Source organism: Dasypus novemcinctus, chromosome 21, assembly GCF_030445035.2.
Source record: "Dasypus novemcinctus isolate mDasNov1 chromosome 21, mDasNov1.1.hap2, whole genome shotgun sequence".
Classification (NCBI taxonomy): domain Eukaryota; kingdom Metazoa; phylum Chordata; class Mammalia; order Cingulata; family Dasypodidae; genus Dasypus; species Dasypus novemcinctus.
In genome coordinates, this window is record NC_080693.1 from 62,764,185 (window position 1) to 62,829,247 (window position 65,063).

At 47.5% G+C, this 65,063-nt stretch overlaps 3 protein-coding genes and 1 pseudogene across 4 annotated transcripts; 2 read left to right on the forward strand and 2 right to left on the reverse strand.

The window, feature by feature from the left end:
* Positions 1-9,783: 9,783 nt before the first annotated feature.
* On the forward strand, positions 9,784-10,297 carry LOC101412841 (eukaryotic translation elongation factor 1 epsilon-1 pseudogene; annotated as a pseudogene).
* Positions 10,298-33,711: 23,414 nt separating this feature from the next.
* SOST (sclerostin) lies at positions 33,712-37,031 on the reverse strand. The gene is made up of 2 exons (XM_004468011.3): positions 36,792-37,031; positions 33,712-34,133 (listed from the first exon to the last, which is right to left on the reverse strand). Exons 1-2 carry the CDS (start codon positions 37,009-37,011, stop codon positions 33,712-33,714), a joined length of 642 nt encoding a protein of 213 aa, XP_004468068.1. The 5' UTR covers positions 37,012-37,031.
* Positions 37,032-41,808: 4,777 nt separating this feature from the next.
* On the reverse strand, positions 41,809-54,490 carry DUSP3 (dual specificity phosphatase 3). Of its 2 annotated transcripts, XM_058284324.1 has the most exons (6): positions 54,385-54,490; positions 54,147-54,200; positions 52,907-53,046; positions 49,383-49,609; positions 46,806-46,896; positions 41,809-46,387 (listed from the first exon to the last, which is right to left on the reverse strand). In XM_058284324.1, exons 2-6 carry the CDS (start codon positions 54,198-54,200, stop codon positions 46,357-46,359), a joined length of 543 nt encoding a protein of 180 aa, XP_058140307.1. In that variant the 5' UTR covers positions 54,385-54,490; the 3' UTR covers positions 41,809-46,356. The 2 variants fall into 2 exon arrangements, with proteins under 2 accessions (XP_058140307.1, XP_012384265.1); XM_012528811.3 differs by having other exon boundaries at positions 41,809-46,896.
* Positions 54,491-54,558: 68 nt separating this feature from the next.
* CFAP97D1 (CFAP97 domain containing 1) lies at positions 54,559-57,795 on the forward strand. Its single transcript, XM_058284325.1, has 6 exons — positions 54,559-54,765; positions 55,313-55,383; positions 55,675-55,793; positions 56,682-56,805; positions 57,311-57,367; positions 57,668-57,795. Exons 1-5 carry the CDS (start codon positions 54,642-54,644, stop codon positions 57,365-57,367), a joined length of 495 nt encoding a protein of 164 aa, XP_058140308.1. The 5' UTR covers positions 54,559-54,641; the 3' UTR covers positions 57,668-57,795.
* Positions 57,796-65,063: the final 7,268 nt, after the last annotated feature.

Below are 65,063 nucleotides of genomic sequence, written 5' to 3' on the forward strand. Positions count from 1 at the left end.
GGCTCAGAGAGGTTAAGTGACCTTCACAAGATCACCCAGTAGAGAAGACTCCAGAATGAAGAGAAGCCTGAGCAAGGCTGTTCCTTCCAGAAAGTGCTGCTGGAAAAGCACAGGCATGAATGCCCAACACAGCTGGCTAGTGGCCCTCTCTGCCAGCGAGGGGACAGTCAGGCCAGCACCCTCGGATTGCAGTCTTCTGAGGAAAGAGCTTCAACCTCTGGGAAGCCAGGGTTGCTTATCAATCCAGGAGCGCCACCTCCCTCTTTCCAAGTGGAGATGGTTCTCTACTGGGAAGGGCTTTGGCTCTTCTAAGTCATCTGCAATGGGCGGCCACACATGTCACCTGTAAAACAGAGGCAGAAATAACTGACTGAGATACAATAACCACCTAGAGGCAGTAGCCAGGACCCCCGACCCACACCTTGCTTCCGAGCCCCCAGGAGAGAGGCATGAGGGTGGGCAATAGGGCACCCAGACTCCCTGGAGATAGCAAACTGGCCTGGGTTTCAGACCTCAGAGCATAGAAGAAACTCCCAGAAAATAAATTAAAATGCCCATGCCTGATCCTGCCCTGAGCGCTTTAGACATACTGGAGAGAGGCCCAGGTATCTGGGTTTTGTAAGCTCCTCCTGGGGTTCTGCTGCACCCACCAGCACTGGGGGACCCTGCCATAGACCATCCTCTCTAGTGCCCTCATTGTGCAGAAGAGGAAGCAAAGCCAGAGAAGGGCCGGGGCTGGCGCCCTCCCCGCCATCGGCACTTTCAGTCCAGGGCCAAGGCTGTTTCTCTCCTGCAGGGGAAGGAAGGAAGGGTCCAGTGTGGGCATTTAGCCTCTGCCTCTGACCCCAGCTTCAGCTTTTTCAGCCTCCACGAGGAATCCTGTCTTCCTCTCTCATGTACCGGGAATAGCACAAAGGAACAGCAGGGGGGTCAGACTCAGCTTCGTGTGAACCCCAGCTCTGCTGCTCACCAGTGGTGGGACCCTCTAGCTTTGAGAAATAATCAGCAAACATTGAAATGTATATATATATGTGTGTATATACATAGATATGAACTTTTTATACAGGCTTTAAAATAATAGAGGAAATAGGACCCTGAAAGATACAAACAGGTGATTAGCCAAATAAATTATTTTTCAAAATTGTCTGCATGCTGATCATCCACCACCATCCCCTATATCCCCTGCATCCTGTGATCTTGGGCAAGTTACTTGTCCGTTCCAAACCTCAGTTTCCTCTTCTGTAAAATGAGGCTAATAAAATTTATTTCACAGGGTTGTCATGAGAATGTTGTGAGACTGCGTGAGGTACGTGCTCAGTGGCTGGTAAACATTCAATAGCTTCGATTTCCCTCCTTCCCGAGCTTTCGGACCACACAGAGACCTCCCCTGCTCCTCTTAGCTTCGGCTTTAAGAAGTCTGTGGTCACAGAGAGGATTTCACACTGGAAGTAAGTGTGTTTCAAATTGATACCTAGCTGTCTATTTTCTGGTGTAAACTATATGTCCAATCTAACTTTAGCCTGGGGGAGCTTTATTATTTGTTTCCCTTTCATGAAAGCTATAATAGAAGAAGAGAAAACCCTGCCTCGTGCATTCTGATGCCTAAATACACAATTTACAATCTTCTGGGATATTATTTAAGTTAATTTTAGTTCTGGAGTCTCTTCATTCCCATGGGGTGCTTATTTAAGCTCCGGGTGGGCTCTGGAAAAGCCTGGAATGCATCAAAGGGTGGGACGGAGATGCTTCCCCTTCCCTAAACAGCAGGGCCTGGGGTTTTGCAGGTTCTAGGGCCTGGACGCCTCCCTGACACCAGCTGAGAGATCCTGGCGTGGGGGCTGAGTTCACACCAAGCTCTAACGCTCACGTCCTGTAGCTTTGACAATTGGGCCTTCTGATGGATTTTCCATCCTCTGCTCATACCAAGGCCAGCAGAACATCCTGGACTATTCTCTAGCCGGGACTGCAGCTTCTTCCCTTTTTCTCGATGGTCTCAGGGCCCAGCTGCCCATGCCTGTACCCCTATGTGTAAGCAAAGGTCTGTGACTTTCATCAGGTCTTCAGAGGGGTTAGGGACCTCTAAAGACCTCCAGTCTTTACCTCCCTCCTATCCATTTCCTACCCCTCCAGCCCTGGTCTTGTGCCCGGGCTTTCCCTGGCACCCAGTGATAGGTCCCCAAGGAGGGCACCAGCCTTGCTGAACATCCTCTAAGGAGGATTTTAGCTCCTGGTCCTGCAGTGAGCAAGGGCAGAATGGGGCACCATGATGGGTGAGAGTGGGTGGAACAGTGTCCCCCAAATTCATGTTCACCTGGAACCTTAGACTGTGAACTTATTTGGAAATAGGGTCTTCACAGAAGTAATTAGTTAAATTAGGATGACATCATATTAGACTTGAGTGAGCCCGAAATCCAATGACTGGTGTGGGTGATTTGGAGACACAGAAACACAGGCACACAGGGAAGAAGGCCATGTGATGATGGAGGCAGAGATTGGAGTGATGCAGCTACAAGCCAAGCACACCAGGAGCACGGAGGAATGCCTGGAGCCACCAGAAGCTGGAAGAGGCTAGAAAGAATTCTTCTCGAGAGACTTCCAAGGGAGCATGATTCTACTGACACCTTGATTTCAGACTTCTAGCCTTCAGAACTGTGCAAGAAGACATTTTTGTTGTTTTAAGCCCCCCAGCTTGCAGTAATTTGTTAGGCAGCCCCAGGAAACTATTACAATGAGGTTCTCTCTCCTCATTTGGTTGCAAATTATAAAAAACTTTTACCCTTTCTTAATTGGGTCAGTTGTCTTTTTATCGTTGTGTTGTAGCATCTCTTTTTATATTATGGATATTTAACCCTTTCTGGACATGTGATTTCCAAATTTTTTCTCACATTGACTTGGCTGCCTTTTCACCCTTTTGACAAAGTCCTTTGAAGTGCAAAAGTGTTTAAGTTTGAGGAGGTCCCATGTATCTATGTTTCTTTTATTGCTCGTGCTTTGGGTATAAGGTTTAAGAAATTACTGCCTACCACAAGAGCTTGAAGATGTTTTCCTATATTTTCTTCTAGGAGTTTTATGGTTGTTGCCTTTGTATTTAGGTATTTGATCCATTTTGAGTTAATTTTTGTATAAGGTGTGAAATAAGGGTTCTCTTTCTTCCTTTTGGATATGGATATCTAGTTCTCTCTGCACCATTTGTTGAATAGACTGTTCTGGCCAAGCTGGGAGGGTTTGACAGCCTTGTCAAAAATTACTTGACCGTAGATGTGAGGGTCTATTTCTGAGTTCTTAATTTCATTCCATTGGCCAATTGGTCTGTATTTATGCCAGTACCATGCTGTTTTTACCACTGTAGCTGAGTAATATGTTTTAAAGTCAGGAAGTAAGAGTCCTCCAACTTTGCTCTTCTTTTTAAAGACATTTTTGGCTAATCGGGGTCCCTAACCCTTCCAAATAAATTTGATAATTGGGTTTTCCATTTCTGCAAAAAAAAAAAAAAAAGCTGTTGTGAGTGCACTGAATCTGTAAATAAATTTGGGTAGAATTGACATCTTAATGATATTTAGTTTTCCAGTTTATGAACACGGAATATTCTTCCATTTCTTTAAGTCTTCTTCAGTTTCTTTTAGCAATGTTTTGTAGTTTTCTGAATACAGGTCCTTTATGTCCTTGGTTAAGTTTATTTGTAAATATTTGATTCTTTTAGTCACTAGTATAAGAGGAATTTTTAAAAATTTCCTCCTCAGATTGCTCATCAATATTGTATAGAAACATTTTATCTTGTATCCCACCACTTTGCTGAACTCGTTTATTAGTTCTATAATAGTAGCTTTGTTGTGGATTTTTCAGAATTTTCTAGATATAGGGTCATATCAGCAAATAGTGAAAGTTTCCCTTCTTCCTTTCCTATCTAGGTGCCTTTTATTACTTTATCTAGCCTAAATGCTCTAGCTAGAACTTCTAGCACAATATTGAATAATAGAGGTGACAGTGGGCATTCTTTTTTTACTTCTGATCTCAGCGGGAAAGCTTTCAGTCTTTCACCATTGAGAACAGTGCTAGCTGAAGGTTTTTCATATATGCACTTTACTATATTGAGAAAGCTTTCTTCTAGTCGTATCTTTCAGAGAGTTTTTTGTCAAGAAAGGATACTGTATTTTGTCAGATGCCTTTTCTGCATCATCGAGAGGATCATATGATTTCTTCTTCTTCAATTTATTAATATGGCTTGTTACACTAATTGATCATCTTATGTTGAACCACCCTTGCTTACTTGAGATAAAGCCCACTTGATGGTGGTGTATAATTCTTTTAACGTGCTTTTGGATTCAGTTTGCATGTATTTTGTTAAAAGATTTTTGCATCTATATTCATTAGAGATATTGGTCTGTAATTTTTTTTTCATAGTATTTTTATCTGATTTTGGTATTAGGATGATGTTGGCTTCATAGAATGAGTTTCGTAGCTTTTTTCTTGTTCAATTTTTTTTTGAATAGCTTGAACAAGATTGGTATTAGATCATCTTTGAGTGATTGGTAGAATTCACCTGTGAAGCCATCTGATCCTGGGCTTTTCATTTTGGGAGGTTTTTGATGACTGTTTCAATCTCTTTACTTGTGATTGGTTTGTTGAGGTCTTATGTTTATTCTAGGATTAGTGTAGGTTGTTCATTTCTAGGAATTTGTCCATCTTGTCTAATTCTAATTTTGTTTTTGTTTTTTTTGCATACAGCTTTTCATAGTGTCCTCTTATGATCTCCCTTATTGCTGCAGGATAGTGATAATGTACCCCCTCTCGTTTCTGATTTTATTTATTTGCATCTCGTCTTTTTTCCTTTAACAGTCTAGCTAAGGGTTCGTTGATTTTGTTGATCTTCTCAAAGAGCCATCTTTTGGTTTTGTTAATTCTATTTCTTTTTGTTCTTGATTTCATTATTTTCCTCTGATCTTTACTATTTCTTTCCTTTGGTTTGGTTTGGGATTAGTTTGCTGTTCTTTTTCTAGTTCTTCCAGGTATGCAGTTAAATCTTCAATTTCAGGTCTTTCTTCTTTTTTAATTTAAGTATTGAGGACTACAAATTTCCCTCTCAGCACTGCCTTTGCAGTGTACCACAATATTTTGTATTTTTTTAGATTTTTTTAGGCAGTACCAAGGATTGAACCAGGGACCTTGTACATGGGAAGCAGGCATTCAACCACTGAACTGCACCCACTTCCCCTCCCATAAGTTTTGATATGTTGTGTTTTCATTTTCATTTGTCTCAATATATTTAATTAATTCTCTTGCAATTTCTTCTTGAGCCAGTGCTTAATCTCCATATATCTATGAATTTTCCCTTTTTCTGTCCATTATTGATTTCCAGCTTCATTCTGTTATGATCAGAAAAGTGTTTTGTATTTTAATCTTTTTAAATTTATTGAGACCAGTCTTGTGACCCAACATATGATGTATCCTGGAGAAGTATACGTGAGAACTTGAAAAAAACTGTATATCTTACTTTTGGGGGTATAATGCTCTATAAATGTCTATTAGATGTCTTCATTTATCATATTATTCAAGCTTTCTGTTTCTTTATTTATCTTCTGTCTAGATGTTCTATCCAATACTGAGAATGGTATATTGAAGTCTCCAACTATTATTGTAGAGACATCTATTTCTCCCTTCAGTTTTGCCACTGTGTGCCTCATGTATCTTGGAGTTCCCAGGTTAGGTGCATATATACTTACTATAGTTATTTCTTCTTGGTGAGTTGCCCCTTTTATTAACATATAATGACCTTCTTCATCTCTTAAACAGTTTTGTACTTAAAATCTCTTTTGTTCAATATTAGTGTTGCTACTCCAGCTCTTTTTTGATAACTATTTGTGTGGAATATCTTCTTCCAACTTTTTACTTTCAATCAGGTTGTGTCCTTACATCTGAGGTGAGTCTCTTATAGACAGCATACAGATGGCTCATATTTGTTTTATCCATTTTATCAATCTGTGTCTTTTGATGGGGGAATTCATGTCATTAACATACAATGTTATTACTGTAAAGGCATTACTTTCTTTGTCCCTTTCATCCTTTGGCTTTCTGTTGTCATGTCTGACTATTGCCTGCTTTTTACCCTTTAATTTACCCTTCCTAATAATCTTCATTTTTACATTCTTTTCCAAGTCTCTTGCCTTGTTTTTTCCCTTTCTATCTGCTGCACTCTCTTTAGTATCTCTTGTAAGTCTGGTTTTTGGTAACATACTCTCTTAGTTTTTGTTTGTCTATGAAGGCTTCAAACTCACTCTCATTTTTTTTTTTTTTTTTGGTACTGGGAGCCAGGAATTGAATCCAGGACCTTGTATGTGGGAAGCCAATGCTCAAGAACTGAGCCACATCAGCTTCCCTGAGTTGGTTTTGCTTGTTTGTTTTTCAGAAGGCACCAGGAATAAAATCTAGGAGTTGCCATGTGGGAGGCAGGGACTCAACTATTTGAGCCACATCCACTCCCTTACCCTCATTTTTGAAGGACAGACAGTATTGACTGATACAGAATTATTGACTGGCAATTCTTGTCTTTTAGTACCTTAAATATATCATGCCATTTTCTTCTCACCTCCATGGTTTCTGATGTGAGGTTGGCACTTAATCTTATTGAGGTTCTCTTGTATGTGATGCATTGCTTTTCTCTTGCTGCTTTCAGAATCCTTTCTTTATCTCTGATATTTGTCATTCTGCATAGTAGGTATCTTGGAGTAGGTCTGTTCAGATTTATTCTGTTTGGGGTGCATTATCCTTCTTGGATATTGATATTTATGTCTTTCATAAGGATTGGGAAGTTTTTGGTCATTATTTCCGCAAATATTCTTTCTGTCTTTTCCATTCTCTTCTCCTTCTGGGAGACTGATAATGTAAATGTTTGTACATTTCACATTATCACTCAATTCCCTGAGACCCTGTTTCATTTTTCCCATTCTTTTTTCTTTCTGTTCCTCTGTCTTTTCCAATTCAAATGTTCTGTCCTTGAAATCATTAGTTCTATCTTCAAGCAATTCAAGTCTGTTTTTATGTGCCTCTAATGTATTTTGAATCTCATCCTTTGTGTCTTTCATTCCCATAAGCTCTGTTACTTTTCTTTGTGGCTTTCAAAATGTTCTTTATGCTCTCCCAGAGTCTTCTTAATATCCTTTATTTCTTTAGTCATATTTTCCTTCAATTCTTCACATTGATTTAGAGATTTGTGGGATTATCATTGATTAGTTGTCTTAAATTCTGTATCTCATCAAGATATTTGTGGGGTTTTTTTTTTTTCCTTTGGCTGGGTCATCTCTTCCTGTTTCCTAGTATGGCTTGTAATTTTTTGCTGATGTTTAGACATCTGAATATGTTGGTGAACTTATTCTGACAGTCAATTTCTCTCTCTTGCCTGGTGTTTTTTTCCACATTTCTTCTTTGATTTTTGGTTCAAGTTATTCTGAGTCTTTAAAATTGCCCAGCTTGGGAAACGGACTTTGGCCCAGTGGTTAGGGCATCCGTCTACCACATGGGAGGTCCGCGGTTCAAGCCCTGGGCCTCCTTGACCCATGTGGAGCTGGCCCATGCGCAGTGCTGATGCGCGCAAGGAGTGTCGTGCCACACAGGGGTGTCCCCCGCGTAGGGGAGCCCCACGCGCAAGGAGTGCACCCATAGGGAGAGCCGCCCAGCGCGAAGGAGGGAGCAGCCTGCCGAGGAATGGCGCCGCCCACACTTCCTGTGCCGCTGACGACAACAGAAGCGGACAAAGAAACAAGACGCAGCAAAAAGACACAGAAAACAGAAGACCGGGGGAGGGGAGGGGAATTAAATAAATAAAAATAAAAATCTTTAAAAAAATAAAATAAAATAAAATAAAATTGCCCAGCTTGAGTTATCAAAATCAGACCAGGGGCTCACTAAAGGGGTGCAGATTTTCTACCAGAGTTTGGGGTTAAAGAGAGACTTAAAGCAGTTTTCCTCCTTGCAATTTCCTGGCTGGCCAGCAGATTGTGTGTGTCAGCAAACCTTTCCATGGAGGTGTTTCTTTTAACCTCCACTTGCCTGTATTTTTGGTCTGTCCAGAGCAGAGATTCAAAGTGGGCTCTGCTAGCCGAACTCATTGAAGAGAAACTATTCTCTGCCTTCTGATGCACTTATCCTCCTCCCCTGCAACAGCTGACAGAAAGGAAGATGTCAATTCCCCTACCAGTTGGCTGAAGTAAGCCAGGGGGGTTATCTAGGCTTAATGTCTTGAAAGCGGGGATGGTGCCCTTCCCAGCTGCCACAACAGGTTAGTAACTCACGTTTATTGTTTCAAATTCCTCATCTCTCTGTCCCTCGCCCTCTTGGGAATTGTGCAGCACTATCTTGGTCTGCTAACCCCCAAAGCAGGTCCCTCAGACAGCTTTTGGCCCTTTCTCCATTGTTTTTGTGAGAGAGTTGAGCCCCGCCTGCCTACTCTAACACCATCTTCCCGGAACTTCTCTAGTTGCAAATTATAAACACCTCTGCTGGAGTTCCATCTCAGGGTTCTCAAACATTGGTGTGCAGAAGAACCAGATGTGTTTTTCAGAACGGCCCAAGAGATTAGGATGCTGGTGGGCAGAGACCACACTTGGAGAAACCCTGCTTGATAAACTTGCTGGAAAGCTGTTCCAAGTTGCTGGGTGCCTTTGAACTGTTCAAGGTAAAAAAAAAAAAAAAATTGTAGATGCCCTTTAAGAAGACTGATTGTCAAGTCGAAGACCCCGTTCCCAAGGAGGGCAGATTTCTGAGCAGGTTAAAGTAATGGCAGCTAACACTTATGTAGCACTTACTGTGTGCCAGACACTGCTGTGGGTGCTTGTGAATGTTCACCAATCTAAACTCCCAGCACCCCCACACACCCCAGGGTGGGTGCTCTTCAGTCCCTTGATTTTCAGATGAGGAAACAGGCACCGAGAGGGTGGGCAGCATGGGCCAGGCCCCATGGCTCTTCTGGGGGCTGGACCCCAGCCATGTAGACCAGAGTCCGTGCTCTTCCCCACACACCAGCACAGGTTCGGAGTCGGTGTCTCTGGTTCAGAACAGACCACGTGGGACCCTGCAGGAGGGCGAGGGCACACTGAACCTGGGAAGGTGAAGAGGAGGACCCAGAGGCTGAAAGAACTCAGGCGTAGCCAGAGATGATGAAATGTGGGGGGCAGCATCATGGCCCCGCAAGACGTCCATGTCCTAATCCCCAGAACCTGTGCATATATATCCTGGCATGGCAAAAGGGACTATGCAGCTGTGATTAAGGTCAGGATCTTGAGAGGGGAAGATTATTTTGGGTTATAATCACAAAGGCCTATATAAGAGGGAGGCAGAAGAGGGAGAGAGTCAAAGGGAGGCAATGTGAGAAAGACTTGACTGACCATGGCTGGCATTGAAGATGGGAAGGGGCCACCAGCCAAGCACAGCAGGTGGCCTGTCAAGCTGGAAAAGGCGAGAAGCTGTATTTTCCTCCAGAAAGGAACGCAGCCCTGCTGGCACCTTGATTTTCACCTAGGAGATCCATTTCAGATTTCTGATCTCCAGAACTGTAAGATCATCAATTTTTGCAGAAATGTGTTACAGCAGCAGTAGGGAACTAACAGCAGGAAGAATAGGAGCTGTGAAAAGAGATTTTCCACTTTACTTCGAACAGTGGCTGAAAATAGATGGAAGAACAGGGAGGAGGTGCTGACCCAGCCCCAGAAGGGAAAGAAGGAGAAACGGCCTTCCTCTAAGAACAAAGAGTGGGGCTTTTAAATGACCCTTAAGATTTTATGTCATGGGAAGATGGTGGTGGCCACTGAGTTGACGCTGCTCGAGAATTTGCTAGGGTTGAGTAAAGGGAATAACTATAGCACCCAGGGCAAGCGCCGGATTCCATTTCTTCAAACCAACAGTGGTCCCAATGTAATAGGATTGACTGCTATAGCAGCTTGCTTAGTCAAGCAAGCCAACAAAGAATATTTGCTTGGCAATACCATAGAAGAAAAAAACAATGGTATGACAGTGGCTAGAATACAGGGTATCTCACTCAAGTAGATGGCTACTCCAATAAAGGTGACATCTACACTCTGCTAAAGGATCTTAATTCATATCTTCAAGTTACAGGTTTTAACTTTACCTTAGCAGATATCCTACTATACTGTGGACTTCACCACTTTATAGTTGACCTGACAGTTCAAGAAAAGGAGAAATATCTTAATGTGTCTTTCTGGTTTTGTCACATTCAGCATTATCCATCAGGCAATATCTGTCTAGTGTTATCTTCATCAAGAACAGACTATATGACAATTCTCATTAGAAGCTATCCGTGCCATACAGAAGAATGATTTAAAATGTTTTAAATGGCAAATGTATTCTGGATCACAAGATTAACATAAATTGATGAGCAGACTGTTCTTTATTTGTTGAAGAAGAGGCTATTGTTTCTAAGGTATAAACGTGTCTGAATGTTTTCTTTGTTCTTTAGTTGAAATCTTGCAAGTAAAAAAAAACTCAACTGTTGAAGAAATTTGAGTTGAAATCAAGGTGTAAATTACCTTGTTTTACAGATGAAATTTATTTTAGTAAAAGTTACAATCACTGACTTAATATTAAAGAAAAAAATGAGTGTGTCACAATGCTTTGCAAAAGAGAGTAGAAATAAATCAGTCTCTGTGCTGTGACTTCATATAGAATATTTGTGAGGAAATAAGGTTATGGTGAGTCTTTTGTATTTTTTAAAAATACGTCAAAAGACTGATGAAAGCCTGGGACTCAAATATCATTTAAAAAGTTGACATCATTCCCCCGGTACAGTCTTTTAAAATTTACACAAAATATCTAGGAAGACTTGATAATACCAATGAATAACAAAGAATCGCTAACATTCATTGAGCACTTCTTTGCCAGCACTATACCAGGTTCTTTAAGTGCATCATTTCATCTAAGTTTCACAACCTTTGAAGCAAGTCCTACCTTGATTTCTGTTCTGCAAACCCTAAGCATCAGATGCAACTGCCACTGTTGGGTGCCCATCACCTTTCACCCTTCTTCCTCCTTACGAGGGCATCCTTTAGACCAGGCCTGCTTAACCTTTTTTTGTTCCACAGGCCCCTTTGCCAGTCAGGTGAAAACCACAGACCCCCTTACTAAGCCCACACTGTACTGTGTATTATTTAATGAATTTAATAAATACAGCACACCTACTGTACATGCTAACAGGTCTCCACAAGAGTAATTGTTTTTTTCTCAATGCAAGCTCATGGACCCCTTGAAATCTTTCTACAGATCCCTTGGGGGTCCACAGACCCCTGGTTAAGAACCCCTGCTTTAGACTCTGGTCAAGAATTGCCCATCCTGTGCAGTGAATTTTGACCAGTCTAAGTCTCTCCTCTCTGACTAGGAGTAGTTTAAAAAAAGTCAGTGCCAAAGTCCCACCTCAGAACCTTAAACACAGACCTCTGGGTGGGTGCAGATATATTTTAAATATTCCCAGGTGAGTCCAACGTGCAGCCAGGTCCAGACCACTTGCCTACGTCAATCAGGATCATTGCTTTGCTCTTGGTCAGAGGTTAATATGTGAAGTATTCTGGCCAAAGAGACCTGAAGTTTCCTGCTTCAGGATATTGTCATCTGCACGTGACATCTTGGCACCATGGATAGGAAGGAACCTGGGATCTGAAGATACTGCTGAGCTGCCGATTTAGTGCATCTGGAACCACCCTATTTCCAGGCTTCTTATTACATGAGGAATGAATGTCCTCATGGTTTAAGACAGAGGGTAGCAAACTATGAGGTTATTTACAAAACCAGGCCTACCACCTGGTTTTGTAAATAAAGTTTTATGGGGAGTCAGCCACCCCCATTCATCATCATATGGCCTGCACATTGTTTAGCACGGCAACTGCAGGCCTGAGAGCATAGGGCCTGCACAGCAGAAAGCATTTTCCTTTCTGGCCCTTTACAGAAAAAGTTTGCTGACCCCTGGTTTAAAAAGTATTCGTCTGGGTCTTTCTGTTACTTGCAGCTGAAGGTATCTGTCAGTTTGGGAATTTGGCTTCCCCAAGATGACATTGTAAGGGAGGGCAAGCTCTGTGCTCTTTAAGTTATTTTTCATGAGATTTACCATGGAGTGATCTTTCAGGAATTACAGTGACATCATCCAACCCCACCTCCCACATGGATGCCGAGTGGCAGTGTGGAAATGCACAGGTCTGGGCTGCGGACAGGCCTACATTTATGTCCTGGTTCTATCAGAAGAACCAGTTGTCTTTGAGAAAATTACTTAATCCTCTAGTTATCAACTTTCTTGTTTAAGATGAGGACAATTATGTGTCCATGAAGGGTGAGTAGGCTTGTGGAGAGAATCCAGGCCAAGGACTCAGAGTAAGCAAAGGAACTGAGGAGAGAAAACGCCAAGTTCACGTGAGGAACAGCAAGAAGCTGTCTGACCTAAGACAAGGGTGTGTGGAGAGGGGTCACAAAGGATGTGGAGCACACAGTGGTAAAGGCTGCTTGGTGTTGGGTCCATGCCTGCCTGGTTCAAGAGTGTGGAGTTTATTTGTTTGACAGCTGGGAGCCATAGAAGGTTTTTGAGCAAGAGAATGACAAGATTAGTAACTAGGGTTCTGGAAGAAAAACCAGGCAGAGACAAAGGCTGGTCAGAGGTCTTCCCTGAGTCCCAGGCCCCCTTCGTCATGCAGTCTCTACTTTGACATGTAATGCTGGCCACCAAAGGTACTTCCTTTTGAAAAATAAAGAGCAGCTATAAAACAACCTGTGTGTCTTGGTAGGGTTGGAGTCATCTCACGGTGGCTCAAGCCAAGGAGCTGCAGAAAACACTCTCCAGAGGAAAAGGCCAGTTGCTTCTTCTTGGGACATACTCTTCAGACCTCAAAGCCCATGTGAGAACCTGAGAGCACACCCAACCCCAGCCTTCTCCCTTTTTTTTTTTAAAGATTTATTTTTTGTTTATTTCTCTCCCCTTCCCCCCTCCCCCGAGTTGTCTGCTGTCTGTGACTGTTCGCTGTGTGTTAATCTGTGTTTCTTTTTGTTGCTTCATCTTGTTGTGTCAGCTCTCCATGTGTGTGGCAGCATTCCTGGGCAGGCTGCACTTTCTTTCCTGCTGGGCGGCTCTCCTTACGGGGCGCACTCCTTGCGTGTGGGGCTCCCTTACTCGGGGGACACCCCTGCGTGGCACAGCACTCCTTGTGCACATCAGCACGGCACATGGGCCAGCTCTACACTGGTCAAGGAGGCCTGGGATTTGAACCCTGGACATCCCATGTGGAAGGCAAACACCCTATCCATTGGGCCAAGTCCGCTTCCCAAGCCTTCTCTTTTTAGACACAAGGGGTGTGGCAGCAGAGTCAAGGTTCAGCTTCCCATTGGGTGTTTGGGAGCCAGGTGACATTCAAGAGCCCCTTTTCTTAAACCTCCTGTGCTCTCCAACCTGCTTCTTTCCAGCAACGCGAAACATTGGGGAATTGTATTTTGACCTATTTTGAGCACCCACTGCAAACTAGGCCCAGCTCTGTGTGTCCTCTCCCACTGGATCTGTTTTAGCCTTCCCTGAAACCTATCTGGGGTGATGACTTAATAATCTCTAGGCCAAGTGAATGGAACCATGACGTTCAGATGGATTTTGCAAGACAAAAACCCAAATCTATTTTGTGGCTGCCGATGCACATTCTGACCTCACCACATCCACGCTCATTCCAACCGCAAACACAAAAGGTGCTATAAATTTTGTTCCATGTAGAATTGGATCTTTTTTGGCACCATTCATTTCTGCTTTCTGGATCAGACAGCCAGTGAAAACAGCCAGACCAGGTCTGCCATTGATCCCAAGAGGCCCATAGTGGTGTCCTTGACTTATTGACCACGTGAGGTCTTAATCGTTTGCAGCAGAGTTTCTTTTCATGAACTGTTTTTCTCATTGACTTTGCTGACCAAAAAAAAAAAAAAAAAAGTCGAGGGAGGGGTTAGTGAAAACGTTTAATTGCACTCAGAGAAGCAGATCTTCTTTTATGAAATAATGATTCTTAGAGAAAAAAACTTAAAAATATGGAAGTACAAAGAAAAAAAAAAACAGATTACCTGTCATTTCCTGACCTAGAAATAACCATTGTTACCATTTTGTGTATTAGTTCCCATTCTTTTCTATGCACACAGGTGCGTTTGAACATAACTGGGGTTACCTGGAGATGCCTTTCCCCCGGAATACCCAAGGTGTGGTCCCCAACTAGTAGCAGAGGCATCAGCTGGGATCTTGTTAGAAATGCAGCATCTCAGGCCCTGCCACAAACCTACAGAATCTGCATTTTAACACAAGTCGCCAGGGAATTCATATGCAGAGCAAAGGTGGACCAGCACTGGTTTATCGTGAGTGGTTTGCCCTCTGCATTAGTCATTAGATCCGAAGCATTTCCTCAGATCGAAGAATGAAAATTCTCCTGAAATATGATTGCTAATTGCATAACATTCTGTCTTTGAGCCACAATTTATGGACCCGTTCTCTGTTTCCCCATGTTACAAGTAATGCTTCTGTGAACATTCTTGACTCTGCTTTGCTCCAGACCCCTGAGTATTTCCTTGGGAGCCATTCCTAGAAATAAAACCAGAGGGTCGGAGCCCGTGATGTTCGAGAGGACGCTTTTCATGCTGTTTGGCTGCGCAGAGCCTTCTGAATACACTTCCTGCCTTTGATGAATTTCCTACCACGTGAGCCACACTGGCCCCTGGTAGAAACCCAAAAACTCACTTTCTCAGGGTCTCTTGAAGCTAAGAGGCCAACCTGCGAGCTGAGCTCCGCGAGTGAGCTGCACGACACGGAGGGATTCTGAGGGGCCGCCGGAAGAGGGGTCCCCAGCAGAGCGCTGGCTGGGGAGAGTGTGATGGAGCAAGGAAAAGCCACCAGCGCTCAGGGGCGCCCCGCGGCGAGCTGGCTGGTGCCTGTGTCCAGGGGCTTTCCTGGAGAACCCCGCTCCCACCTGCCCAGTCTCTGGTGTGCGGGGAGAGTGTCAATTCCGTCAGAGCCCTCAGAAATTCTTTTTCTGCTTAAACTCGCTAAGGAGGAGTTGTTTGCCACTAAAAACCTGGCTGACCTACGAAGGTACTTAAGACCTTTGATATTCATAGCTGTAAACTTTGTAGAAGCTTTTTTTGCATATATGACCAAACTGAAATTTAATAGAACATTGATGCAAGGACAGAATTTTACTAAAAAGGAAAATAAAACCTTAGGAACCTCTTCGAACACTTCCACAGAAGCACAGCCCTCACCTTAGTGCTTGCCCAGCCTCTTATCATATGCAGGCTGGCGAGCATCATATATCAAGTCAGAATCATTTTCTGAGAATGAGTTCCGGATTATGTCAGATGTTGTAGCTTATGTATTTTATTTATTTTTATTCAGATATAACTTACATCCCATAAAATTTACCTTTTTAATGTGTTCAGAGGTTTTATTTTATTTTTTTTAGATTTTACTTATTATTTATTTCTTTCTCTCCCCTTCCCTGGCCACCCCCCCTCCCCCCAAGTTGTCTGCTCCCTGCGTCCATTCGCTGCGTATTCTTCTGTGTCCCCATGTATTCTTGTCAGCGGCACCCAGAATCTGTGTCTCATTTATGTTGTGTCATCTTGCTGCATCCGCTCTCCGTGTGTGCGGACACCCCCGCATGGCATGGCACTCCTTGAGTGCATCAGCACTGCACGTGGGCCAGCTCATCACAGGGTCAGGAGGCCCTGGGTTTGAACCTTGGACCTCCAATGTGGTAGGTGGATGCCCTATCCATTGGGCCAAATCTGCTTCCCTCAGTGGTTTTTATTGCTACCATCACCACCATCTAGTTCCAGAAATTTTTCATTACCCCAAAAAGAAACCCTATACACATTCTCCTCTATGTCCCCTTCCCATAACTCCTGGCAATCACTACTCTATTTTCTGTCTATAGATTTGCCTATTCTGGACATTTTAAATAAATGGTATTATATAATATGTATCCTTTTGTATCTGGCTTATGTCCCTTAGCATGTTTTCAAGGTTCACCCATGTTGTAGCATGTATCAAAATGCCATTCCTTTTTATGATTCAATAATATTCCATGGATAGACCACATCTAATTTATCTCTTCATCAATTAATGGATCGTGGGTTGTTTTGTAGGTTTTTTTGGCTATTCTAAATAATGCTGCTATGAACATGAACATGTTTTATGAACATATTTTCAATTCTTTTGGGTCTATACCTGGGAGTGGACTTCCTGGTTCGTATGGTAATTTCTATACTTAACCTTTTGAGGAACTGCCAAACTGTTTTCCACAGTGGCTACCCCATTTTACATTCCCACAAGCAATGTATGAAGGTTCCAATTTCTCCACATCCTTGACAACACTTGATATTTTTCTTTTTTTTAAAATTTTATTTATAGTCATCCTCGTTGGTGTGAGGTGATAGTTCATGGTGGTTTTGATTTGTATTTCCCTAATGACTAATGATGATGTGCATTTTTTCACAAACTTATTGGTCATTCATTTAACTTCTTTGGAGAAATGTCTTTTCAAATCCTTTGCCCATTTTTTAAAACTTGGGTTATTTGTCTTTTTATTGTTGAATTTTAAGAGTTCTTTACATATTCTGGATACAAGTTCCTTATCAGATATATGATTTGTGAACATTTTCTTTGTGGGTTTCTCTTCTCTTTCTTGATAGTGTCTTTTGATGCAAGGGAGGTTTTAATTTTGAAGTCCAGTTTATCTATTTTTTCTTGTGTTGCTTATGCTTTTGGTACCTAAGAAACTGTTGTCTAATCTAACGTCATGAAGGTTTATATTCTAAGAATTTGATTGTTTTAGTTCTTACACTTAGGCCATTGATCCATTTTGAGTTAATTTTTGTATATGATGTGAGGTGTGTCCAAATTCATTCTTTTGCATGTGGTTATCCAGTTGTCCCAGAACCATTTGTTGAAAAGCCTATTCTTTCCCCCACTGAATGGTCTTGGCATCTTTGTTGAAGTCAATTGACCATAGATGTATGGGTTTATAGAAGCTTTTAAGAAAATAATTTTAAGGGAAAGTACACATTTCAGATGCACAAAGAAAATTCTGTCCTGAGTCCCAAATAAGTCACAAGAGCACATTCCTGAAAGTGATGTTCCAGAACTATGTGGTACTTTCTAGAACTTCACTTACAGGATTGCATTCTTGTCTGCTGCCCCAGACCAGCAGCAGCAGGCTCACCTGGGAGTTTGTTAGAAACAGAATCTTGGGTTCCACCCCCAAACCTCCTGGGGCCCAGGAATCCCTATTTTAACAACTCTGCAGGTGATTCTTTGCTCACCTGAAATTTGAGAAGCACTGCCCTAGAGCAAGGGGCAGCAAACTTTTTCTGTAAAGAGTCAGACAGTAAATAACTTCGGGCTTTGCAGGTCAAGAAATAAAGTCAAGGCTATTATGTAGGAACTTTTGTAACAGAATGTGTTAGTTTGAAATTATTTATGAATCCAAAAAGAGAAAGATGATGTTTCTAACTAATCTATTTCTCTGGGTGTGATACCCTGTGACTGTATTAAATTCAAAGTATTTAAGTTTACTTAATAAAATCAGTTTAGGACTTTTGATTCCAACACATTAGTAAGTCATGACTCAGGTTGAGTTCCTCCCCCACCACCCGCTTTGTGGGCTGATATAAACGGACACTCACTCAAGATGACACACAAGAAAAGGAGAGAATTTTGTCCTGTGACGAAACAGCTAAGGCCCCAAGGAGAGATGAGTCATTCACCTGATAGTTTGCAGCTGATACAGAAGCGCTGAGAGACAAGCCCTAACCCGAGAGAGCGGACTGGAAGCCCCGAGGCAAAGGAGAGACCAGGCAGAGACCAGCCACCATCTTGTTTCAACCCGTGGCAACTGACTTTGGTAAGAAAGCAACCTTGAGTTGGGCTCTTTAGGGACTTGTAACTGTAAGCATTTACCCCCCAAATAAATAACCTATATAAAAGCCAACAGATTTCTGGTACTTTGCATCAGCACAGACTAATACACAGAGTAAACAAATTTCCATGAAATTTTTAGTGACAAATTTGAGATATAATAATAAAAATTAGATACAGTTGTTTGAAATACAGGCCTACTAATTAGAAAAATGCAATTTTTAAGAAAATAGTAGTTCACTTAATTGGGTTCTCTATCACCAAATCAATCCCAAATGTTCACCTTAAAAACCATGCTTAGCTCACTGGTTGTAATTAAACAGGCAGCTGGCAGACCTGGTCAGCAGACTGTGCTTTGCCAACCTGTCCTAGCACAAAGCAACTTGTAGCTTCAGTGAGCAGCATGGCTAGTAGAGAACTGTTACTTTTGCCTCCATCCAGTTTTTCTTGGGGACATTACCTTTCTCCTGTTGCCTTCAGTCTTGATGGGACTGTTGGTTGTGGGGTGCTGGCACCCCACTCAGCTAGAGTAGTCAGAATTCCTCACCCAGGAATTTGAATCTTGAGGGATTCAAATCAGTGGTGAAGAACACTGGTTGCCTTCTGCTGGCCCTGAATTAATTCCTGCCATGAGGCTCTCACTGTGATGTCTAGGCCTTGTGGGATTTCCGAGAATTGCACCCCATCTGCCCCTGCTCTTAGATCGGCAGAAAGTCTTTGCCATCTTCCTTTATCGATTCAGTCAAGCAACATCTACTAATGACCCTTAGATCCTGTGCAAATGTATCTGAAGTAGCCCCGAGGGCTTAGAGCTCTGGACATGCTCCCTCCAGTACCATCATCACTGCTCCACAGCTTAGCGGAGTTTCCGTTTTGCCTGCCATTAAACATTTATTTATTGCATATTAATATGTGCTAGAAACGGGATCCTCCCTTAGCCTAGTGGGGTCATGGGATGGTAAAGTAGTACCAATCTTCTGGAAAGCAATCAGGCGATATATGTCAGGAGCCACAGAAATGTCCTCCTTCTGGGAAAATAAATAATCCTAAATAGAGAAAAATCTATTTATGCAAAGATGTTTCCAGCTTCACTCTGCCCCTGAATGTCTCGAAAAGTGGACAGCTCAATCCACCCCCAGCGAGAACCAAATCGCACCTGTCATCAGGATGCTGAAGATTCCCACTCTTTCCCTTGGGGTGCCTTCCAGAAAGCAACTTCCACGATGCCCCACAATCTCCGTTTTCCTTAGGCTCCCTCTTCTCCTTCCTTTTCTAACCTTCTTCTCTTAGAAAACCAGCTTCATCCATCCCCTTTGGCCAGGGGCCAGCAGATCTGGCCTGCCCCTTGGACCCTGGTGAGCAAGGGGGGCAAAACCACTTGCCCTGCATCCTCTCCTTCTCTGAGTGGAAGACCCTCAAGATAGGCTCTCTGGCTAGAGTGGATGGTGTCTCAAAGCATCACTCTGATGATTTGTGATGTTAAAAGACTCTCTGTCCAGTAGGGATGAGGAGAGGTAGGGGAAGGGAGCTGAGAGAGGCAGAGAAGTCCATCCCACCACAGTTAAGTCTATGAAAACATGGCAGACCATCGGATGTCCAAACGTTCTCTTGCACCAGGAAGGGACTGACACAGGGTAGGGTCCAGGGAATGACGCAGAATGACTAGGTGAGGGACCCTGAGCAATAAGGCATGGAATCTGAGGGTGGATACCAAACTGCCAGAGAAGGTTGGCCAAGAGCCAGTTCTAGAAAAGCATTTTTTTTTAAGTCAGGTGTAGAGATGTGGGGGAGTCTAGAGAGCCATTTGTTCCAAGTCTAACATTCTCAATGGACCACGGATTTAGACTTCTGGTGTTATTTTCTTTTTTTTTTTCATTAAAGTTTTTTTTTTTCCTCTCCCTCCCCCCCCCCCCCAGTTGTCTGCTCCCTGTGTCCATTCACTGTGTGTTCTTCTGCGTCCGCTTGTATTCTTGTCAGTGGCACTGGGAATCTGTGTCTCTTTTTTGTTGCGTCATCTTGCTGCATCAGCTCTCCGTGTGTGTGGCGCCATTGCTGGACTGGCTGCACATTTGTTGCACGGGGCGGCTTTCCTTACGGGGTGTACTCCTTGCACTTGGGGCTCCCCTAAGCGGGGAACACCCCTGCATGGCACAGCACTCCTTGCGCACATCAGCACTGTGCCTGGGCCAGCTCATCACCCGGGTCAGGAGGCCCTGGGTGTGAACCCTGGACCTCCCATGTGGTAGGTGGATGCTCTATCCATTGAGCCAAGTCCACTTCCCTCTGGTGTTATTTTTAAATGTGGTTACACACTCGGTCCCAGAGAGTAACTCTGACGAGAGCAGAAGAGGACATTCATCACTTGGCCTCGACCTTGTCTCTCACCCGTGGATGGTCAGTACCACCTGGGCTGCCTTTTGAATTTGTATTTTTCTTATGAGTTTCACAACAAATGTGCCACATTATTATCTAATAAGGGTATTAATTCGTTCAACATAAACATTAACATAGATCTCAATCTTTGTAACCCTCTTTTGACATATCTTCATTTTATAACCAGCTAGGAACCTCAAAAATGGATAGTAATTCAGGTTTTTTTCAGACTTTGAGAAGCCATTATAAGTTTTCATATCTGCCAGGTAAGTGTAACATACAACTTGGGAGGCAAAGCAAAAAGTCTGGATCAGGCTGCAGAATGCAGGAAGAAGCCGTGGAGAAAGGGGCTGGATTGACAGAGCCAGGACTTTGGGCTTTAACAGGGCTGGGTTCGTGGCGGGGGGACCCTGACCCACGGAGCCTGGTGCACTAATGGGTGGGCCCCAAACAACGGACAGGGCTTAAGGGCACTGTGGTCCATTCTTTCAGTTGACTGGGCAGCCTTTCGGAGTGATGATTAGGAAGACTGCAGCAACAGGTCCTCAGAAAGAATGCACCCATTTATGGCCCTCTGAATACAAACACACACACATACAGGAAATAAGACTGGGCTGGACCGCACCTAAAAGCAAGCAGTGCTGGTATTGACAGGGAGGGGTGGGGCTGTGAGTGGGTTTATTTACTCGCTATTTTGAAATAAACCAAAGACCCCAATCGGGAAGTGACTGGGTCAGCATCACATCCAGCATCCACCATAGCCCCTGGGGGACGCCCAAGGCTTGCCCCATGCCCACCACCTGGCCAAGAAGATCTGGAGAGGCTGAGAGCTCACTCGCCTTCCCCTGGGGCCCTGAGTCATGGATCTGAAGTCACATTCCTTGGGGACAGGGCAGAGATTGGGGGCAGATGTTGGCTGGCAAGTCCCAGCTCTATGGCAGCCAGCATGCTGCGGGCCTGTTCTAGTTCTAGCTCCTTCGGTGTCATCCCAAGGCAGCCTTAAGGCTGCTGCCCCCCATCCTGCCCCTCCACAAATCCCCTCTTCCCCAGCCAATCGTGTCCAAGGAGCCTCCAGGACACCATCTTGCCCTCACTGATGCGTTGGGGAAAGAATCTGCTTTCCATTCCAGGTCCTGGGAGACCCACTTGGGAGGTCCTCAGGGCGTGGCCGCTGCAGCACGGCCCTGAACCCCGCCTGTGGGCCTGCGCCCACCCACCATCGGCTCAGCGCCTCCCACCGGCGCTTCCTCAGGGCTGCTTGGCCTTCCCAGGAAGGCAGCGCTCCCGGCCATGTTCCTGGGGCTGAGGCACTGCTGGGCCTCTGTCCCCTCTGTCCAGGCCGGGACTCCACACCTGGCTGCTACACTTGCCCCTGCTGCCTTCTCCCTGGTGTCCCCACTTCAGCCCTTCAGGGACTGTGGGAAACTTTAAGTCCCATAATTTGGGCTTCTGGGCTTTCAACGAAAGCAGAATATGACCAATAGGGACTTGTAAAATATTTTGACAGTAAATCTTAATAAACTGTGTGAAAATTATATATTTTTTCAGTTAACAGAGGCAGAACCTTCCTCCGTAAAACAGACTTAACACTTTATTAAGCAGCCGGCCCAGCCAGATCAACCTGGTGTGGTAAACTGCAGGCACCAGGAGCACTCACATTGTTTGCTAAAAAAAAAAAATGCAGGTTCTGGAGCCCAGCTCCAGACCTACCAAATCAGAATCTTAGGGGAGGGGTAGTGGGTGGTTTAGGGGAGGCAGGAATCTGGATTTTTAACAAGCTTCTCAGGCGACTGTGAAGCATATTAAATCACTGGTTAGTGGCTTGCAGAATGCCAGGAGGTATGGCTCGCTCCCCGGGAACCCCACATTCCCAGCGCCAGCTCCTTGGGGGCTGGCAGGCATCGGTGCAGTCCTTGTTCCTAGATACTCCCAGACCTGGCCATGATGACAACTCGGCAACAGGTTCAAACCAAAGCCTCTGGGAGCACAGAGGAGGGCGTGACTCTCAGGAAGGGAAGGCTTCTCCTGTCTAGGGAGCTAGATCCTGCAGTCTGAGCAGAGTTGAGCAACAAAGAGGAAAGGAAGGGCATTCCAACCAGACGGTACAGCAGGGGCTAGGGCATGGGGAGGGAGCTGGGGGTGGGCAGGAGAGGAGGCCAGAGATGAGCGTTCTGTCAACTGGGTGAATCTGGGAATGACACTTCCCAGAATCCCTTCTCTGCAAGTCTAGAGTAAAGTCGGTCAAAAGAAGAAGAGACTGGGGAGCTGGGAGGGGACAGGGTCTGGTCAGGCCAGACTGGGAACCTTGTCGAGGTGGGCGCTCTCACCCACCCAAGGCCCCAGGAAGTGTAAGCAGAGGAGAAGCAGGATCCGATCCTTCTCCTGGGGGAAGACTGGCATGGAGGAGATAGGTCCAGAGACCAGGGGACCATCGAGGCCGGTGAGAGGGTGGCTGAGTCGGGGCGGAGACCCTGAAGAGACACGAATGGGTTCGGGAGACGTTAGTTAGTGAACAGAAGGTAGATGAACACGTGGTGGCGGGTGGGTTGGATGCCGGGGGTGAGGGACAAGGAGGAGGCTTGGAGGGTGCCAGGGACCTGGCTGGAGCCTGAGCAGTTGGAGGCACTCAAGGACCTCTGCCTACACTGCCCTGTTTCTCCCCACAGGCAGCACGAAAGGGCAAAGAAAACTGGACAGGGATTCTATGAACTGTGCCGTTAGGGAGTAAATCCTAACGATGATGTGACTACTGGAAACCACAGAAAATAAAGCAATTAAGGAAAGGAAAACAACTTGTGCATAAAGAAGCAGAGAACCAGCAAAAGAAAAGAGTATCCCTCAGCCCCCCTCCAGGAGGAGGGCTGCCCCAAGCCGACTGCAGCTGTGCATCAGTGACACCCCCAAGGTACAGACAGTGGTAGAAGGCAGAGTGGGGGACGGCCACCTGACCCTGTTGGTCCACTCACTCAGCAAACGTTTACTGAGCAGCTGCTACATGCCAGACCCTGTGGTCCCCACACCGGGGACACCATGGGAGCAAGCCAGCTTTTTCAGTCCCCACCTAACAGAGTTTACAACAGGGCTGCCGAAGCAGACAGGACATGACCCAAATGCAAAACAGCAAACCGGCAAGGGCTGGGAAAGACGGTGGCGGGGTCCTTTTTTGGAGAGGGCGGTCAGGGAAGGCCTCGGAGGAGGTCACCCTCGAGTTGAGACCGGAAGGCAAAGAACGTAGGAGAGGCTGTTCCTAGCAGAGGGAAGTGCTTCGCCATCAGCCCTGGGAGGGAAAGAGCCTGGTACTGGTGCTTTCCAGGAATAAAAGGAGGCGAAGGGAAGGGGCGGTGAGCAAAGGCGAGCAAAGACCGGAGAGGAGGCGGGGCTGACGGGCAGGTATTGGGCGATTTGGGCGTGGCCCTCGCCACCCCAACTTCCCAGGACACTTTAAGGAGCCAGCCCGACTCCATCCTAAAAGTTTGGGGAGTCTGTTTCCATCTGCAATTCTCACTTAAAAAGAGGACATCCAGGCTATCATGGCCCAGGGGACACAGAAGATGCTCCTCGGTGCCCTGAAAACTGTCCAGCAACATTTTTAGAAAATGTGTCCTTTCAGTCTGAGCTTCACTTAGCCAAACTGACCAGGGAAAAACACTTCCCTACAAATAGTGATCAGTGGCAAACGAGGAGAGTCATTATCTTAAATTGAGGGTGGTTTCTAAGAAAAAAGAAAATTTTAAAAAAACCCACACACTGCCCTGCCCAGCCCACCCTCCCCCACTCCCCACGCAGACGTGAGGATGGAGCCTCCACCACCTTCCCCGCAAGAACAGGGTTTAACGCGGGCCTCTGAGTGAAGGGAAGGAAACAGGCCGAGGAAGGAAGGCGAGAGATTAGAGAAGCGCAGATGTAAATAGCCTCCGAGGAGCCAAGCTGTCCCGGGCTCCTCCCCAGGGAGCCGTTTGTACCAAGGAATCTGGTTGCCTGAATGAAAAATGATATCATTTATTTCTTTAGTCAGAGCTGGGCTGTTTTCTGCAGACATAGAAATAACCTAACACCGCAGCACCAAATTGTTGGCCAAGTGATAGGGATATCTGTAATTTGGGCGCTTGATAATGTCCTGGGTAAACAACCGTGGACTTGGTTTCTTGGGAGGGGCCCCGCCCCCCTCAACAACTTTGCAAAGCTACCCAGGGACTTGAATGAAAGAGATTCTTTTGAAAAGTTTGTCTGAGAGCTCTCCGCCTGCTGCTGAGCTGGAGGGAAGCTGGGCTTTTCATTCCTGAACTCAAATCTTGCCCCATCTGCCAAACATGCGTGTTTGGACAAACATTTATTAAGCACTGATTCTCTGTCGTGGAGAAACTCTGCCACATGTCACATGAGGAGACTACGTAGGCATCTTCCTTAGCATTGCTAGTGATGGCGAAAACACTGGAAACCACCTGAATGTCCAACAGTGGAGGAACAGATAAACAAATGGGATCTAGTCATAAAACGCAGTGGTGCTCAATAGTTAAAAATGATCCAACATGGCTAGAGCTTAAAAACAGAAGATTGAGGAAAAAGGTTTCAGAATATGTATAGTATGATGAAGTTTGTATATTGGTTATTAATAATATATTTGTCAGAAAGCACAAAAACATGAACTGTTGCCTCTGAAGAGAGGGGAAAAGGCATGGGGGAACTTTATCTATAAAGTTCTAGTTGATCTGGATTTTTAAAAAAAGAAATATATGAAGCAAAATGCTAAAACATTACATTCCCTGCATTTTTAAAAATTTGAACTTTGTTTTTTAAAGGACCAAGTTAGCCCCGTCTGGCAGTGGTGTGGAGAGGACTGTGGCGTGGGCCTCTTCACCTCCACCAGCGCCTCCTGGAGGGAGGAGAGCTGGAGGCATATCTGAAGGGCCCAGAGGTCAAGGCATACAGAGGACACCCCCAGCTTCTCCGTTTGTTTTTGACCTCTTCTAGGCAAAGTGAGGGGCGGTTGGTCCCAGTCTCTTGTCTAGTGTCCTTGGCAGATGTGGGCTCTGTCTTGTCCGAACTGGCCATTGTTCTTACCTGCTGTGGCTTCTAGACCTGAGCCTGGTTCACAGGGGGCCAGTCCCCTTCTTGAATGGCCACCACCCAAGGGGCAGGAACGGGAGGCTTTAGAATGCCTGGACCCTTGAAAGTTGGGCATCGTGTATTCAATGGTGGTGTGTATGTGTGTGCATGTGTGTGCTCGCACGTGTGCATGCACACACCCAAGCAAATCCAAAGAGCAGTGAATGTGAGTCTTCCAGAAGGGTGTTTGCAGTGACTTGTGCATGTACTCATTAATGGAATGTTCTTATGCAGTTCAGAGAAGTAAGAATTCATCTTTCCAGAAGGAATTCATTTTCAGACTCTTTCCTACCCTTCAGATATCCATGCTCTGACACAGGGCTCAGCTGAATAAAATAAGCATGAAGACTTCGACACGTCTATATCTACTTATAGGTCTGGCTTACAGTCATAGCAGGAAAGAGCAACCAACACACCCATGATTGCTCTTTACCAGGCTGAGCTAATCCTTAGCTTCCAACCCAGCTTGGATTTTATGGGCATCCAGTAAAGGAAATCCTTGGGCTTTTCTGCAGTTACATATGAATTTCATAATGTTTCTAGCAACATAATTAATAATATGTGAATTAGTCTTCTCCTGGGGGCGCTTGGTCTTTAACATACAGATCCAGGAGAACATGCAAAGAGAATCTATTGCACACACACGCGCACACACATGCACTCATCTCACTACAATAATTGTAATTACTATGCTGGTTTCCAGATCAGGTGTGGGCAGCCTTGGCAAGGAGATGCCTGAAAGGCACCCAAAGCAATTAGTAGTCTCCCTTCACCACCCCCCCCACATACCTTCAGGGCCTTTGCACTTGCTATCTCCTCTCCCCAAGGCATCTGTGGCTCAGTCCCTCACTGCTTTTATTTTATTTTTTTACACTTTTATATTAAAGTAAATAGATCACAAAGAACGCTACATTAAAAAACATTAAAAAAATAAGAGGTTCCCATACAACCCACTCCTGACCCCCCCACCCCATCATTTTTGTAAATTGTGTTTTTTTGAAGATATATACAAAAAAATGTTACATTAAAACACATGAGGTTCCCGTATACCCCCCACACCCCCAACCCACTCCTCCCACATCAACAACCTCCCCCATCATTGTGGCACACTCATCGCATTTGGTGAACACATTTTGGAGCACTGCAGCACCACATGGATAATAGCTTATCCTGTAGTTCACACTCTCCCCCAGTACATTCAGTGGGTTATGGCAGGATATACAAAGTCCAGCATCTGACCCTCCAACATCACTCAGGACAACCCAAAGTCCCAAAAATGCCCCCACATCACGTCTCTTCTTCCCTCTCCCTGCCCTCAGGAACTACCGTGGCCACTTTCTCTACATCAGTGCTACAATTTCTTCCATTACTAGTCAAAATAGTTTTATAGTAGAATATCAGTAAGTCCACTCTAATCCATATTCTATTCCTCCAATCTGTGGACCCTGGGATGGCGATGTCCTCTTCACCTCTAGATCAAGATGGGGCTTAGATTCCACATGGATGATGGATGCAATTCCTCTGCTTGCAGTTGTAAGCACTCTTGATTCCCTGGTATGGTGGTTGACCATTTTCACCTCCCTGTTAGCTGACCTGGGTAAGTCCAACGAACTAGAGAGCAGGAGTTGCAAATCTGCTGAGGCTCAGGGCCCACTGGCACATGGGCAATCCAGAGACTCAAGTCCCCTGAGTATGCACCATCCCTAGCACCAACCACAGGTTCAGTAAAAGTGACAGAAGAGACATGTGTAGAAAGGTCACATCTGAGTCCAGCTCTGTCACACTCAGGAGCACAAATTCCAAAGCAGGGCCCTCCGACATGGCAGAATTCCAAATCCATCTGCCATGACCATATACCCTGTGGATCTCTGTAGCCTTCAGGAGAACCAGCACCTAGGGTTGTATCTACTTTGGCTCTCTCTGGGGTCCTGCTGAGGTGTGTGTAAGTGTGACCCCTCTAATGACCTCCCAGCTCTTTTTGGAAGACTCTTAGCCATGTAAACTCATTTGTCATTACCATTTCCCCCTTTTATTCAAGGTCAAAAAGCAGTTTTTAACACTTGATCCAACATGTAGCCTGAGGTATTCTGCTGATCTGAGTTGACCCTTTAATTCAAGGTCTCTTTCTAGTTGCATCACCAGTTAGTGATTGGTAGTAATCCCTTGGCGCCAGGGAGGCTCATTCCCAGGAGTCATGTCCCACACTGGGGGGAAGGTAATGCATTTATATGTTGGGTTCGGCTTAGAGAGTGGCCACATTTGAGCAACATGGAGGCTCTCAGGAGGTAACTTTTAGGCACGCTGCAGCTCTAGGCCTATTTCATGTTTCAGGCACACAGGCTCATAAGCATAGTCATCAGTATCAAGGGCTCATTATTGGACCATCCTTCCTTGTTGGTCTTTGCCATTGCACTTGGGGGATTATTGTTGTTCCATTGGGAAATGTAACAGAGCTCCCCTGGGTAGGAACTCAGCACTCCCTCAGTTGACGTTTGTAACTGTAACTACTATAAAAATACCCAACATATATCAGAACATTTTTATGTTCCCTATATACATGCCCTGGAGAACTCCCCCCTACCCATATGCCCCTTATCAATAACACTCCACACCAGTGTTCCTCCCCTGCCATAGCTGAACTTCTCTATGGTCCAAAACTTCTTCAACAATGAAGCCTAATATATTGCCAAATTCAATTAATAGGAAATTGAAATATAAATATAGTGATGGGTTTAAAGTTTAGAAATAGAGTACATAATAATTTAGACATACTAAAATAAAGTAAAAATAAATTGGTGTATTAATAAAATAAAAAATATTATAAAGCTTTATTTCTAACATTTTACCTTTGATCACTATAAGAGGTGTTGCCCTGTATATACAGTGGCAAGGCACTTTCTTTCATTTCTTACTCAGTGTCTACATTCTTTCTTTTTTTTTTTTTTTCTAATTTTTAATTTTGTCTTCAAAAAAGTTTTAGGTCACAATAATTCACAATACGCAATATAGGGGGCTCCCATATATCCAACATCAAACCCTTTTCCCCTTTCCCCAGCAATGATCTTTTCACATGTTCATGTTATATTTGCTGCAGCTGATGTACAAATTTTTAAACATAGCTATCAAACATGGTTCCATTTTGGTTTACATTATGGTTTATATTTTAGACTGTACACATTTCTAAATTTTTAGTTTCTTTATGTTTTACATTATGGTTTACATTTTAGCTTATATACTTTTATACACTTTTGGTGTAAGTTAACATGTCCTATATCCATCATGGCATGATCTAATGGAGCACTTCCATTGCCCCCCAGTTGTCCTGCTTCCATCTATTCTTATACTTCTCTTCCCCTCCCCTCAGGGCCCACAGTGACAATCAATCTTCACTACTTGAGGGACCAAATTTACAGACACCGAAACAATGCTGAGGGCTTGACATATTGGACTGCCCTAACTAATTGGGAGCCACCGATTCTCTGGAGAGACACAATTCCCTCTATTTGGGAACATCAGGTCTCCCCAGGATGTGGATTCACTTTCACACTCATTGTATGGGTCTCCACCCAATGATATAAGTCACTATGACAAAATGAGCGCTCACACACTCCCTAAAATCCTGTCCCTGTGCCAGCTGCCCCCCCCTTAAGCACCTTAAACACGTAATCCTTCCTTATTATATTTTCTAAAGAGTTTTCTCAACATTATAGTTTCAACCATATATCTGACATTCTCCCATAATCAACTGTTCCCCCCTGCCTTCCCCCCAATTCCTTGGGTCATCTGACCCATACACCTGCTGTTTCATCTACCCAGTCTCCTGGGAGAAGGAATTCTAAAAGGAATCGAACAGCAAATATGCAACCACAATATGTCTTAGGCATTACTGTGTGTCGGTGGCGAGGGGTCCTGCTTCCCTGGGCCTTACAGTCTAGGAGGGGAGCGAGATGACTCTAATACCTCCGCAAACCAATCTACATACGATAACCTAACTACTGAGCTGAGCCCTGGGAAGGCAGGAGCATGGGCTCTGAGATAAAGCAAAGGCACTGGGCTGGCCTGGCAGCTCAGGGAGGGGATGCCCAGGAAAGGGATGGCCTGGCTTTGGCTAGGCAGGCAGGGGGCGCCCAGACGGAGTGACCGGCACTTACCGCTCTTAAAAGCAGAAGGCCTGTATAATTTATTGCCCCACTGGGGCATTTTTGAGAGTGAAAGTAGGCCCTGTTAGTAATTACACTGGGTCAATGGGTGTCAACCAGGACCTTCCTGGACAAACCAGACGCACGGTTGCACTGACTCAGAGAGACATTTCCCCTTCCCCCCACCCCTCTAGCCACGGAAGAACTTCAGCCGTTGGTCAAAGAAAGCTGCCATAGACCAGAGCCCTCGCCAGTCCTTGGACAAGAGAAAAGACAGAAGCTCCATTCCAGGAATGGGCTGGGGGTGGTCAGGAAGGATGGTGCTGGCCCAGAGCCATAATCAATTGTCAGGGAACCAGGGCAGGGGCAAAGGACAGAGAGGAGCAGGCGGGCCTGGTATATGACACCAGCTGTCAGGTTCAGCAGCCTCAAGCTTGGCTGTCAGGATTTGGCCGGCTCTCCACCCTTCCCAGCTGCCCAAGTACTGCCCCCTACTTCAAGGACAATGGGGAATTTGGGGGTCCTGGCGTCTTTGAGTTTCTTTTGTTCCACCTCCTAGTGCAAAGGTGGCCTGGTTTATACTTGAAGTATTGGTAAAGCGTATGTATGTGTGTATGAGAGAGAGAGACACCTACTTCCCTCTATCTGTCTGACTCTCAGACTATTAAATACAAGCCCTGAGTCTGGCTGCACCCCCAGAACATGTGCTCCCTGCAGCAGAATGCACCCCTCCCAACTGAGCCTGTTTGTTCTGTTTCTGATCGGCGCCAGGCTCATCGACCCCATGTAGGTAGAATATAACTTGCCATAAATAACCTCTAACCTGACCTACAATTTAGTGTTCATTTTTTCCCCCTCGTGGTAATGGGACTGTAGACTGGGCTGGTCTCTCCTGGACCTCCAGGTCCAGAAAGCAGACCCCAAGTGCATCGCAGGTTTGGGCATTGCTTGGTTCCTGGTTCCCCCACGTTGCTCTGTGCATGGTTAAGGCTTGGTGAATGTTGAGGAATGATTCATTGATTCTCACCCATTCATGGACAACCACTTGCCTGGGCTGTGTCCTCTGCCTAGAATGCCTTTCCCTCTTCTCCACCTGGGGAACCTCTAAGCAGTACCCAACTTTGTGGAGCCTTCCCTACGCATTACCCCTTGTCCTAGCCGCAGAGCCCATTTCCAATGCCCTTGGCTCCCATAACACTTTGTGTAGAACAGTGTGACCTGATTATTTGCCCATGTGTCCACCAGGCTCTGAGCAGCCTGAGCGAGTGTTAGGACTGGGAACTGAACTCACATCTGGTCGTGGGCAAAGCACTTAACCCCTTGGTGCCGCTCAGGCTGCAAAGGTTCAAATACAGACCCAGCCCGGAGCCTGTGGCCCCACCCACTGCACCACACTGCCCCCTGGAGCTGGCTGCCGCCTCTGTGTCCCACCCACTCTCGTTCCCAGCTCGGGGCATTCCTCACGGTGCATGGGCTCCCTGGAAGGACCCCTGAGGCATCCTCGGGGGACCTGGAACCACTGGGAGGGTGTAGATGGTACCACCCACTGACACCTATTAAAGCTTTGATGATGATGATGATAATGAATGTAGGAGAATTCATCGGTGGTTACACTGAAAAGTAGTAAGGAAGGACCTTGGCTTACTTGGGCGCTGGGTTGGGGTTACAGGATGGGCTGGGCTTGATTTAAAGCTTGCAGTTGGTCACCCCTCTTTATGGCAACTGAAGAGCAGTTACTAAGCCCTAGCTAGTGACCAAAACCCTTGGCGACCTTGGAGAGGCAAGACTTTCAGAGAAGTACAAGACATTGTCACCGACTTTGAAGAGCTTGCACTTTCACCAGAGTAGCATAAAATCCACATTTGGATTTTACTATACTGGCTCGACTGCGCTCCCCATAGGCTGGTCCTGTGTCTTACTCAGCTTGGTGTCTATCCCAGAGCCAAGCAGGATCCGTCTGGAATGTCTTTGGATGGAAGACATAGAATCCGGAAACAAAAGTAGTAGGGGTTGACAAAAGGCAGATGGGACAACTGAGGGGAGGGAGATTTCAGAGGGGACTGGGGCATCCTGGGAAGGCTTTGGGGAAGAAGTGCAAGTAATGAGAATCCTAAAGGAAGAGTGAGAATTGCTGGGGGTGGTAAGTGAGGGCGCCAAACCATGGAGGCAGGAACTAGCAGTGTGTGGTCGTTTGGAGTCAGTAAGTCACTTGGTAGAGTAGGAAACGGGAAACAAGCAGGGGGAGGCCTTAAATGGCAGACTGAGAGGTCCGAACTTGATGGTGGACAAGGAGTTGCTACTGAAGGATCGCAAGGAGAGCGACATCCTGAGAAGACAATGTGGAGGGCTGGCCGCACAGGGAGACTAGGCTGAGGTTAGGGCAACGGCTGGGGCGGGGGCAGGAATGAGGCCTGGGTTTGGAAAGGAAGGGGTGAACAGGACTTTTCAAGGGAAGGACATAATTGCGTGAGGGCCACCAGAGAGTCACCAAAGGTGCCTCTGAGGTTTAAGTCCTAGAGAATGAGAGAAGGATGTTTGACGGAAATGACATCGTATGCGGTTCACAAAATGAGACCACATCCTCTCAGTAAAGATTCCTTAGCTTTATTATCAATGCCTCTGGATTCTGAAAGAACAGACTGTTATTTCATAAAGCAATATTAACGTTGTCCTTCTCTACAAGAAAAACTTTTGCATAAATAACTTAAGTGAGAAAATAAATATGTACGTTCACTCTTCTAAAAACAGCTACTTTCAGTCTTGGGTACAAATCCCCATGTGGAAGGATGGCAAAAGCTACTGGCTCCGCAGGCTTCTACATGGCATGTGCTTCTGTTTCAATCTTTCCTTTTATAACAATTAAAAACTAGACAGAAAGTAAGAGGTTTCCGGAAATGATTTCCAAAAAGATTTTTGGGCGCGAGCTATTGTGCTTTGCGGTTTCTCAGCATATGTACAGCACTTGTAATTGTTTTTCCCAATAATATTCTTGTAATGTGAGATATGCCATCACATCTAAGAGCAGGAAGCAGCTTTTTTCTAGACAAACACGCCCTTGGGGGGCAGGGGAAGTGGGGGCAGAAGGAGGTGTCTCCAAAAGGATCTGCTGGCCTTTGAATGGGCAGGGCTGCTCCCTTGGACCTGAAAGCCCGGGGCCCTGGGACCCTAAGCTTCTCTGCAGGTGACTTTAACAGCTGTGGAGTGGGGGAGGGGTGCTGTTCTTTGGGAATGGGGGGGGCATTTCTGTCCCCCACCACCCTTGGGATCCTCTCCTTTTCTACCCTAACTGACTGTGTCATTTCCACATCCTTTGAGATGGATAAGTAGTAGTAGCCAAACATCTGGGGAGCCAGGCTGGGAAACAACGCAGCTTCTCTGGGAGTTTGTTGGCCATAAAAACTCTTCTCTTTTTTCCCCGTTGTTTTTCATATTTGACTGTCAGAACAGAGGATCACAACTCTGAATTCTGGAAGTGACCTTGGCAGTGATTCAATCCAACCTCTCTCTCTTCTGTCCATTCAAAGGGCACCCAGGTCCTTGGATTGATATGACAGTAGGTTCCTCCTAGATTCTAATCCCACCCCCAACACCCATTTTACAAATGAGGAAATCCAGGCCCAAAAAGGGCATTATGTAGTCCAGGGTCACACAAGCAAGTAAGTGGCAGAGCCAGGACTAGAAACTGAGTCTATGGACTCCCTGTCCTGTGTTCTTGGCACAACGCAACACTCCAGGCATTAGATGGGGCCAAGAGGTGAGGGGAATCCTATCGAACTTTCTTCACCAGTCCCAGGATCTCTTACTCTCCCACCTTTCCCTTAAAACCCCAGACAGTGAAAATGGTTCCATCTCTGCCTCCACCGAAGTGGGACCGGCAAAGCTGGGCGGCCCCAGGGCGCGAGGCTGCTTGGCTCAGTGTCTGTGACTCTCAACTCCCACCCCTGCACTGGGCGACCCTTCGGCGGGCGGGGGGGGGGGGCAGGGGGGAGAGGGGAGCTCTGTTTGCACCGGGGATTCCGTTGTCCCCTCCCGCGGAAGCCAGGAAGATTTCAGGCCCCTGCCCCCTCGGCTGCAGGCATTTTAAATAAAATACAAACAATCAAACCACGCACAGAGGCCAGCCAGGGAAGGGCCTCCGTGGGGGGCGCCCGCGGGGGCGGCGGGGCGCGGCGGGCCCTAGTAGGCGTTCTCCAGCTGGGCCTGCTTGGTCTTGGCGCCCCGGGCGCGCGGCCGCGGCTTCCGGCCCTTCTGGGGCCGCGCCGCCTCGGGCCCGAAGTCCTTGAGCTCGGACTGGTTGTGGAAGCGGGTGAGGCGCTTGCACTTGCACGAGGCGACCAGGCGCACCTTGCGCGCGCGCGGCGCCGCGCCGCCCGGGCACTGCAGCTGCACCCGCTGCGCGCGGTAGCGGTCGGGGATGCAGCGGAAGTCGGGCCCGCTCGGGCGCCACCACTTGCCGCGGCCGATGGCGTTGGGCAGCAGGCGCGCCGGGCCGCACTGGCCCGAGCACACCAGCTCGGTGACCGGCTTGGCGCTGCGGCAGGGCCCGTCCGTCACGTAGCGGGTGAAGTGCAGCTCGCGGCAGCTGTACTCGGACACGTCTGCGGAGAGAGGCGCGCGTGAGCCCCGCGAGGGCGGGTGCCAGCCCCGGCCGCCCCCTCGCGGCTCTCTCCACCCCCTCCGCCTTTTCCAAATCTGTTCCCTCGCTCTGGACGCTTTTGCCACTGGGCTCCGGGTCTGGTGGAAAGAGGCTGTGCTCTCCCCCAGTGCAGCTTCATGGCTGAGACATCGGAGCCAAAGCCTCCCATCACTTAGGACCTGTGTGATCTTGGGCAAATTACTTAACCTCTCTGTGCTTCCTGTCTGTAAAATGGATTGTCCCGAGGATGAGATGAGTTAAGCCCTCGCCTATAGGATGCAGAGAACACTTCTTGGCACACAGTAAGGGCCACAGTGTTACAGTTACTATGCCGCCGTATTACTCTTCTCCAAAGATCCCTTTTCTCCAGAGCCAGCCAGCCAGCCCCAGCTGTGCCACAGGGTCCCCGGCTGGGGCAGGGTAGCAGCTGGTCCCACTCTCTGCGTGGCTGTAATCAACTTCCTTTCACTTAGGAGGCACGGACAGGAGGGAGAAGGGAGGAGGAGTTCACTGAAGCTGGCAAGTCAAGGGCAGCTGCGGAGGAGAGGGCTAGAGAAGGATCAGTTAGACTGGAAAGGAACCAGAGGCAGTGTCCAAACCCCTTGTTCCCGGTGAGGAAACTGAGGCTCAGAGCGGGAAAAGGACTTGCCAAAAGCATGCAGTGGGCGTGGCATGGCTGGGTGTCCTGACTCCACTTCCCTGGAATCCCAGCACCCCTGAGCTCCCACAAGGGTGGAAGACAAGGGCCCAAACCCCCTGGGAGGCTGGGCTGCGAGGGGACAAGAGGTTGCTTTTGACTACATTTGCTTCCCTACCAGGGGCCGACATGAGCTCTGACCAAAAACCTACAGGTTCAGCTGTCACATTGATTAAGCACCCACCGTGTACCAGGCAGTCTGCTGGGCACAACTCTTGTGCGGTGTCATTTGAATGCAGGTTTGCTCCCTGGTCGGGAGATACTGGGCTCTGAGGCCCAGCCTGGTGCCCTGCACGTACCTTGGCCAGGTCATCTCCTGCAAGTTTAGCCATGTAGGAGCTTTTAAAACAGCTGGTCTTCATGTGAGCTCCTCACCACCCCCAAGAGTTTCAGGGGGACAGTGCCATAGTGACACAAAGGGATGGAAAACACCAGAACCAGATTGGAGACAGAGAAGACCAGGCCCCCAGCCCCCAGCCCGCTCCCTGAGCAAGCACAGTGGGAGAGACAGCGTCTGGTTTCCGGGCTGGTTGGGCATCCTCTCCCCGCAGAGGCTGCAGAGGTGGCGTGTGGGGGCAGCCTGTGTGCCCAGGGGCAGAGGCATTTGGGGCTTTCCAAGAACAGTGGCTCCAAGTCGGCGCGTCCTCTGCAGGGGGTGACTTGGTTTTGAGCTCCTGGCTTTCCCTGGGCCTGCGACCTCTCACGGAGCCCCAGCAGGTGGCCGTCTTGGACTCAGGTCACCTCCAACCATCGGAGCCACCTTTCTGGCCCAGTTGGCCTTGCTGGGCCGCGGGGGCACTCTTGCCCTCCTGTTTCAAAGCCCCGGGGTCTCCTTCAGTCTCCTCTCCCTTTACCTCCTGAACCCCACATTCCTAGCTGGTTGGGAGGGAGGGGGCCTGGGCAGGGGCTTCTCTCCTACCGGACAGTGGCCAGAGGGTAGTGAGGCCCTCACTCTGAAGTGTCATTGCAGCCCCCCATCATTCCTGCCAGCTAAAGAGCCAGCGTGCACGTGCTGCCCCTGGCCCCCACTAGGGGCTCCTCTGCAGACCTGAGCCATCCCCGCCTCGCTCTCCCAGTCAGGCTCCCTCCCCAGGAAGGGGCAAGGCCGGGCCAGGGATGAGGGCTCAGGGCAGAGCGGGGCCACCTGGGTCCACTCCCTCGACAGAGAATGCCACCTGCGTTCCAGGCCTTGGACTCAGCTGCCACCCATACCAGATGCTAAAACTGCATCTCCAGCTCCTGTTCCTCGAAGTGCCAGCTCATCGGGCAGACTGTGGGCAGGGGGACTGAAAGGACCTCCCGGCTTCTCTTTCTACAGCTTTGGGGGGTGGGGTTGCTCCGGCTCTCAGCAGCCCCCACCCCCACCCCACCCCCACTTCCCCACCTGCACTGTCTTGGATCAAACTAGGTTCAAATCTCAGCTTTCGATTCAGTACGAAGTTACAGAATCTTTGGAGCCTCCATTTCCTCACCGTCAACCTGGGGTTCACCTCATGGGGCTCCCGCGAAGTGCATCTGTGGCGTGTGGTTTGGTATTCAGCAGGCGCTCCATAGATGTCAGGCTCCCTTCCTCGTCCCCTCCCCAATGGCGCCAGCAGCTGACCTGGCTCCTGTCTTCTCAGGAGGGGATTCTTGGAAACCTTTCCCCTTCTGTGCTCCTGAGTCCTTCCCAGCACTGTCCTCTGAGCCACCTAGGCCTCCTTCCAGCCTGGGCACTCCCTGGCAGCCCCCTACCCCTGGATTCCCAGGCTGCACCGGCATGCCATCCTTCCCCTACCTCCAGGCAAGACAGAGCTGCCACCAGTGCTGCCAGAGGCTGACGGCCCACCCCAGCCTTCAAGTCCTCCCAAAGGGAAGGTTCTGAAGCGAGCTTGGCTACCCCGCAGGTCCCCTACGCTGAACATTCTCTCCCCCACCCCATACCTTTGGTCTCGAAGGGGTGGTGGGGAGGCCTCCCTCCGTTCTCCGCCCGGTTCATGGTCTTGTTGTTGTCCAGCTCCGGCGGAGGCTCGGGGTATTCACCCAGCTCGGGGATGATTTCCGTGGCATCGTTCTTGAAGGCCTGCCACCCTTGCCCCTCCACCACATGGAAAGCAGCGTGTACCAGCAGGCAGACAAGACACAGGCCTAGAGAGAGCTGCATGGTGCCAGCCAGAGGAGGGCACCCAGCCTTCCAGTAGCAGGCTGCAGTCCCCTGCCTGGACACAGTTGCCTTTTAAACGCCCCCTCTGCCTCATGCCAGCCAATGGGGACAGGATGGGGCAGGGCTGCTCCCACGTTTCCCTCAGCCCAGGGGGAGGGAAAGGGGTGTGCTCAGAGCAAGCCCTCCCCAAAGACTTCTCCTGGAGCTCAGCAAACTTCCAAATTGCTGCTGGCGCTCCCAGGTGACGTGGAGAGAGGGGGGCGTGTGAGGCAGGGCCCAAGCCTGCTCTCCGGCACCTCCCACGAGCAGGAGGCTGTGGTTTAGGGATATCAAAATGTGCTCTGGCTCCTCATTCTCTGCCTCCCTGGGGAACTTGGGCCTTCTCAAAACAAACCTGGGACCAGCTTATAAGAGGTCCCTACCACAAGGCTGAGTCTGAGTTTGTCACCCCCACCAACAAATGGCTCTAGGGGTGCCTGCTTGCCCACCCCCCCACCCCCGCCAGACCCAGGCAGAGGCTTCTTAGGAAACCCCAGTGGTCCCAACTTTCTGAGGCTCAGCATTTATTGTCCTAACCAAGAAAGCCTCTCTTGGCATCCTCTGGAAGGTAGGAGAGTAAACTGGGGGACCACAGAGAAGGTGCCCCCTCAGGCGGAGGGGCAGGGGTTCCGGTGGCAAGTCCCAGGGCGAGATGGAGCCCAGGAAGAAGTGTCAGCGTGCATGCCTCACACATCCCGCACACCAGGGCAGGCACTTGCAGAGCTGACCTTGTTTCCCTGGTCTCCCCTCCCATGACATTTCCAAAATGGCTTTGAGTCCTGGGTAGAAGACCTCACTGGGGCATGCCCATTAGGTGCAACTAGCCCCAAAGAAACCAAAGGAATTGTTCTCTCTCCTTCCGGAAGCAGAACTAGGGGGATGGGGAGGGGGGCACCGTTCACACCTGAGGTGCAAGAAAAGAAAGGAGGGCCGGCGGAAGCTGGCACTGGAGATGGATGGAGGATGGCTCACCCCCTCCTGGCCCCGAAGGAAGACTCTGTGGGGCTGCAGCTCAGATCTCCTTGGTATTTTAACTGGGCAATGAATCAGCATGTCCCACCTGCAGAGCCTCCGCAGCGACGAGGCCTTTGCCACCTGCCTCAACTTGCAAGTTGCTGTGTCCATCTGCTGTCGTCTGTCCCTTCTCCCTTCCACCATCCATCACCCGGCACATGAATGCAGCTGCTTTGACAGTTTTACAAGCCAGACAGAAGCCCCTGCAGGAAGGGCCCTCTCTGATACCTGCTTCCTAAGTCAGTTTCCTTCGGGGCAGACGAAAACAGCTGTGGCCATTGTTGGGGGTGATCTATCTCTCCCAACAGAGCTGCGGTGCTATGAGAAGCTGGCCCCTGCACCCTCTTCCCTCGTCTGTGACCCTCCAGCCTCCTGTTCCTTTGCTCTGGAATGTGGATGGTTAACCCTATCATGGCCAGACAATGCCTTTTTGCCCTAGATTTAAAAGAGGGCAGTCCTGATGCCAGGGGTCGCCTGAGCTGGCCCAAATGATGCTTAGAGCCCCACCTGCTGTTTGGAGCTGCCGGACTCACCACAATAAACGGAGCCTTTGGCGGCTATTCTTGGAACATTTCTGCCACCTGCTGGACATAAGAGGAAGAGCCAGTGACAAGGGATTGGCAGGGTCAGCATTTATTTTATTTGAAACTAAAGTAGTATTAAAAGAAAAAGAAGGGAAGCAGATGTGGCTCAAGCAATTGGGCTCCCATCTACCACATAGGAGGTCCAGGGTTTGATGCCCAGGGCCTCCTGGTGAAGGCGAGCTGGCCTATGTGGCAAGCTGGCCCACGCGGAGTGCTGGCCTGCGCAGAGGACTGCCCGGTGCAGGAGTGCTGGTCCACGTGGAGAGCTGGCACAGCAAGAAGACGCAACAAAAAGAGACACAGAGGAGAGGCAACAAGAGATGCAGCAGATCAGGGAGCTGAGGTGGTGCAAGAGAATGATCACCTCTCTCCCACTCCAGAAGTAAAATAAATAACTTAAAAAAAAATTTTTTTAAATAAAAGAAAAAAGTATCCAGTGAACTGAAAACTCTCTAAATTATCTCCATCCTTCTGAATTATTCCCTTCCTATTCCTAGCCAAGATTTTCACAAAATGCCTCAGGGAAAGCGTGCCATGATGTGATCAGCTGTTTCACTTAATACTAATTCATCGACAGCTCTTTTTATTGACTCAGTAGAGAAACTTGTCATTGTACAGAACTAACCAAAGTTCCCTGGAGTTAAGTCCCCAGGATTTTAGCTGGTTTCTGTTGTGGGTAATTTATGATATTCCCATTTTTCTCTCAGGCCTGCTCTGAATATCCTTGTACAAAGTAAGTTTTAAAAGTAAACTTTTGATTTTGAGATACTTGCAGATTCACATGCAGTTGTAAGAAATAATAGAGACATCCTGTGTATCCTTTACCCAATTTCCCCAATGATAACCTCTTAGAAAACTTTGCACAATATCACAACCAGATATTCTATTGAGACAATGTTATCCAGATTTCTTCCACTTTATTTATTCTCATTTGTGTGCGTGTGTACATGCATATTTAATTCGGTGCAATTTTATCATCTGAGTAGGTCTGAGTGTCCTTCAAGAACGGATCACCGCCCACGGGGATCCCTCTCAACTTCTTTTCATAACCACACCCACCTCCTTCCACGCTCTCCCTTCCCATCCCCAACCCAGGGCAGCCACTAATCGGCTGGCTCCATGTCTGTAATTTTGTCATTTCAAAAATATTATATAAATGGAATCAAAGAGTCTGCAACTTTTTGAGACTTTTTTTTCACTCAGAATTCTCTGGAGACTCGTCTAGGATCAATACTTTGTTCCTTTTCACTGCTGAGTAGTATTCCACAATCTTTTAAACTTTAGGGCTTTTTCTAGAAGCAAATGCTGGGTTCTGAGTGGGTGAGGAGAATAAGACCTACTGCAGGGTTGTTTTCCAGAAAGCTCTGCCAGTTCCCCAGTCCCACTGGTGACATGGAAGTGAACATGTTTCTCCACCAGCCTGCCAATGCTGGGTTTGGGCTGTTGAAAGTTTTTAAATGGAATTTAATCATTTAATAGTTGTACCTTAATTTCTAGCAAGGCTGTTTGTTTTTCCATGTGATTTATTTGCCTTAGTTCCTAATGAGCTGCTTGTGCACTTGCCAAACATTTGCTGAAGCCAGGCCTCCTGCCAGCTGCTTTGAGCTTGACGCAGTCTCCACCCTCCAAGAGCTCCCATACCAGCGAATAAATATCTTCTTCACCCAAATAACTCCAGTACCAGGAAGAAAATGATTGGTGTTCCTAAGAACAGGTTCAGATGCAATTTTTTTTCCAAGGACAAAAGTGTTAATGGACCTTTTCGGAGGAGAGAAAAATCTCTTTTGGGTTGTATCTTGGATTTTCATGGGAATAGGTACCATTTGGACTAGACGTTGAAGGACAGGCAAAACTTGAATGCAACTTATGCTCCTTTGACTCCTTGGAATCATAGGATCTTTGCTCTAAAGGTCATCTAGTTTTGCTCTCTACTCGGTTCCCACATGCCTGTCTCTAATTAATGGAAGTGGAGGGTCCTCATTGACTGTAACTTTAAATTGCTCCCAGAGGTCAGTGGTAAAAAGGGAACATCTGAATTTGGAGGGCAATCTCTGTTTATAGGAAGCTGCCTGCATTGAGGGATGTCCAAGTCACCCCCTCACTTGCCCTTATGTTAGGAACTTGATCTCTGTAGGCTCGAAGTCTGCACAGGTGGAAATGTCCTACTTGTTCATTAAGCAGCTTCCTAAAAGCAGAGCCAGCCCCAAGAGCTAGTCTCACTCACTCCCCTGCTTAAAATAGGCTACGAGTGCCCCAAGCCCTGACAAGATAAGACTTCAACTTCCTGTGCCCAGCAGAGGCCTGTTCTAGTTTCCTGGCTGCTAAAGCAAATACCATGTAACGGGTTGGCTTAACCAACGGGAATTTATTGGCTCAAGGTTTTGAGGCTACGAGAAGTTCAAAATCAAGGCGTCCTCAAGGCAATGCTTTCTTTCAGAAGACTATGGTGTCTGGGGCTGCCAGTGATCCTTGGTCCTTGGCTTTTCTGTCACATGGCAATGTCTTCCTTTCTCTTCTGGCTTCCGGTGCCTTCCGGCCTCTGGCTGCTCCCTGTGGCTTCCCTGTAAGGCGTGCAGTACCGGGATGAAGACCTGTCCTGACTCAGCAGGACCGCACCTTCACAGAAACCACCTCGTCAACAGGCGCTTTGGGCAATGACACAGGACAGGACCGAGTGGAAGAACATGTTTCCCTGGGGTACAGAGCTCCAAGCCACCACACGGCCCTTCAAGGTGGGGTGCTGCCTCACCCCCAGCCACTCCCTGACTGCCACCCAGACTCCCACCATCCCCTCTGCCTGGGGTGCCCTTGTGGGCAAACCCTGCCTGTCTGTGGAATGCCCCTCCTTCAGAACCCAGCTGGGGCCCCTGCTCCAGGTCTCCCCCAGGGTGCACCCAGCTCACTAGAGCTGACCTGACACCCACGGACCAAGCAGGCAGCTCGTCTTCCCCTTTCTCCTCTTTCTGTCGTCCTTCTCCATCCCAGGGTGGCAGCCCAAGTGCTCTACGCTCTGGGAATGTTAGAACTGGAAGGTCATCTTGTCTGTGGGTTTTCAAACTCCGTTTCTCAGAGCCCCAGGTTGCCACAGAGATGCCTTTCAGTTTTAAAAATATGCATATTTTAATTACTTAAAATATAATAAAAACACACATTAATCAAATGTGTTATACATTCACTTTTAATGAACTGGGGACCACAAGTCCCTTCAGAGTTCCTGCCAGGTTAACTCATTTCAGTGTAGGCTTCAGGACGAAACCCTGTGCATTTGAACTTCTTATAAATAGGTCGTCAGTTAGGAAGGCTGTAGCTCCGAGACTGAATATTTTAAAAATCAGGCTTGGGCATGTCCACTCCCATAAAATGACACAGCAAGCAGAGGCCCCTTCCGTTGAGCTCTGAGTATTAGGATGTGCTTGACATTGTACCACCACGACAGACTACAGAAATTAGGACGTGAGGCAGTAAAAAGCCTGTAATTGTCACCCATAAGTCTCACTTCAAAATCTTGTGCTCATCAAAAGTAAGAATATAGAGACACCATGGTATGTCCATCACAACAGAATGCTACATAGCTATTTTAAAATGAAGGGAGCAAAACTATAAGAAACAATAACTAAAATAGACTGCTAAGCAAAACAAAGTGCAGAATGTTTCCCATTTGTGCGCGTGCCTAACTCTGTTTAGACGTATAACCTGTGTGTTCTCACATATACCCTGGGTTTTTCCTAGAAGGAGGTGAGATTTAATAGCAGCTTCCTCTGGGAAGAGGGAATAAAGGTTTGGGGCAGGAGGTGATTCATTTTTCAAGACAAAAGAATCCTTTTGTAGTGTGTGAATTTATTACTATTTATATATAGTATTGCCTTTTTAATTAAAATGTTTTAAAAATTATAGTGAAAAAGCACTTTTACCAGTTTTATGTGTTGGTACTCTGCTTTAAGATTGTGTGTAAAAACAAAGAATGTGTTGCCAAAGACGTTTGACAGAGAGCTGGTTAAACGCCTTGTGTTACAGATGGGGAATGGGGGCCTAGAGAGGCTCTTTTATTGCCCAGGATTTTCTGTCTGGGAGAAAGGGAACTCTGAAGAGCCAACTTTCTGAGTTTTTAAATTGAGACACACACAAAAAATGGCAATACTTATCATAAAGAATGTAGCACTAATTGTGGAATTCGAAGCATCTGGCAGCAGGGGAGGTGTCTGGGTACTGCCCCATTTGCAGGATCACTCAAATCCTCAAAGGCCACCTAGTCATATTTATGTGAGACCACCCTGAAACCGCTATTCCAGGACACGAACAAATCTTACCTCCCTCACTGGGGGTGGTGGGCGACTCTACACATGAATATTCTCAACACAGGAAATGTTCAACAAATACTGCATAAATATACTCATCATGGAACCTATAATAGCTCTGGAGGTCTAGTTTTTACGTGATTATACAAACTTTAAGTTAGAGAAAGCAAATATAAAAGTTTCAAAGCACAAAAGGAAAATCTGTGACAAGGACAAAAAAGACCATTTTTGTTATGTAAAACACTAATTTGGTTACAATTTTAGTGTTTTAACACTGATTTGTGATACAACAAACATGGAGGAAATTTTTAAACCAATTTGATACCTCCCCTTTTCTTTCCTGAAAACTCACTTTTTCACAATCAGATCACCAAAAACAGCTGGCAGAAGGTACAAAAATTAAGCTTCCAACCAGCCTGCCCTCTCCACATGAGATGGCCTCTTTCCTTCCAGTCCATATAAAATCTTGATTCGGAAGAACCATCATTGTTGGCTCTTTAGTGATTCCTGAAACTGGTGTTATGACGAGAAAAGATCACATGTTCATATTGTAGCATACATGCTTATTTTGATAAAAACGTTAGCATCCTAACTATCTGGTGATGCAAAAGGCACCGACATTCCCTTATTAAACTTCCACCATGGATAGAGCAATGCGCCACCTGCTGGTCATCACATTATTACTCACAGGCTGTACATTTGCCGGGGGAGGGGGCGGGGAGTGGAGGTGAGGGGTGAGGGGTGGTAAATTCCTACTGGGGATTCTTGGAGAACCCTAAATGTCAGAGCCAGAAGGGACCGTGGAGCGCTTCTAGATGAGCCCCCTCATTTTAAAGATGATGGCTTCTGCTCTCAAGATAATGCAGACTGGCAGGGAAACAGACTGGTGTGCGGGAAAAATGTCCTGCTTTAGATTGAGAAGAAAACCGTGGGGGCTCCAATTCTGCCCAGATAGGGCTCTATTATTCAAAGAAAGGGATCAGGTTGGGGAGAGGGGAAAGGCACCCTGAGTTCCGATTCCTTCACTTCCTAGGGCGTAGAAAGTTATCTGAGCTCCCACTCAGCTGGCCATGTATTGGCGCTTACACAGCAGACTTTGAATGTCCTTTGCTTAAAGAACTAAGAGCTAAACCTCGTGAAGTCAATCTGGGATCGATGGGACTAAGGCCTATCAGTAAGCATAAAAGTAGCTCCAAAGTCAAGGCATTATTTTTCCTAATGACCTTTTCTCCCTCCTGCCCCCCAAAAGAGGCCTCCTAGGGGTTCTGGTTCACCAGATACAACCTTGACTTTGGTGGCTGGGGCTGTCCTCGTGGGGTGGCTGCAGCCCGGGTATGGGAGCAGAGCCCCAAGCCCCGGCTCCAGAGCACCGTCCAGGCGCCGAGCAGGAGGCTCTGACTTAGGGGTGCTACACTTCACCTGGAAGAAGAGCCACATATTCTAGCCAACTTCTGGGCCCACACTTTTCACTTCCTTCTCCAGAAGCAGGGCTGGATTTGTGTACACTCCATCCCAACCTCATCCAGAGTCCCGCTGGCAACCAATCTGCATCGGACACTCTACTGATATACTCTCGCACACGTGGGGTAGGCCAAGGGCATGGACAACCCACCTGGACACTTGGGCTGTGGGGCAATTCATGAGGAGGAGTATGAAATGTAAGAAAGAAATTCAGCCTCAGAGAACAGCCAACCTGAAATCTTGTCCAGCTCTGCTTCAAACAGCCAGGCCACCCTGGGGGCCACACCGTTCATCAATCATTCTGAACCCAGTTCCTTTTTTTTCCTTTTTTAAAAGTTACAATACACAAATAAGCTCAGCCACCTTGACAGGGTTACTGCGAGCAGGGAGTTAGATCAAGTGGGAGAGTTCTCTAAAAATGATCAACGAGTGAGGCGCACGTTATAAGAGGCTGGCAATTTCACAGAGGTGGGCCTGTCCGGGCAGCCCAGTGTCTGTCTAAGAGGGCAGACCTCGTTCTTCAGGACTGCTGGGGGCTCAGAGGAAAGGGGACCATGGACCCCCAGGCTGTGCACGACGACGCCCACCTTACGCCTGGGAGACAGGCCTGACGGCACACCTGCTTCTAAGCTCCCAGCCAGAAGCAACTCAGTAAACTCTGAAAAGGGCACACAGTGTCAACACTTCCTGAACTTCAATGTAAACAAAAGTCCCTGATATTGCCCTGCAGGTAAGATTCCTTTGCAAACCCTTACAAGTGATCCTACCATGAATTTGGGTTCCTGGGAACTTCATGCACCCACCAGAGCAATGCCCCACATATATTTGGTACTCCAAAAAGTTTAATTCCACAAACTTTTATCAGACACAATGTGCCAGGCACTAGGGATATAGCTGGGCACCTCCTCTCTCTGCCCTGGGGGAACCTGAAGCTAAACCTGAAGATAAACAGCTTTGCATCACTTTCCACAATGACAAAAATGCAAAATCCTAAGAAGACTGTTCAACACAAACGTGTGCACACGTGTGCGTGCAGGTGCTAGTGCACCCCGACGTCATCCTAAGGGAAGGCCTGAACAGGCGGCCTGTTTCTGTTGGCTTGTTTACCACCAATAAAGGCTCCATTCGGAAGCTCCGCCACATTTTGTTTCTGCCTGGCTGAGCCACTTTTGCATCCAAGGTTTCAGAGATCTTGCCTTGACACCAGGGAGCGGTAAGAACTGCCTGGAAGTGAGTAAGGTGTGAACCCAGGACCATCCATTTCCCTGGTCAGTCCCTGGCTGCACTTCCGAGAGGCACATACCCCCTCCCAGCACCCCCTCCACATGCTCTAATTGGCCAACGTCCTCCCTCTGTTCTGGGAATAGCAACTGAGACAAAAAGCAGTTAGCGAGTGCCGTGGGCTTACCAACACTGTAATTCAGGACAAAACCCTTGTAATTCCTCAAATGGTGGGGCTTTAAATAGGCTAGACTTCAACACCCTATTTTCTAAAAAAGAAAAAGAAAACCAGGCCCAAGGCATTGCTTTTCTAACAAAGTGCCTGAGAGCCATTCAAGTGAAAGAGTCCAAGGCAGTAGATTCTCAGCTCAAGCCTTCCTAAGAGCCACGTTCAAAAAACCATGGATTTAGGAGAGTCCTCTGGGGGAATCTGCTCCCCTGAGGGCCTCTTCGTTTAGGTATCTTTATTTCTAAGGTCGCTTGTGGAAACTTCCACCCACTAACAATGCCAGGCACTCCATGTTCCTGCTTTCAGAGCTGATGATTTGCCTCAACATGTGAGCAGGAGGTGGAAGGCTATGAGAAGACCAGGGGGACAGGTGTGGTGGGAGAGAGGGAGAGAGGGACCCGGGTTGGCAGAGTTCCTTTGCCAGGACTCAAGATGCTGAGATCCCCACTCAGGAGAGGACTCAGGTTGTAGGAGGGAGGTCACGGGGGCCCCTGCGAGCACCTCAGGCCTTCTGCTTCCACAGATCTTCTGCCCTGGGTCATGGGGGAAAGCACACATGTCATAGGCCTGCCCCCCAGTGAGTCCCCACCTTAAGAAGAGGATATCACAAATCACAGGAGCGGGACAACACAGGGAGCAAGCATGCCCTTTGCAGCAAGCTTCTTTATATGCTCCCCAGGAGGGTGCGGCCCAGGGCTGTGTTGGGACAGACTTGTTGGCGAGTGCCTGGTGATGCTGGGAGAAGGGTACAGTGTTTCCTAAACATGGCGGCTTGTGACACTCTCACCCAACAGCCTCCCCGGTCCCACCTCTAGAGGAGAGGCAGTGGGGGCAGCCGAGAGTTACAATTTCCCCTCCTTGACCAGTCTGTCATTGAGCTGGCAGAGTTGGGCCAGGAAACCGTCATTAGGGCCGATCTCACGGTTCTGCCTCACAATGCTCAGGGCAGACCTGACGTCCATCTTCTGGCGCATCATGAGGTATGCGATGACCAGGGTAGGGGAGCGGCTGTAACCTTCACGGCAGTGGACAAGCACCCGGCCTGTAAGAAATGGGGGAAACATCGTGAGTTGGGGACGTCTGATCACATCACAACTCTAGTCAAAACGCGCCATGAAATGAAATTAAAACCACAATGTGATGCCATGGAGAACCCACTGAATGGCTAAAATGAAAGACGGGCAGTGCAAAGGGTCAGCAAGGACAAGGCGCAACTAGAACCCTTCTACGTGGCTAAAGGCAGGGTGTAAACTGGTACAGCCACTTGGGAAAACCATGTGACAGAATCTACTCAAGTTGAACGTGTGCGTCCCCAGGAATTCTATTCCTAGGGACATGCCCAGCAGGACTGGTACACACACTCACTAAAAGACATGCACCAGAGGGAAGCAGATTTGGCTCAATGGATAGAGCATCCCCCTACCACATAGGAGGTCCAGGGTTCAAACCCCGGGCCTCCTGACCCGTGTGGAGCTGGCCCATGCACAGTGCTGATGTGTGCAAGGAGTGCCCTGCCACGCAGGGGTGTCCCCCGTGGAGGGGAGCCCCACGCGCAAGGAGATGCCCCGTAAGGAGGGCTGCCCGGCGCAAAAAAAGTGCAGCCTGCCCAGGAGTGGCGCCGCACACACAGAGAGCTGACTCAGCAAGATGATGCAACAAAAAGAAACAGATTCCCAGTGCCACTGACAAGAATACAAGTGGACACAGAAGAACACACAGCGAATGGACACAGAGAGCAGACAACTGGCAGGGAAGGGGAGAGAAATAAATAAATAAATAAATAAATAAATAATCTTAAAAAAAAAAAAAAAACTATTTAAAAAAGAAAAAAGACATGCGCCAGAATGTTCCAGGCAGCACCACTCAGAATTGCCCCACCACTCAGAATTGCCCCAAATGGAAACTCCCAAAGGCCCATCCAAAGTGAATGGATAAATAATAAGAACAATCTACAACTTACCAGAAACAACATAGATGAGACCCACAAATATGAGGTCTAGGATATGATAATAACATAGGAAACCAGGCAAAACTAACCCGTGCTTTTAGAAGTGTGGCTAGGTGTTGGGAGGGGATGCGTAGTGGGCTCTCTGGGGAGCTGGCTGGGTTTTGTTTCTTGGTCTAGGGGCTGGGTGTGTGCAGTTCAAGCTACACACTTGTGATCCTGGCACTTTTCTGTATGGATTTATATCTTACTCAAAGGAAAACATGGAAATAGCCCAAGGGTCCACAACAAGTGCACAACAATCTGAAGTGCAGCCACACAATGAGATATGACTAGCAATGAGAAGCAATAACTTATTAATGCACCCAACAACCTGAATGAAACTCAAACTAATTATGCTCAAAGAAGCTGGCCAAAAAAAAAGAGGCCAGACTGAGTGAGTCCATTCGTATAAAAGTCCAGAAGACACAATCTAATCTAGAGAGACAAGAAGTGATTGCTTGGGAATAGGGGAGTGGGAAGGGGTAGAAGGTGAGGGTTCTGCTCACTATTTTGGTTTCGCAGGTCTGCACATATGTTGAACTGTATACTTGAAATATACAGTTTATTGAATGTCAATCTTACCCCATTTACACATTTCTGTCACCCGTCCAGTGTCAGTTCCTGTGCATCTACGATGTGACCAGGGCTGTGTCAGGTGTTAGGGAAACAGACAAGGGACCCATCGGGCAGAGCCTCGGCCAGCTTCATGGAAGAGAGGACACTGACGCTCAGCGGTAAAGCACGAGGTAAAGTTTGTCAGAGGACAGGGTGGAGAGAGGCAGAGGTTTCTGGCTGAAGTTCCTGCCCACATGCATGAAGGCAGGAGGTCACAGAAAGTCAGGGTGTGTCCTGGGAAGAGTAAGAGTGAGGCGCTCAGTGCAGCCGGAGTGGAGACGGCTGAGCTGGCCTGGGACGTGACAGGGGCAAGACCGTGAGGGGGCTGGTGGTAAAAAGTCTGCAGATTCCCTGGTCAACAAAACATCCCTCTCCTGGGCCCTGAACATGAGCTATTCAGGGACCTAGGAAACTCAGTTGTCCACTGGAAACCATTCGGATGGCAAAGAAGCAGCAGAGTAGCAGACAGGCTAGAATTGGGGGACACAGCTGATCATGCCTCTGTGGGGGAGAGGAGAGAGGAAGAGTTTCCAAGAAGCAGCAGAAGATAAAGCGATGAGCTGGGAGAAATGAGCTAAAAACAGAAAGGACAAGGAACCCAGCCTGCTCAGCTGGTGTCTGCCCTCTGGCCCTCTAGGATTTCTCTCTGGCACACCCCGCCTGCCTGCCAGCATCTCAGCAGTTCTGCTTCGGTCTTACCTTATCCTCAGGGTTGCAGAAAATATTTGTAAAAGTGGGTGGAAACCAACCCTCAGCCAAAGTCAGATCAAACACAAAGGGCCCATGGGAAAGACCCACGTGTCTTGTGGAATGTGGGAGCCACTCAACAGGCAGCCAGGGAGCAAGAGACAGACCATTCAGCGCAAGAGAAGGGACAAGCATGGCCCAACCAAAGCCGCCTCCTGTTTCTTTTCCAGGTCCCTTACCGTTCTTCTGAGCCAGCGCCTGGTCAATGAAGTCTGCAGCCTTTTCAAAGTAGGCGCTGAGGTTGAACTCCTGAGTGTCGTTGGCCTTGATGCCCAGATAGGTGATGCTGGAGTCCTTGTAGAAGTTGGCGTTGGTGTTGACGTGCATGAAAGACCTGCCCTCCGCAGCATTCAGGACGTGGGTGATGCCCAGTTTCTGCAGCTTGGGGATGTCTTGTGCCACAGACCTGGATGGGAGACAGCCCTAGGGGATGTGAACTGACCGACGTGCCGCCCCAGGAGGAGGAAGATGGGAAGAACCTAAGCTTCCTGGCAAAGCAAGGAAACCCTCCCTGACCTGGCCCCCGCCGGCTCCTTCAGCTTCATCTTCCGAGCCTCTCCCCGCTCTCCAGCCATATCCAGTTACCAGTAGCTTCCCCAAATAGCCCGGGCAGTGTCTGCCCTGTACTATTCCCTCAGTCTGGACATGCCCCCTCTCATCTTTCACCCCTGCACTGTCTCCTGCCTCCCCTGCATTTCATCTGGCTTTATGCTCCCTTTGCTGCTAGAGCAAAGTGGCTAAAAATGGACTGCCTGGGTCTGAACCCAGCTCTGCCACTCGGCAGCCAGGCAACCTTGAGCGAGTCTCGTAAACGCTCCGTGCCTTGGCTTCCCTGTCCATAAAATGGGGGTGCTAACGGTACCTCTCTTTGAGATTGTCGTGAGTATTCAGTGAGCTGAGCATGAGACAGAGCGTGAGACAGAGCGAGCTCTGGCTACTATTCTCACACTCTTTTGCTAATTTGTGTAGCCTTCCATGAGTTGCATGGGGAAGGAGCCATGTCTGCTTCAGGTCCACAGCCCCTGTACCTGCTATGGTCCCTGCAGGTGCAGGGTAGCTGCTGCCTAAGCATGTGGCAAGTGATGGAGAATGAAGTCATCACAGGCCAGGCTGTCTCCTTCCTTGGATTATAACACACAGCCCCCACCACCACACACAAGGGAGCCTTCCTGCCAGTCTGTCGGCCACATCTCAGAAGCTCTCCTGGAAAGCGGACTTGGCCCAGTGGATAGGGCGTCTGTCTACCACATGGAAGGTCCGTGGTTCAAACCCCGGGCCTCTTTGACCCGTGTGGAGCTGGCCCACGTGCAGCGCTGATGCGCGCAAGGAGTACCCTGCCACGCAGGGGTGTCCCCCACGTAGGGGAGCCCCATGCACAAGGAGTGCGCCCCATAAGGAGAGCCGCCCAGCGCAAAAAAAGTGCAGCCTGCCCAGGAATGGTGCCGCACACACGGAGAGCTGACACAGCAAGATGACGCAACAAAAAGAAACACAGATTCCCATGCCACTGACAACAACAGAAGCGGACAAAGAAGAACACGCAGAAAATAGACACAGAGAACAGACAACTGCGGCAGGGGGAGGGGAGAGAAATAAATAAAATAAAATAATAAAAAAATTAAAAAAAGAAGCTCTCCTGGGTGAGTTAGAGTAATCCCAACAGAACTAAGGGGGTTAAGAAGTACTTGAGCTGAAGGGTCAGTGTCCACCCCTCCCCCCTTTTTTTTTGTATCTCACAACAACCATATACTTTACAAAACACTGTCTCCCCCATGGGTTCAACGGCCCATCATGGCAGCCTGATGGGAGGGATGGATGGTGATATCCCCACTCGCCAGAGCTTAAACTCTGGCCTGACAAGAGGAAGGAAGGGCTGGTGCTCCCACGGGCTGCTGAGCAGCAGGGCAGGGACCAGACCGCCACCTCCAGACATCCAGTCCTGCTTTGTCGTCTGCCTTGCTCTACCTTTCCTGCCCACAACCACACAACCCAGAGACCTGAGCTCACACAGGCTCCAACGCCACCCTAAGGGGATGTGGCTAGAGCCCTAATTTTGTTAAGGGGCTCCCCATGAGAGGGGACCCCAAGTCCTCTCGGCACTAGATGCTCAGCTGATCTTCCCTGCTGAGCTACACCCCTGGCCCCAAGTCAAGGTCACATCTGCCCATATTGGGGTGAGCAAAGGATGTGCTTTCTATGGCGGCCATCAGGGCCTGCCACTCTGGCTACGACCACAGCAGCCTCTCCCCAAGGGTCAGCTCATCTGCAGCTGAATTCACCAAATGCCCAAGGCCCCATGCCACATAGGTGGTTGAAGAGGTGGGTCCTAAGAACTTTGCAATCACAGGGGCCTGTGGCTGAGACTGTGGGACACAATCTCAGCTCTTCCCGCTCACAACACTGCATATGATTGTAAAGCAGTGGCTGAGAGAAAAAGCAAAAACAAAGCAACCAACTTTGAAGAGTCATGCTCATTCATCTTCCTTCCCGAACACTAATTCACTCTTCGACAAAGTCAACATTGTCATGACTGGTATCACCATGACTAAAGAGCATTGTACAATGCCTGACTCATGATAGGTGCTCCGCGTGGTGAATGGCTGCTGGAGGGGCTGGGACCCACCTTAGGGCCTCCTCCCGGCTCCCTGACCCCTGTTTATATGGCAGTCCTGGGCAGGTTAAGCAGCAGGTGTTGGTCTGGGATGGGGGATACAGACATGAACAAGACAACGGACCCTAATCTCACTGCCCCTCAACCTCTCTGGGCCACTATTTCTTCCTGTGTAAAATGAGAGGAATGACTGAGTTCTGGGTTCCCAACATGCAGTCCTTAGGCTCCCAAGGGCGTTAGGAAGTTGGTAAACCCATCCTCAGAGTCCCATGAAAATCCAATCCTAGGGTTCCCAAGGCTGGGCAGGTTACAGGTGTTTCAGCACCTCTCGGGATGGCTAACACTGGTTCTCTCCTGTTGCTGAAAAATTCATACTAGTGGGTTGATTGATAGACAATAGGAAAATCAATTTGGCAATAGGAACTTGGAAGTGATAAATAATAAATCCATTTCCTGGTAGTAGGGTCAGGAGTGTTTTCTACTTGATGGCTCAGGCCCTTATGGGATTTGTCATGGGATCATTCTAGAATCCCATGTAAACAATACCCTACTGCGGGAGAAGGGGCCAGGAAACCACTGCCCAGCTCTCCCTACCCCTCCTTTAGGGATTTCGAAGCCCAGGTCTGAGCATGCCAGGCTGGGAAAGATCCCCGCCCGGACTGTGACGTCGGCTCGTTGCCATGGCAGCGAAGGCAGACATTCCGCGGTGACCTCACTGCAGAACCAGGCAGCTGTCACATGACACGCGCGGTCGGCCGGTCGACAGCCGGCCACCTGTTAAACGGACATGGTAGCCCCGACCCCGCCCAGGGCCGAGCCCCTAGCGGGTGGCGGCTTCGGGCGCGACGCTCGCCCCTCAGCGGGACCGGGCTCAGGGGAAGGACCGCGCTGGCCCGGGCTCGGCCCCACGCACGGGGCTGATTCGACTCCGCCCGGTCCTCAGCCCCCCCACTGTCGCTCCGGGGGAGGCGACCACGCCCGGGCCCTCCCCCCCCGCGCCCCGGCGCCTCGCGACGCCCCCAGCCCGGCTTTCGAGCGGGCGGGGCGCCCCGCGGAGGGGCCGGGGCCTGCGGCCCGGGAGGGGCGACTCACGCGTTGCCCACGTAGATCCTCGGGGCGACCTCGTTGCAGGGCTGGCTCGGGAGGCTGTAGCAGCCGCTGCCGTCCGAGAGCAGGTCGTTGAGATCCTGCACCGAGAGCTCCAGCGGGCCCGCCATGGCGGCGGCCCGGCCCTGCACGCGGGGCAGGAGGCGGCGAGGGGAGCGCGGCCGGGTCAGCTGGGCACGGGCTCGGGCGCCGGGACCCGCCCCGGCCCGCCCTGGGGGCGGGTCCCGCCGAGCGCGGGAAGCTGCGGAGCTCCGGGCGCCGCGACGCGGGCGGCCCCCCGCGCGCCACCCCGGGAAGGCGGGGGAGGGGCCCGCGGGTTCCGAGCGGCCGCCGAGCAGATCGCGGTCCCCGGAGGGGGCGCCGCCGCTCTTGGGTTTCGGGGCTCTTCTGCCCACTCGCAGCCTAAGACGTTTCCTGTATCTTTGCGAGCTGGGAAGGACTAACTAGCTGCCCTGGACCCAGTGCAGGGTGTAATAAATGTTATGACTGAGCGTCGCGTGTATTTTCAAGGTTACGGACAGACCCGTGAGCCGTTTCTGGGCTCTAACTCTCCCTGCTGCGAACCAGCGGAGCCAGCAGCACCCCCAGTTGGTCCGACCGGCGGAATCTAGGCCCCAGCCCCGACTTCCTGGATCGGGGTGTGCGTTTTACAAGACCCCCCACGGGATCCCCAGGAAGGTTAAAGTTTGAGGAGCCCTGCGCTGGGACACACCCGCTTTCAACATTCGTTCAGTCAGCATCTTGCTTCAAAGCTTGAGCTTTATGCTCCAGGGCTTGGAATTCTGACCGTGGGGAATGACTTTCTAACCCGCTTTCGGTATGCTGGGTGGGGGTGGGGCGGGGATAACAAACTACAGCACCTACTAGGGCTGTCGGAAAGATTAAATGTGACATTCAAGGAACGCAGGAGCGTGACATGGCACTCTATGAGCGTAGCTCTTCCTGTCTTCCTCAGCAAATGTGTCGAGCACCTAATATGTGCTTGTGCTAGGGTGGACGTGCAGCCCAACCCCAGCAGCTCCATCTGCTCTGAGCCACTCGGTGTCAGCCGGTCAGTGTCAGCCACTCAGCTTTTACTGAGCAACTGCTTTGTGCAAAGGACAGTTTGCAGAAAGCCACCACGGCCATGAAAAAGGCAGGCACACCCTCTTCCCACCCCCAAAAGAGCAAACATGGTCCCTGGAATTCAGGAAACCCTCCTTCTGAGCCCCGCTCTGCCACTAACCTGCTTTAGGGTCTTGAGCAGCATCAGCGCTGCTCTGAGCTTCAGTTTTCTCATCTGCAAAAAGAAGGAATTAGATCAGATTATCTTAAAGGTCATATTTCACTCCCCTAAAAGTTTATGGCCACACGCCTTCAGGAAACTGTTGCAGCGGAGACTACTCAGCTTAGAGTCCAAGGTATGAAACCAAGACTAGAATTTCCTCATCCTTGACTTCCCTGCCCCTCCCAGCACACCGCACCTTTTTCTGTCAGTGTAGGTGGCACTTGCGGACCGAGCAGGTAGGGAAGCCTCCCTGTTCCTTGGCCCTCTGGACTTGAGCCTAGGTTGGCATCTAAGACAAAAGCTCAGGGACAGCCAGGCAGGCTCTACTGCTCCTACCCCTTTCCTGGCCCTGATGTCATAACTGGGTAACTATGACAACTCATCATGTGACTGCTAAGCACCTCATAGAGGACCGTGGGTGCCTCATTTCTGAAGTGAGATTAGGAAGAGAAGATGAACAATTCCCTGGATTATCTGGCCTACCCTGTAATCGTCTCTAATCATAGGCAAAGTACAAACTTCAGGAAGAAACTGGACTTTGGCCACTACATATTTCACAAGAATAGAATACAAATAGGTAGGTGGGCACATCGGGCTGGATCTTGCTGTTGGGGGTTGTTGAAGGGTCAACCCCATAGGACAGTAAACTAGACGAGGATGCGACTCTGCGATGGTATGGCTTTATATGCCAAGTTTGGTCAAGAGGACGTTAGCATCAGTGACAAAATTTATCTTCCACTGGGGAGTTCACTTAATGGAAACACACATTTACACTCTTAAAAGCCACAGTAACCTACAAAGGATAGCACTCCAGCACCCAATATCAGGCTAGTGGTAGTGATGGGAAAGGCGGCAGGGGCAGAAGCACTTTCGTTCCATTAAAAGGGCATTTATTGCTGTAAATTTCACTTTCTCTAGTCCTCACCATTGTTTCTTTTCTCTTCAACACTCTCCAAAGATCACTTGGGGGAATCAAACCAAACTAAAATTCCTGACCTGGATTAAGCTCAGAATTCAAAACCGTAATGTTATTAGGTGGGTCGTTGTCTAGTGGTGGGTAGGTTTGCCGAGGCCACTGCAAGACGCCTGGGCTATAACAGCTCTCTTTTATTCCTCTTCTCTAGTGAAGCCTGCCGTTGACACCAAACCACCATTGGCGCATACACATCACATTTTAAAATTGAGCAAACTACAGGTATTTTCTTCTTGCCATCTATGGCTGCATTTTCCTGGCTTTTATCTGTCCTAAAGATTTTATCTATGCCCAGAGCCTTCTAAAATATCTTCCTAGCCCAAAGACTGGTTCAACACCCCCCGGCACACACACACACACACACACACACCACCCCGATGTGCTCCCCTCTACTCCCCATCTCCACTCCATTTGCCCCTTTCCTTCAATCCCAGAGGACGGTGATGCTAGGTCACTGTGTGATGGAGCAGTGCAGCCATGATGTCACCATGGTGGGATGGGGTTTCTTACCAGGGTGAACAAAAGAGGATTGACAAAATCGAATACGAAAACAAGCAACTGTGCCAGAAAATCGCCAATGCCCACCGCGGCCCCGCCCAGGTGGACTGCTGGAACGAATACTTTTCCAAGAGGTAGCGTTGGCTCGTATTTCAGCTTTGGAAACCCTGGTTGGGTTATAATGCAAGGTTCTCTGCAGGAAGAGAAATAGGTAGGGGGAGTTATCATGATGGATAACCAGAGACCATATTAAGGAGCAAGTACACAGGGACCTTTCTCTAGAGTTAGAGTGATTTTATTTCATCTAAGAGACTTTTCAAAGTCTGTCACAAGAATGCACTGCGTACTTTTGTAAAATGATAACCGTAGCTGAAATGATGACACAGCAGTCTTAAAATCAGTTCCCTGAATATTTCCCAAACCCTTGTTGGGAATACAAAGATGAAATGAAATAGATAATTTCTAAGCTCAAAGCATTTATGGTCTGGTAGGGGAGACATTTATGTCAATAAAAGCAGTGCAGTGAGCCAGGGCCTCAAAAGAAGTGTGTGCAAGGAGAATTTGGTGGCACATTGAGGTGGGGGGTGTCAAGATGCCTTTCCTATATCCTTTTACACCTGAAACTGAGCTGAAAGTTAAGGGGAGAGCTCAGCCAAGGCTTGCTGGCAGCCATTTGTGATTTATCCATGGGCAAGACTTTTCCTCCATCCTGTAAACCCAGAGGTTCTTAATCCGGGTTTCACATTACAATCACTTGCCAAGCTCCACCCTAGACCAATAAAGTAGACTCTTAGAGTGGGCAGTGGAGTTGGGAAACTGATAGAAACCTGCAGATGCTTTGCATGGTTCCCAGAGCGCGATCTGGTTCCAGAGGTACCCTGGCACCTTAGGGTTCAGGGGGACAGTTTACTCCCCACACAGTCAGCCTGGCATTTACGACGTCGTGACTTCATCTCCTCCCCCACTCCCAGCCAGGGGCAGTACTTTCTCCATCACCCACCGTGGGGTTTTGTGTTTTTCAGCTTAAACAGAGAAACACGGAACCGGGAGCTAGTGAGAATCACCATGGAAAACCAGGGCATTCTGAAGAGGCTTGGTGATCGCAAACCGCACTATGACCGCAGGGCATCCGAGATAGACTGGCAGGCACGTGGGCCCTCTGGTTATCCTCCTGGGCGCACACACAGTTCGTCTGTGGTCAGAGGAAAGGGAGTCTCTGGAAGTCCCCTCAGCAGCTGAGGGCAAGATCCAGATCCGTGTGAAATGAAACAATCTTTAAAAGAAAAACCGCCCAAAGCAAGCAAAGCTAACAATAAGAGCAAACCATCCAACAGCTAAAGAAATCCCCTTGGTAACGAAGCTATTAGGTGTATTAAGCCACTGTGTGTATGTTTCAGAAAATATCTAATAGCATCTTTTCTCATCTCTTAATTCATTCAGAAAGACTGAATTACCGAACAAAGAAGATGGTGGGTCTGTGTCTCAGTATGTGAGCAATGACCCTTAAAAAGTCCTCTCCAGTATTTTTTAAATCTCCCATCCCTAGCTTTAGTCTGTAAGACTTTTCTAAATCCTCCTTAATATTCAGAACTTCAGCTTAAGCACCATCACTCTGGCATTGACATAAATCTGATTTTTTTTTTCCTTCAAGAACTCAAGGCGCTATATCAGAAATACAACAAGATATCTTCTCTTCCAAGATGGCTAGGTATGTCATAACACAGCTGCTCTTTGAGGTTTTGGGTAACTCTAAAAGGGATACCCTTTTAAGAAATAAGACATAAACAGGAGGTTTGGTGCTGTTTTCCACTTACTTCGTGGCTTTAATCTTATGCCAAAGTTCACATTACAGGTCTCTGTCACTATTCAAAACTACTGTGAAGTGACATTTATATTATTTAACACTATTAGTAAAGATTAAGTGTTTTGTTCTGTTTGCCAAGGAGGGGTTTTCTGAAGAACAGCTGTGTATAATCGATCCTTCTCCTCTCCTGCCCCTGAATACAAGGTTACTCACCATGGAAAAAGACACAGGAGAAGGCCCTAGGATTTCTTAGCTGTTTGGAATCTCAAGACACTCACCAGTGGCCGAATGTTCAATCTTAGGATGCTACAATAAAAGCTTGGAACATAAAATGAGTAAGTGACATTTAAGGTACCCAAAGGCTTGCAATCTTCCTCCCAATCTGCAGATAGAAAAGGGAATGCAGAAGGAAAGCTTCAATGACATGTCTCTATTTGAGGCTTTGCAAAGAAATTTTAAGACCTGGAGAGGGATAAAACTAGAGTGAGAAAGGGGGGGTGAGATCAAGAGCTGAAGAAAGAGCAAAGACAAAAGAGAACTTTTTAACTCTTTTAAACATGTACCATCCCCATCATCCTGGGGGGGTTGGGGGGAAGAAGAGGTGGAGTGAGATGATCAGGTCCCAAGTTCAACTCTGTCAAAATGGAAAAAAACAAAACAAAAAAAGCACATGACAAAATCAAAGTTCAGACATCACAGGGAACAAATGCCATTTGTTCCTTTGTGGAGACACAAAATTGGAAAAGAATGTTTCATTGACATTTCCACATAGATCTGTTCATTTATAGGGAGCAGCAACAGTGAAAATGTCCAAAATATTTCAAAAATATATCATCAGGTTCAAAACACATAACGGGACAACATTGCATAGCTGTTATGACTGGTCATGCTAGGTATAAGCCTTTTTATTTTTGACCGTTTATTTTGAAATAATTATAGATTCACAGGAAGTTGCAAAGCAACATACAGGTTGGTCTCTTGCTTCCCCCAGGTTCCCCCAATGGTAACATCCTGCATATCCATAGTACAGTATCAGACCAGGGAATTGACACTGGTACAATCCACAGAGTGTATTAGCACAAGTTGAACAACTTAACAAGCACAAACTGAACAAGTTAGGTGTATTGCCCTATGCAATTTTATTACATGTATAACTTCATGAAACCACTATTATAGTCAAGATAATTTTTTTAAAGATTTATTTATTCCTGCCCATCCCCCGCTTGTTGTTTTGTTGTTTGCGCCCACTGTCTGCTCTCTGTGTTCATTTGCTGTGTGCTCTCTGTGTCTGCTCGTCTTCTCTTTAGGAGGCACTGGGAATCGAACCTGGGATCTCCCATGTGGGAGAGTGGTGCTCAATCACTTGAGCCACCTCTTTTCCCTGCTTTGTTGTCTCTCTCATTGTGTTTCCTCTTTGTGTCTCCCTTGTTACATCATCTCATTGCATCACCTCACCAGGCCAACCCATCACTCCAGTACTCTGTCTTGCTCATCTTCTCCAGGAGGCACCAGGCATCAGACTTAGGACCTCCTATGTGGTAGGTGGGAGCTCAATCACTTGAGCCATATCTGCTTCCCAAGATACTTTACCATAATCAAAAGACTGCCTTGTGTCACCCTCTCCTCCCCTCTGCATCCCTGACTCCCAGCAATCACTAATTTGTTCTCTATCTCTGTAACTGTATTTCAAGAATGGTTTAACTATGAAATGTGTATGTATTCTTTTGAGATTATTTTTTTTCACTTAGTATAGTATCCTTGAGGTTCATCCAAGTTGTTGCATATACCAATAGTTAATTCCTTTTCATTGCTGGGTAATATTCCATAGGATTTGTGTACCACAACCACGAATTTGTCTAACCACTCACTGAGGACATTTGGATAGTTTCTACCTCTTGGCTATGTGAATGAACCTGCTATGAACATTTGTGCTCAAGTTTATGCATGAAAATAAGACTTCAATTGCCCAGGGTTTGGCTGTACAATTTAATATCCCCAGCAGCAATGTCTGAGCAATCCAGTTTCTCCACATCCTCATTGGCATTTCTCCCACCCTGCTGTTTTTGCTGTCTGTGTCCATTTGCTGTGTGTTCTTCTGTGTCCACTTGCATTCTCAGTGGCACCGGGAATCTGTGTCTCTTTTTGTTGTGTCATCTTACTGCATCAGCTCTCCATGTGTGCAGTGCCACTCTTGGGCAGGCTGTGCTTTTTTCACATGGGGCAGCTCTCCTTGAAGGGCGCACTCCTTGCATGTGGGGCTCCCCTACGCAGGGGACACCCCTGCGTGGCATGGCACTCCTTGTGCACATCAATACTGCGTGTGGGCCAGCTTACCACAAAGGCCAGGAGGCCCTGGGTTTGAACCCTGGACCTCCCATACGTAGGCAGACACTCTATCAATTGAGCCACATCTGCTTCCCCGAGTGATCTTCTGTGTCTCTCTTTTTTTTGTCTTCTCATTTTTGCCTGTAGGCTTCTCTGGGATTTGATCCTGGGGACCTCCAATGTAGCAGAGAGGTACCCTGTTTCTTGCACCACCTCAGTTCCTGGTTTCTGTTGCTTCTCTCTCTGACTCCCATGTCTCTTTGATTTGTTGTGTCATCATCTTACTGCATCACTTGCCAGGCAGGCCTGGCTTGCCTTTACAAGGAGGCCCCAGAAATCGAACCCGGGTCCCCCCATATGGTAGGTGGAAGCCCAATCTCTTGAGCCACTTCTGCTTCCCCTCATCGGCATTTTATGTTATCATTTTTAATCTTGGTCTTTCTGGTATGTATGTAATGATATCTTATTGTGATTTTAATCTGCATTTCTCTAATGGCTAATGACATTGACCATCTTTCCTGTGCTTTTCTTCCATCTATATATCCTCTCTGGTGAAATGTCTGTGCATGTCGTTTGTCTTTTTTCTAACTGGATTGCTTTCTAAAATATTGAATTTTGAGAGTTCTTTATATATTCTAGATACAAGGCCTTTGTTGAATATGTGGTGTACAAGTATTCTCCCAGTCTGTAATTTGTCTTTTTATCCCAGGTTCTTTACCAGAGTAAAAGGTTTTAATTTTGATGAAATCCAATTTATCAGTGATGGAACTATTATGCATTTCTGACTGCCTCAATGTCAACATCCTGGTTGTCACACTCTAGTTTCACAAGCTGTTACCACTGGGGTTCACAGGATCTGTCTATTAGTTCTTAGAATGGCATGCAAATCTAGCTATCTCAAAATTAAAAGTTTAAAGAAAAAAATCTTTATGTCCAAATATGAATTATTAACTGGCTCCATTTAATCTCAGTTTGAGGAACCACCATTCTTCTAGACATCCAGGCTAGAAATCTGGGGGAAGGGGGAGTCATCTTTTATATCACCCCTTCCTCTCATCCCTTCTCCCTCCCCACACATACCTTAAATCTACAAATCCTACTTCTCAATCTCTGTATGTACTACTGCCTGTATTTCAGGTATGGTTATTTACTAGTATTGTTAATGCAAAATATGCCCATATTACTTTCTAGCTAACCATCTTCAGTGACTTGCCATTCCTTCCAGAATGAGCCTTAGTTTTAAATAAGGAATACAAGGTCCCCCATGGTCCTGCCCAGCCCCACCTCTGCAGCCGCTATCAATATGAATTCTTAGTTTCAAGAATGAGAAACCGACTCTATCTGATTTAAATAGTGAAATAATTTATTAAAGGAAAATGAATTAGTTCACAGTATTTTCTAGAAAACTGCAAAACCAGGCTTCAAGCCACCCATCAAGGAACAGTCAAAACCTTGCTGTAGAACTGGTCTGAAGTGCTGCGGCTGGTACTCTGACACTGCTTCACCTAGAACTAGACCTTTCTGAGCTGCTACTGCTGCCTTTGAAGTCCTCATTATCCTTGCTGTTCCGTGTCACTACCTCCCAATTCCAAGTCAGTGAAGGTATACCTGATCGGAGTAACCTAGATCCTCTCTCTTTATGCCGCCCATTCCTGAGCTGCAAAGAGAACTGGGAAAGCAAGTACCTGGCATTTTCCACTCTTCTAGGGCACATGAACTCTGCCCTCATCAGGAATCATATGATAGGGGATTTCCTCCAAATTAGAAGGGGATTCTATGCTAAAATTCCACTAAAAAATGACAAACTTCTATAACCGTAAGTCTCATTACTCCTTGCCTCCCATTTATTCTTTAAAACTAACAGAAGACGTGTTTTTTTCTCATCCTATTTATTTTCACATTGCCCCCTTTAGTTGGAAAATCCACAGTTTTACCTCTTTACCTGGATAATACCCAATTCTTTTTGTTTGTTTGTTTGTTTGTTTAAGGTACCAGGGCTGGGGATTGAACTGGGACCTCATATGTGGGAAGCCAGTGCTTAACCACTGAGCCACATCTGTTCCTCTAAGTTAGTTTTTTTCATTTGTTTGCTTGTTGTCTGTTTTTTTTGTTTTTAGGAGGCACCGGGGACTGAACTCAGCACCTCCCATTTGGGAAGCAGACACTCAACTGTTTGAACCACATCTGCTCCCAATTCATTAACCGCCCCCCACCATGGCTCCCTCTGTTTGCTTGCTGTTTTGCACTCGTTACCTGCTCATTTCTTTTTTTTTTTTTTCTTCTTGTTTTCCCTCATCTGCTCATTGCCTTTTGCTCGTTGTCTATTTGTTGTCTGTTTTTTCTTTAGGAGGCACCAGGAACAAAACCCAGGACCTCCCATGTGGGAGGCAGGCACTCAACTGCTTGAGCCACATCAGGTCCCTGCTTGTTTTTGTTTTTGTTCATTGTTTTGCTTATTGTCTTGCTTGGTTTTTTTTTGTCTACTCATTGTTTTTTTTTCATTGTCTGCTCATTGTTTTTGTTCAGTGTCTGTTCATTGTTCATTGTCTTTAAAAGGCACCAGGAACTAAACCTGGGACCTCCCGTGTGGGAGGCAGGCACTCAACTGCTTGAGTCACATCCACTCTTCCCCAATTCTTTTTTTTTTAAGATTTATTTTTTATTTATTTCTCTCCCCATCCCTGCCCCCCCCAGTTGTCTGCTCTCTGCCCATTCACTAAGTGGCCTTCTCTGACCGCTTCTATCCTTATCAGTGGCACCGGGAATCTGTGTTTCTTTTTGTTGCATCATCTTGTTGTGTCAGCTCTCCATGTGTGCAGTGTCATTCTTGGGCAGGCTGCACTTTCTTTTCTGCTGGGTGGCTCTCCTTACAGGGTACACTCCTTGCGAGGGGGGCTCCCCTACGCGGGGGCCACCCCTTGTGGCAGGGCACTCTTTGCACGCATCAGCACTGCGCATGGGCCAGCACCACACGGGTCAAGGAGGCCCGGGGTTTGAACCGCGGACCTCCCATGTGGTAGACAGACGCCTTAACCACTGGGCCAAGTCCACTTCCCCCAATTCATTTTTAAACATACAAGGAAGTACATTCTCCTGAAAGTTTCCATGAACTGCTCAAATGATATTAGATATACTTCCAAGTGTTTGGAGAGTTTCCCGATGTATTTCTGTTATTAATTCGTAGTTGGTTCCATTATGGCCAGAGAACATATTCTATAATTTATATTCTTTTAAAAGTATTAAGGTTTATTTGTTGTGGTGGTGGTTTGTTGTTGTTTATGATCTAGGATATGGCCTTTCTAGGTGAATGTTTCATGAGCATTTGAAAAGAATCTGTATATAGGAGCTGAAAGGCTAAAATGTAAATCATAACGTAAAACATAATTAAAAATTTAGAAAATTGTATAGTCTAAAATATAAACCACAATGTAAATCCCCCCACCCCCCCAAAAAAAAGAAAAGAATCTGTATTGCGCTGTCACTGGGAGGAGTGTTCTATGAATCTCAACTAGATCCTATTGGCTGAGGGTGTGGCTCAGTTCTATATCCTTGATTATCTGCCTAGTTCGATCATTTGCTGAGAGCGAGGTACTGACATCCCCAGCTGTACTTGTATATTTGTCTTTTTCTCTTTTCAGCTCAATCAGGCCTTGTTTCATGTGTTTGGAAGCTCTTTCTGATGCACACACATTCAGAATTACTGTATCTACTTGGTAGATTATCACTATATGGCATTATCATTATATGTAATCTTTCTTTTTTTTTTTTTTTTTTTTTTAAAGATTTATTTATTTATTTAATTTCCCCCCCTCCCCTGGTTGTCTGTTCTTGGTGTCTATTTGCTGCGTCTTGTTTCTTTGTCCGCTTCTGTTGTCGTCAGCGGCACGGGAAGTGTGGGCAGCGCCATTCCTGGGCAGGCTGCTCTTTCTTTTCACGCTGGGCGGCTCTCCTCACGTGTGCACTCCTTGCGCGTGGGGCTCCCCCACGTGGGGGACACCCTTGCGTGGCACGGCACTCCTTGCGCGCATCAGCACTGCGCATGGCCAGCTCCACACAGGTCAAGGAGGCCCGGGGTTTGAACCGCGGACCTCCCATATGGTAGACGGACGCCCTAACCACTGGGCCAAAGTCCGTTCCCTGTAATCTTTCTTTGTCCCTAGTAATTTTTTCTCAGAAGTCTCCATTATTTGATTTTAAAATAGCCACTCCTGCATTTTTTTTCTTAAAAAGTAATGTTTGCATGAGATGTTTTTCATCCTTTTACTTTGAACCTACCTATGTCATTATATTTGAAGGAACACACAGTTGTAGGAAGCATATAGTTTGGTTATGTTTTTTTACCCCACTCTGTCCATTGACCTTTTAATTGATCCCCCTGCCCTATTTTTTAAATATAGTTGTCTTAAGGATTTAACTCTTTTGTTATTTTCCTGTAGATCCCTGAGGCACTTCTTTTTTTTCAGTCTGTTTTCTTACTGTTGTTCAGATTAAGGAAATTCTATTGATCTCTCTCAAGTACACCGATTTTATATTCTGCTGTCTCCATTCCACTACCTATTGAGTTTTTTATTTCAGTTATTGAATTTTTCAGTTCTGTAATTTCCATTTGGTTCTTTTCCACAACTTCTATTTCTTGGTCAGTATTTTCTCTCTTTTCATTTGTTTCGAAAGGATTTGTTTCAAAGTATTTGATTATTGAAACATTTTTATTACGGCTGCTCTAAAATCTTAAATTCCATCATCTGATTCATATTATTATTCACATCAGTTGATTGTCTTTTCTTAATCAGATATGGTTTTCCTGGGTTTTGATATGAGTGACTTTACTGTATCTTGGACATTTTGGTTATATTAGGTATCTCTTAATCCTACTTAAATCTTCTATTTTAGCAGGTAGTCACCCATTTTAGGCATAGTGTATAGATTCTTGACTTCTGTTGTAGGCTTTGGTTCCAATGACAGTTCAGTTTTCTGAGCTTTTGCAATGTTCTGGTCTGCTTTGTTCTGGTGCTGCTGGACTCCTGCTCAATCTCTGCTGGTGTTATCTGTAGGAACAGAAGGTACTTTCCTGGGCTGAACGGTATTGCTGGGCTACCTTCTGGTGCCCCAGTTCTGTATCGGGGTTGGGGCTCACCACTAGGTCTCTGTTGGGCTTCTCCTTTTCCCATCCTTTGGTCAGAAAAGATAGGCCTTTTCTTTCTTCCTTTCTTCTTCTTCTTTTTTTTTTTTTTTTTTTTTTTTGTCTATTCTGCTGGTGGTATATGGGAAATAAAAA

Excerpts from the sequence above, each read along its gene's own strand:
- SOST (XM_004468011.3), bottom strand. The coding sequence starts at position 37,011 with ATGCAGCTCTCTCTAGGCCTGTGTCTTGTCTGCCTGCTGGTACACGCT. Across the intron at positions 34,134-36,791 it reads CCACCCCTTCGAGACCAAAG|ACGTGTCCGAGTACAGCTGC; the intron begins GTATGGGGTGGG and ends CTCTCTCCGCAG.
- DUSP3 (XM_012528811.3), bottom strand. The coding sequence starts at position 54,200 with ATGAGAAAACTGAAGCTCAGAGCAGCGCTGATGCTGCTCAAGACCCTA. Across the intron at positions 53,047-54,146 it reads TGCTCAAGACCCTAAAGCAG|GGCCGGGCCGCCGCCATGGC; the intron begins GTTAGTGGCAGA and ends CCCCGCGTGCAG. Across the intron at positions 49,610-52,906 it reads AGGATCTACGTGGGCAACGC|GTCTGTGGCACAAGACATCC; the intron begins GTGAGTCGCCCC and ends TCTCCCATCCAG.
- CFAP97D1 (XM_058284325.1), top strand. The coding sequence starts at position 54,642 with ATGAACAATTCCCTGGATTATCTGGCCTACCCTGTAATCGTCTCTAAT. Across the intron at positions 55,794-56,681 it reads AACGAATACTTTTCCAAGAG|CTTAAACAGAGAAACACGGA; the intron begins GTAGCGTTGGCT and ends TGTGTTTTTCAG. Across the intron at positions 56,806-57,310 it reads CATCCGAGATAGACTGGCAG|AACTCAAGGCGCTATATCAG; the intron begins GCACGTGGGCCC and ends TTTTCCTTCAAG.